Source organism: Lampetra fluviatilis, chromosome 3 (assembly GCF_964198595.1).
Source record: "Lampetra fluviatilis chromosome 3, kcLamFluv1.1, whole genome shotgun sequence".
Classification (NCBI taxonomy): Eukaryota; Metazoa; Chordata; class Hyperoartia; order Petromyzontiformes; family Petromyzontidae; genus Lampetra; species Lampetra fluviatilis.
Window position 1 is genome coordinate 13,201,404 of NC_136277.1, and position 72,089 is coordinate 13,273,492.

The window sequence follows — 72,089 nt, forward strand, 5'->3', positions numbered from 1 at the left end:
GGGACAATCGAGAGATGAAGGTCAAGCCTGAAGAACCAATCCTGGGCATCGTTAGTGCTGTGTCTGAATAAAGGTTCTTAAAAGTCACAACATGTGTCGGCGTCACTACACATGTAAATTACATCACAATGTTTGCAGATGGCCTTGGCGATGAATGCTAGTGATGCCGAGGATGATTTCGATGCTGCGTTTGACATATTCCGGGTTGAGAATTTTTATTTATTTTTTATTAAAAAAATTAAACTTTTCACCAACAGTGAATTCAGCATGAACTACATTGGCCTTCAAAAGCCAAACACATTTATGCACGAACTTAAAGAGCATTTGACAGCGCCAGGAAGCTTTCTCAAAACCAAGTTAATTGCCTGATCCAGCCGAACACATCTGAGCTGCACCAGCGCACGGCTCTCAGCATATGTGTGTGTGTGGATCCCACTGGATATTTGCAGAGCTGAGCCAAAAGCAACTCTGGCCTCACAAGACAACTGAATATGTCTTGGGGCCAAGCAGGACCATGGGTGGGGTAGAAAAAATGTAACCGGTGCCTCCTGAGTCACGACAGGCTGATTTGGCACGGCTCAGTTGTACGGTGTAAAAGGGGTATAAAAAAGTTGCAAGTTTAAATATTGGTTGGAGATCAACCCTGGCCTACCATTATCCCTCTGTGATGAATCGATCGAGTACCACCTTGTGGGTCAACAAGCTCCATGGAAAGAAAGCCCCCCCCCCCATCATAAAACAATTGGAATTTCTACCAACTAGTGCGACCTCATATTTGTCTGAGAAGGGTGGCAATATGGCTTTGTTGACTTTGCCAGTGCAAGTTTCCACGCGTTCATATGAGACAATGTAAGTGTGACTCGGCACGTGTTGTCACTGGTGATTGTGGCTGTTGAGTCACAAGAGCCATCAGTCTTGAGGCTATATCCGTGAGTAATAAAAACAAATAGTAATTTACAACCCTTCGTCCATCCACTGCTGGATGAAGGCCTCCCCCAGTGCGCTGACTCTGGGGGATTGTTTGACCATCCTTCACCGTGCTGGTCAGTGCCGGGTTGATGTGGTTGGAACCCAGGAGCGGCACAGATACAAATCTGCAAGCGATATTAGCTGTGGCCAGAAATAGAACTCAGGTTTGCCAAGTACTCAGCACAGCGCACTATCCACAGTGCTCTCGCTACACCAGGATGGTTTGTACTAGATAAGAATTCCACAAGCATTGACAACACATTTGTACAGCTGCTCTTGCTTCAGCTGCTGCCTCTGACAATTTCGTAGTAGTGTGTCTGCTACTAACAATTCGGCATGCCATGTATCTGTGCGTTTACCTTAAACCTCGACTTCGCCGCATAACCTTATTCAAAACTCTTATCTGGTTATTTAAACCCAGTACCAAGAACTGTGCCAAAAAAAATAACACTAAACACGCACCTATATTCTCCAAAACAAGATACCTGATTAGCTCACCTTAATAAGCGTGGTTTGAAATCTGCTCTTTGTCTACTGGCATTGTCTAAAATCTTACGAGTTGTATTTTGATCCGGTCTCATAACATGACTGCTGCTTGCGATGCTCTTTCTGACTATAACCAGATGAAAAGAGCATATTGAAATAGCACACCTCTTTCACAAGTGAGACTTGGGAGACCCCAAGTCTCCCAAAGTCTCACTCACTCGCATGTTATAAAAACTGCCCGCAAAAAATGACATCATAGAATGACTTCTGAGAACTGTTTCAGCGACTGAATTTCATCCATACACTAGGGGGTGCACTTTCCCATTCGTCCCGATAAAGATAAATGTTCAGCCAAATAAAGCGAAAGGCAAATTCAACGCGGTGGGGTTTTGTGCAGTCATTTGTGACCAGGCCAAGACTGTCAACTCACTCCACTTGAGAACAGAAACTGAAAGCTGGATTTGAACCTAGGTTTTCAGCAGCGCCAGAGAAGTACTCTGGCCCCTGATCTACTCCGGCCATTTTTTTTTCGTACTCCATCGTTCTTAACAGTAAAACATTTTGACGTGGTTTCAGGTTGTGCCACTACGCGTTGTTCAACACAACGTCCGACGTTTCGCTCCATGTGCCGGGAGCTTCCGACTAACACGCGCTTAGGCTAACAACACGCGGCACAACCCAAAAGTGCACGAACTGAAAAACCTTACCAGCGCGTGGCGTGAAGCATTGGGGACATCGTGCCAAACAGTACGGCACAAATGCGAAAAACCTACGACCTCAGCTGGAATACAACGATGGCAGCCTCAAAAAGTTTCCCCCACAGCACCACTTTCCTCCACGTGCATACGCTGGTGGAAGCGCAGGCCAGTGGAGCGCGTGAAGGTCTGGCCACACACGTCGCAGCTATATGGCTTCTCGCCCGTGTGCGTGCGCTCGTGTGCCCTCAGGTCGCCGGGCTGCGAGAAACCGCGCCCGCACTCGGTGCAGCGGTGCGGCCTATCGCCGGTGTGCATCTGCTGGTGCCGCTTGAGGCTGAAGCTCTGCGAGAAGCACTGGCCGCACACCTTGCAGCGGTAGGGCTTCTCGCCCGTGTGCTTCCGCAGGTGGATCTTCAGGTGGCAGCGCTGGGAGAAGCCGTGGCCGCACACCTTGCAGCAGAAGGGCTTCTCTCCCGTGTGCTTGCGCAGGTGGATCTTGAGGTCGCATGGCTGCGAGAACCCGCTGCCGCACAGCTGGCAGCGGTGAGGCCGCTCGCCCGTGTGGATCTGTTGGTGCCGCTTGAGGCCGAACGCTTGCGAGAAGCCGTGGCCGCACACATCGCAGCAGAACGGCTTCTCACCCGAGTGCATCTGCAGGTGGCGCCGCAGGCCAAACGCCTGCGCGAACACCTGACCGCACACCTTGCAGCGGTAGGACTTCTCGCCCACGTGCGTGCGTGCGTGGGCCTTCAGCTGGCTGCTCTGCGCGAAGACCTGCCCGCACAACTTGCAGCGGTGCGGCTTGTCGGCTGCGGCGGCTGCTGCATTCGTCAGCGAGCACTTGCGCTCGTACGGCTCGGTATCTCCACCGGAGGGCTTCTGCCGACGCTTTGCCGAGACCCTCCTGCCGATGGTTTGCCTGCGCGGGAATGAGCGTCGCCCCCTCAGCGGCTGGGCTGCAGTCTTCACGACGGCGGTGGCGGCGGCGATTTCTTCTTCTGCTTCGGTCATTTCGCCTTTCTCCGACTCTGTCAAAGCGTATTGGCCAGCGCCTACCTCGTACGCATTGGGCAGCGAGGTCACGCCTTCAATGATGAGATCTGGATGGCTCTCCAGCAGACGTTTACCTGCAGCAGAAGATGCGCCAGTCGCATTGCTGTTACGCGTTTAAAGCGAATAAAGTAGAAATGAAAGTTAGTGTCGACCTGGCTAATTAATCAGTTGAAAGAGAAGTAACGTGGCCAAGCGACAGGGTATAAATGCAGAGCATTAAAATGGCATATTACAGAAATGGTGTTCGCATTCGTCACATTGGTATTTAAAAAAAAATCTCACGGAAACTATAAATTATTCAAATTGAGCGAAGAACCAAATTTGATGACGGGTTTTTTGCATGCATTCATTGGTGCCATCAGCATTTGTTTTAAACATCCACTGTTTCGACTCACACTTACCAAAGCGTTTCTTTGTAGTGTACTCCACGGAGTCTTGCTCTGTCAATTGAGGAACCAGTATGGAATTCGAGAAATAAGCATCGTCATCTGAAAGTGGGGAAAACAAGCGGTCAAGTGTTCAAACGAAACTGGTGTCAGGCAAAGTTATTGCTGCATCGGTCACTTTTGCGCGAATGACCCTGTGACATGTCATCGATTAACGTCCTTTCTAAAAATGAAGAACGGTAGTGCGGTGGTTCTTGCCCTGCATACTGAACCCGCGACACGACTTTGATTCGCGGTCACGGCTACCATCAGCGGCAAGTGACATCTAAATGGTTCCTTTACCAACCGACAGTGACCAAGCACGGGTGTGCGGTGGTAGGGCTACATTACAATAACATCGACACAACAAACTATTGTTCCGCAATATAACACTACGAATAAATGGGATATTTTAAATAACATATAAACAGTTTAACACGTAGGCTTTCGCGACCAATATTATCCATGATGGAGGCTTTTGGGTTAGATCGTGTATATATGAATGTGTCGTTAAAGCCCGCTACCACCTGACACAGCTAATTAGTAATGTTTGTTAGGTAAACAGAACATGCCAATTATTTACTAGTTCAGCACACCGGTGTGTGTTGGAGAGTAAAACCACAACATTTACAATTCGAGTACAGTTTTGTTGACGTGACAAACCTTATTAATTGGACATGTTGGGTGGTGGCGGGTTTAACGACACATTTTTATTTACACGATCTAGCTCAAAATAACCTCTATTATGGATAACATATAAACAGTAACATAAAGTAACAGTAAAATAGTTAACATAACTTGCAATGAATATGGTGATATTCTATACACAATGGTGTTCAAGCCGTACCTTCATAGGACTCCATTTTAACATGATCCGCTGCTATGCTGCCATAGGAGGCATCCATGACTGGAGTGGACCTCTCGTCTGGCTTATCTGCACATATACAAAGCCACTGCATCAACACGCGTATAAGCCACTGACACATACAAGTCATCAATACAGAGTATGTACAGGGTCATCAAATTTGTAGGCACTCCACTAATTTCTAATGAGCAGGTGAATCCTCGAGAGACCGAAAGATTCATTTGCAAGAGTGGACCCCGAGCAGAGGTCACAAACGGGTTTTGATTCCTTACCCGTACCCGTACTCGGCCGCACCAGGGTCGCAAACGGGTACCCGTACCCGGCCGGGTACGGGTACAGGTAGCCGGGTATCGGGTAGGGTACGGGTATCGGGTACCCGATTGCGACCTCTAGGATGAAGCCATGTTGCAGGCGCGGGTGGGTTGATTCTAGGAACTTGAATTGTGAGAAGAGACAAGACGTTGGGAAATGAGTGACAAACGGTTACTCACCAGTGACTCACGGCCTATCTGTACCCGGCCGCACCAGGGTCGCAAACGGCTACCCGTACCTGGCCGGGTACGGGTAGCCGGGTATCGGGTAGGGTACGGGTATCGGGTACCCGATTGCGACCTCAGACCCCGAGTCATCAAAATTACAAAAGCAAATAACAAATGATCACGTGCAACTCCGAAGTAAAGATAAATCAGAGCAAACAAGCAATAGCGTCACAGATGGAATAACAAAAAGAATGCACGGATATAAATCAATATTAAACTCTATTAATTTCTTTTAACAAAGGTTGGCTTCTGACAAATTACATTTAAAACCATTCACAGCAAAATGTAGTGACGCAAACATTAACAGGGGATTAGGGTAATTATTTCACTCGAATGTAAAAATGACGTGTCAAATACAACTGCAAGCGAAGATATTATACAGAATCAGCCGTTCTGCATTAAATTGTAAAATAGATGGAAGAGTAACCAAATACATTTTTGAAGGGCTGTACGTGTACATTGTAATGTTGTACTCAGGACGATCACTGTATAGATACACCTGTGATGTTTTAATAACAAGTCTTCTCGAAAGGGTGATTGAATATTGGTGAAACCGATGGCTGCATATATGACAAAGGAGAATGTCAAAGGGATTCATGAAGTGTATTGAGTGTGGCGAGAGCCACATAAAAGCTTTGAAATAGTGGGGTGCATATATGAACCTTAGGGTGGGAACTCATGGTCCCAAATAAACGGAAGTCAAAATCGTAATAAATTAATTGATTTTTGGCGACTCCGTCCCACCGCACACATGAACGCCGCGACCCACCTGGCGCGGATCATTCTGTTGTCATGTCGTCCAAGCGCAGCAGCGAGGACGAATGCGCAGAAGAAACAAAACTTTGAAACTTTGACAAGCGCATCGTGTAGAGCTCGTCGAAAGGAATATATTGCCATATCGTTCGTCTTCAACAAACAACGCAGTTTATGCGAGAGCCGGGGGCTTATGGGAACCCCGGGGTCCCGCCATCAGGTTCATATATCAATGAATCACCCAATATGTGATCTCATAAGGCAATTCGACAAATCAGGCAAATCTCAACTTTCAAAATGTCGCAATTGCCATTATACACACAGTGACCGGTGTGGTCGTGTACGGTCAAATAATGCCCAGAATCCACACAGGCATGGAGAGGCCCTCATCCAGGAGTTGATTGACACATCTGGGCAGTACTCGTACACAATACGTACGATGTGTCGTTTTGGGGGAAATTGACCAGTTTGGTGAACATGGCTTAATTACAGAATACGTCAGCGATAAGACACAAACGTGAAACGGAATGCTGCATCACTATCCCAGTGTGGGTGAAAAAGTCAGCTCAGTCTTCGTACATCCGACACCGCAGCATGAAAATTTCTCCCTTATCCAGCAAGGTGGACGGTATGTCCATCTGAAATGCAGTTCCGAATAGTCAACACACTACGCCCAAGTAAGATCCACTTTGCGATTACACCAAGGATTACCCACACCTTTTAAAATGTTGAAAATCTACAAATCCGAAATCATGGAACCGCTTCCATAGTCAAACTGGCTAAGTGGCAGAGCTTAAGGGAGTGTCTACACCATGGGACCTCCTTTGCCAGTACCAAAATATGACAATAGGTTTTTCCCCTTTTTTCTGGCAACAAAACAGGTGTTAAGAAAAACTGGGATAAACCTAGTATCTTAAGGGAGTGGTCGACTTGCAAGTGGGAAGGCTCAAGTTCAAACTCACTCGGGGGTTGACTCATCGATCCAGGGTCAATAAAACAGGCACCGCTGTTGTATAGTTAACAATGGCATCTCAGGAAGGATGCGGTCCCCATCACAGGAAAGTGGAGTTTCCATCAATGGCTCAAGATCTCGAATGAGGTATGTGTTTATGTTAAACTTCTTTCGCACGGTAAGCAGCTAACAATGCTTAATCAGAGGCATGACAGCTCAATGCTGGAAAGGGGACAGTTATTAAATTGCACTTGGGGACAGTTATTAAATTGCACTTGTCCTTGCCATTCCACTGCTGGATGAGAGACTCTCCAGGCCGTGCGGATCATGCTGGTTATTTTACCACACTTCACCAAATTCGTTCATTGTGGGCTGATGATGGCAGGGAGCTTGCGGCAGCAAACAAGCTGCATCATGATTTCGAATGAATCGTGTTATCTCAATGCGCTATACAGGAACAAAACGCAAGTGCGGCATTGTTCGTCGTATTTGCAGCTGGTATCACGATACTTTATTCCTCAAACTCAAGTATTAAGTTTCCACTCTGTGAACTATTCTACTGAAATGATGAGAGGTTTAAGAGTTTCGTACCATTTTCGACATGACGATCCATTTCAGTGGTCTCATCTTCAAAACTGCCAGCAACTGTTCCCAACTTTAATCCATCCCACTCGCCCAGCCTCTGCACAGACAGCAGTAGCTCCCGGCTCAAGCCACTGAACAGAGCGAGCAGCACCTCCACCAGGCCTCCCAGGGTCACGTCGCCAGGGGAGGAAGCGGCGTCGTCCCATCGCGGCGTCTCAGCGTCGTGGGGTTCGGAATCCTGCAGGGCCTTCACCACCTGCCGCAGCACGGCGTAGAAGCCGAAGGGCAGGCGGTCGCGCGCCGTGGCCAGCAGCTCGGCCCGCACGAGGCCGTCCCTGACGCAGGCGCGCAGGACCCCGTAGTCCCGGATGCCCAGCTCCGAGTCCATGGCCCGGGCCACTTCCTCGTTCACGCCCTGCGCCTCCAGCCACGCCGGGAAGTCCCCGCTCGGCTCCAGAATCGGGGTGGCCACCGCGCACGCCATTCTCTGTTCAGACACGATTAGGCATGTCACCGCGATCAAAGTAAACTTTGGTTAACAAATAATGTTACATTGGGGTCAAGCGTGACATAAGTGAGGAAATTCTCCCACGTTTTAATCCACCAATGCAAGTGACTGTATTAGGAAGTGCCCGATGGTGATTTTACAGTATTTTTGTTCAATGATGGTCTCAGGGCTGTGGTCAGAATGAATGGGAAAAAAATACTGCTAAAGTGGCTCAGCCCAGACACAAAGTCATATTTTAATATTGGGAGCAGTTCTTCCAATTAAGAGCCTCTCAGTAACAAATAATTTTAATACAAAACTGAAAATAATCACCACATGAATTTCAAAGTAATTCTTACACATGAAAGTCCATCACCAATTTGCTGGTGCAGTGGAGCAAAATCAATTGTTGTACTGAACTTACACGCTCCCCGCCTTCACCCACCCGCACCGTGGCGTGTGGTGACGTACGGTCAAAATACCCCCACGATCTGCACTGTGTGGCGAGCCCTCTCATTCAGCAGTGGAATAACAAGCCGGCTGGCTGTACGTGTACATAAGCTCACGCCATTAACAAATGTCAAACTGCCCTCACGGAAATTCCACATTCCCATGGCAGGCGCCAGTGCAGCCACATTGCAACCACTGCCGACATCCCACAAAGTGGTTACGGATTTATGTGCAGAACGTACGTTCAAGTTCTTTCGCACCGTACGTAGCTAATTGGAGGTGCGGGGGAAGGACAACACACACACAAAAACAACCACCCGGGCAGGAGCGTAATAACAACCGCCATAATCACGAAACAAACCCCCAAGCTACTGTTGAATTAGGCGGATTCCATGTAACATGCACAACCCTTTGGTTAATCCACTGCCTCACCACGCCGAGTGGGGGGGGGGAGGATTATTTTACCATACTTCACCACCGTTGATAAATTATTGTATGTAGATGTGGAGCATAAAAGAGGATGGGGGGGGAATATAAAGTACTCATACCTGTCAACCCCTTATTATCAGTGCCCTACCTTATTACAGACCAATTCAGACCATACTCTTGGTTGTTTCGGTAAAGTCACGTAGAAGGGAAATAATAAAACACCTGATGACGATTGCTTGTGTTGCAGTCGAAACATCGTTGAGAATTTTTATTGGTTTTTACTTATATTATTATTTTATTTCCCTTCTACGTGACTTTACCGAAAGAACCAAGAATATGAATCCCTGCAGTCACGAAAGCTTTAAATCAAAATTCAATTCAGACCGTGTTGGTCACCCCGTGCCACTTATAAATCTCAACGTGCATCCCGCAAAGTCCCATCACAAGGGAGAAACACAACCAAATAGACACATTTTATTTTTTAAATGTGCCAGTATTGAAACGGCTGTACGCCGTATGGACATGAAAACATTATTTCCCTGTACAAGAATGTGGGTAATCCCTATGGGTTGATAGGTGTGGTATAGTGTAGTGTATAGTGCAGTGTATAGTAATGCAGTGGTTAGCAGAGGTGTGGACTCGAGTCATGTGACTTGGACTCGAGTCAGACTCGAGTCATGAATTTGATGACTTGCGACTCGACTTGGACTTGCATAACAATGACTTTGTCCCACCTATGAGATGTGGACTCGAGTCATGTGACTTGGACTCGAGTCAGACTCGAGTCATGAATTTGATGACTTGCGACTCGACTTGGACTTGCATAACAATGACTTTGTCCCACCTCTGGTGGTTAGTAGTGTATAGCAAACATGTCAACCCCTTATCAGTGCCCTACCTTATTACAGACCAATTCAGACCTTATTGGTCACGCCGTGCCCTTATAAATCTCAACGTTCATCCCACAAAGTCCCATCACAAGGGAGAAACACAACCAAATAGACACATTTTATTTTTTAAATGTGCCAGTATTGAAACGGCTGTACGCCGTATGGACCTGAAAAACTCAATTTACCTGTACAAGAATCACGGGGTATAAACCGTATGGGTTGACAGGTAACGGATGAGCACGGTACCTGTTTGAAAGCATCTATGTTACGTGCGGTCGAACTTCTTTTGCACCGTACGTAACCAGCAACGACAACAACCACCGCTGACGTCCACACACAAAGTGGTTCCCTATTTAACCGACCATCCCAGGGGGGGGGGGTGTTGTGTAATGTAAACAAATCAGCATCACCATCGACTATGGAACGAGCAACTATGTGACAAAGACCCCCCCCCACCGCCCGTGTCGCCCGTGACAGATGTGTTGGGTTCTAGATTTGAAGCTTTCGTGACTGCAAGGATTCATAATATTAGGTTCTTTCGGTAAAGGCACGTAGGTAAAAAAATAAATAAATGAAAATAACTAAATAAAATGATTTAATAAAAATAAATCAAAATAACTAAATGAAATGATTAAATGTAGTTATTTTCATTTATTTTAATTAAAATAAATATTAATAAATGAAAATAACTAAATTAAATGATTTAATTTAGTTATTTTTTATTTTAATCAAATCATTTAATTCAGTTATTTTCATTTATTATTATTTTAATAATAATAATAATTTTTTTTTACCTACGTGACTTTATCGAAAGAACCTAAGAGTATGAATCCTTGTTGGGGCCAAGTGGTTGTCAGCGAGCACCGCCTATGAAGGCCAGCACCGCGGCACACGAGGGTTGGTGACCAGCACCACCACGACCGGCCGCCTTTGTCTTCCCCAGTAACGATGTTGACCGCACACCGCACCAGGCAGTGCTCGTTTGAGGCCGAGTAGACCTACGGGGGAGGATAATCGTCACCGGTTTTTTTGCCGTGAGCGAGAAATCGAACCCGGGTCCTCCTGCTGCTGCTCCGGTTGAGTTCGGCGCGCTGACCGCTGCGCCACCGCTCCTCGCGCACGAGGCTCACCCAGGAGATGACAGCGAATCGACGAAAGCGTCTCCGTGTACAGGGGAAAAGGATGAGGAGGAAGAGGAGGAAGAGGAGGAGGAAGAGGAAGACGAAGAGAGGACCGAGGACTCCAAACGCATGTGAAGCCTCTCCCCTCGTACGCGGAGACAAGTCCGCTTCCTCCCAACGGCAGATTGCAGGGTTAGGGACCGCGGTGAACAGTTTGCACACGGGGTCTGCCCCCACCATAACCCACCACGCCACGCCCCCTGCCAAATTAATGACACCTTTTTGGCAGTCACAAAAATAAGAGGTTTGAACCCTTTCTGGCAATGAAACAGGTGTTTCAGATGATAATTGAAAATTGTTTTTTTTTTACCCTTTTATCTGGCAACAAGGAGTCATGTTTGCATTGACCACAATACCTGCGGTCGGAATGCAAACAAAAAACATAACTCTGATGTATACACTGTCCAAGTATGTTACATTATCAGAGTTATGTTTTTTTGTTTGAATTCCGACTGCAGGTATTGTGGTCAATGCAAACATGACTCCTTGTAAAAAAAGGTGTCAGTTTTGTTGCCAGATAAAAGCTTTAAAAAACAATTATCATATTTTGCTACTGGCAAATGAGGTTCCAATGGTGTAGGTGTTTCAGATGTTCAAACATCAAATATAAAACTTTTGCAAGGAATCATTTCTGCATTAACTACAGCAGAGGCAGCTTTCTTCATGGTCTTGTCTCACACTGATGAAGGCTTGCAAAAGGAATTCTATTTGGTTCTTGACCATCTTCACATATCCCGTTTTATTTCCAGAAAAGGTGAAACCTATTCTTATTTTCTTAATAATTGACCCCTAACACTTTTTTTGTTTCCCTTGCGTATTAATGTCTGTTTTAAATAAAACCTTGCTTTAAAAAATATACATAGGCTCATCGATGTAAACTCGACTTTCATATTTTAAGAACTGTTGTCTTGGTTTTAAATAAAGGGTTGTCAAAGCGACAAAACTCTCTTGACTAAATTCATCACGTGACTAAATCAATCTCATTGCACCCAAATTGCATTCGAACTGAAAGCGAAGCACATTTTGAGGTTAATGTTTGGCGAGGTGACCACATGAATTTTCGAATCTCTTCCGATCGCCTTTTTAATTTCAACTAAGCTTGACCAAAACTACACTCACTTGAGAGTGGAGCGGTGATGCAAGTGGTTAGTGCAATTTGGTGTGAAGATGGCGATCCGAGTTCGATTCCAAGCAATGGTTAACATCAGTGGTGACCGATATCTGCACTGGTACTTCCACTCTCCCCCCCCCACCACCACAAACTTGCACTGTCAAGTGCTGTCAACTATGATGACCAACGTAGCAGTGGATTGACAAGAGACAGTGAATTTTTATTTTGTACAATTTACAAACCTTCACGCGATTACAAATGCATATGACGACCACCAATGACCTCGCAGGAATAATTATGAATGGGAGGCTAGAGCAAACCTAGCAAAAGTCTATGGTCCCAAGAACCTCTAAGGACCTCAGCTTCATGAAATCATATGGATACATGAAATTTAAGCTCAAATTCAAACCAAGATAAACCTAACAAGCTATTTAACATTAAAAGGCCAATTAATCTCTCATCCCGAATTGTCTCCATCTCTCATTCAACATCTCTAGTTATGTTGACATTTCTCCCATCTCACTACATCTCCATTTGTGTCGAAATTACTTATCTCATTCACATTTAAAACACTGAAAGGAGGACCCCCTAATAGAACTTCTGCTACAGGACCCCAATGGGCTAGCACCACCACTGGATGACGTTCATATAATGATTTGTATCAACTTGTAACGTGCCACACAGTATTCGCTCACTTTTGAACAGAGAGAATACCTCGCAGGTGCGAAAAGGAACCACGGACAAGAAGGGAAAGTAGCGAGGCGGTGAGCCACCGCCAACTAATTCCCAAGCTTTGTGGTTGTCTATATATATGAAGGTGTTGTCGGCCAATTAAGTAATTACATTTGGGAGGAAATGAGCAACCTTCAGAAAACGCACACATGCAAAGGGGGCAACGCTCGATCCCATACACAGAGTCCACATTCTGCTGTATAGCCTTCTTCTGGCACGCCAGGGTATGGCACCTTGACGCGCACGAGAAGAGAGTTTCAAAACCATTGGAAGATCCACCAACCGTCGACTCCACAACACTGACCTACATGCATGCACCACTACCACCCGGCTAAAAGTCAGTTCATTTTCTTGGACGGACTAGGGTCCATTGCGTTGGTCTGTGACAACCTCGCACATCGCAAGTGAGTCATTTATGCAATTTTATATATCCAGGATAAATAAGGGTGACTGCAAGGTCTCCCCACCAGGTTGGCAAGGGACAACTGCCTGATCTCACATTAATGGTACAATTTGGAACTTTATGTCAATGGCTAGCTTTTAGGGCATCATGAGCAGGCATGGATTCATCCAAGCGTGTCACGTGTGTGAAGAGTGTGGGTGGTTCCAGAGCGTTGTGCTTTACATCTGCGTTGTGTTGTCCATATGAACATACATTTTAAAATAAGCATAAACAGGATGCGGCCATGGCGTATCAGCACACTCAGTTTCAACCTCGAGCTCAACGGTTCGATCCGATCTCACAGTGCAGCCGTTTGTGGAAGTTTATTAATCCCCCCCCCTGTATAAATGGGTACACCAGTTAGTCGATCGGCAGGTCACACAAGTGCAGCGATAAAGTGTAAGTATTCACACATCTTCCAAGGCATCAGGCTAGCAGGAAATAATCGGCCAAAACACCATCTATTGGGCATGTCTAGAGCTCTGTCCATGAAGAGGTCCTCCCATCAGCAGTGGCATGGGCAAGTAATTGCACCTTTACCTTTTTTTAAATAAACAAACTAACGAGTGCTCAAAAGCTCTTAAAATACACCAAAACAAATTTTTGTGTGTGACAATATGCCTCATTCATAGCGGGTCGCTGGCCTGGATCGTGTAAAAACGTCTGTGACACCATCAACAAAACTCCCCATCTGAGGCGGCGGCGGTGGTGGTGGCAGCGGCGCTGCGCCCGACCCTCCGTGCGTACGCTGGTGGAAGCGCAGGCTGAACGCGCGCGTGAAGGCTTGTCCGCACACGTCGCAGCGGTAGGGCTTCTCGCCCGTGTGTGTGCGCATGTGAATCTTCATGCTAGAGGACCGCGAGAATGCCTGGCCGCACACTTGGCAGCCGTACGGCTTCTCGCCCGTGTGCGTGCGCTCGTGCGCCCGCAGGTCGTTGGGCTGCGAGAAGCCGCGCCCGCACTCCCCGCAGCGGTGCGGACGCTCGCCCGTGTGCTTGCGATGGTGCCGTTTGAGGCTGCACTGCTGCGAAAAGGTCTGGCCGCACACCTTGCAGCGGTAGGGCTTCTCCCCTGTGTGCGTACGCAGGTGGATCTTCAGGTGCCCGCCCTGCGAGAAGCAGTGCCCGCATACTTCGCAGCGGTAAGGTTTCTGGACTATGCGTCCCGGCGACAGATTTGTATTCTTCCTCGAGTGCTCGGCGGTGGCAAACCACACGCCCGGCTCGTAGGAGCCACTCCCTCCGATGGTCAGACTTCGTGCAACGGCTGCCGGGAGGAACCCATTTCGGCTCGCCACTGACGGCTCGAAGGAGCACCCCTCCGTTGGCGGCAGTGACACGTACTCACGTGCACAGGTGGAGGCCGCTTCTTCGTTTAGAATAGCGTCCTGTGCCCCGTGTGCCCACAGAGCAGGGGCCGTCTCGACAGCAAGCGTACAGCCCTCGTCCTCGATCTGCTGCGAGTTCACAACTTTGAACGCGAGAGCGGCGTGAGACTCCAATGAAACTTTATCTAAGGGAGAGCATGATTTTAAACAAGAGGTTTTTTTGTAAAGTTGTGGGCATTCTGATTGAACGTTTGTGCTTTTTTTGTTCATCAAGTAAAATAAGCACTGGCATTTGAGTAGGTACCTGAAGGCTTGACAACTAAAGATAAGACAAAATTAAATGAAGGTGGTGATGATGAGATTGTCAGAATAGAACGTGGAGGTTGGGTGTCATTGTGCAACAGCTGAAATACCGAACAAAAATGAGATATCCACATGTAGTGGCAGCGATTTTATTGGCCGTGATGACCTTTTGACCTATTTTTTTAGTTGCAGTAAATATATTTTAAATTAAGACAATTCTAGACAGACTTCAAATATAAAACTGTGCCTTGAAAAATGTGTTTTATATTCTGTTCATTGGACACGTACACACCCATGAAAATAATGCAAACATATAAATGTGCAAGCATTAAAAACAAATAACTTAAAAACAATATGAAGTTGTAGGTCTGGATTTATACATTTACAATATATACTGGTAAAACAGGGCCACTTACCAAAGATCGGATTAGAAATACACATCATGGAACCATGCTCCGATGTCCGAGGAAGCATTGCATTGTCAGGAAATTCAGCAGCATCTACAAGCACAGAGGGCTTATATTAGTGAAATAATTTTCAACAAAGTGTTCATTTGAACTGAGAAGTGATGAATGATTGACGATAGAAGCAATAAGATGTATCTGAGCTCATCAAGAACACTAGACTTGGAATCTAGAGGTCGCCCATTCGAGATATTCGAATAAGCTGAGTTATCTCCCTTACTGAACTGGACCACTCAACACTCTACATTGACAAGATGTTACCTCCGAATGGCTCCATTTTAATCCGATCCACTAGCAGGTTGGGTTGAGTGTCATCCACATTTGGAGGTGGCGTTTCTTCAATCTCACCTGAAATTAAGGGACATGGTCACTTTTGATTCACAAGTAGAAAAGATACGATTCATGCATTGACAGATATTTTCATTCTGTCTGATATTTCGTTAAATCAAGCTGTGGGCTCCACCACCAACAATGGGGCGAACCACCAGGGCAATGCGTTTCAGTCATGTGGGCAGGAAGTGAATCAGACTCAAGCGTCTCCCTGCTTGGGTCTAATGGTGGAATCATCTCCATCAGTGCTGCTGTTTCAGTGGTGCAAATTACACATTCAGGTTAAGCAAAAACTAATATTGTGAATTTAGTGCGCAATCCATGGTGTCAATCAGCTAGATATATTATTTAATGCTATTAAATATCAATTACCATTCTCCATTGAACGATCCATTTCGGCCGTCATAATTTCATTACCGACTGCATCACCGGCTGAAGGAGAAGGCACTTCATACTTAAGACCGTCCATGGCTCCGAGTCTTTGCACGGACATCAGCAGCTCGCGGCTCAAGCCGCTGAACAGCGCGAGCAGCACGTCCATCAGGCCTCCCAGCGTCACGTCGCCAGGGGAGGCCTTGATGGCGGTGGCATCATCCCAGCGCGCCGTCCCAGCGTCGTGGGGCTCGGCGCCCTGCAAGGCCTTCACCACCTGCCGCAGCACGGCGTAGAAGCCGAAGGGCAGGCGGTCGCGTGCCGCGGCCAGCAGCTCGGCCCGCACGAGGCCGTCCCCGACGCAGGCGCGCAGGACCCCGTAGTCCCGGATGCCCAGCTCTGAGTCCATGGCCCGGGCCACCTCCGTGTTCACACCCTGCGCCTCCAGCCACGCCGGGAAGTCCCCGCTTGGCTCCAGCAACGGGGTGGCCACCGCACACGCCGCCATATTTTGTGGCTGTAGAAATAATTGTAAATTCAGGGAATTGGAATCTATAGTTTCCACATAGAGCATTTGTACACTAACATGGATATACAATTTGTCCCAAATGAACATGTTTGTTGCCTTTACACAGTGCAAGAGCAGTTAAGTACAAACTCAATTCCAGTTCAGGTGTTGACTCACCTTCCCCCTCAAGGGTTGATCAAAATTAGCAGCGCCTTATGGCAAATTAAAAGAGTGATTACCCCATGGGTAAACTGATCCCGGCCATTTAAATGTAGAGTTTTTACCACTGGGTCAGGGGTTGCCGATTTAGAAAAAAAAATTCAAGCCAACAGCAGGAAGACTTTTACAGGCATACACAACACAACATCGTGAGCACACGTAAAATAACAAACATCGATAATATAATCCGAGTGAGATGAACCGCAGATTCTTACCAACAACACGTGGAGAGTCATTAAAGTAACGTAATTATCATACGTAGCTTGAACGCAGATGTGGCCCATCGCGAGACTAATCATGCAAAGGCGAGTGTAAATCTACGAGCCATTTGAAACCAATGAAGCTTTCGTGACTGCAAGGATCCATACAGAAAAACAAATAAATTAAATGACTTCTAGATTTGAAGCTTTCGTGACTGCAAGGATTCATACTCTTCGTTTTTTCGGTAAAGTCACGTAGGTAAAAAATGAAATTAAAATTAAGAAAAATATTACCGAAAAAACTAAGAGCATAAATGAAATCACGACGTTTCGAAGGCAACACAAGGTGGCACCGTCACAGCAAAAATCACTGGATCAAGATCCAGTGATTTTTGATCCGTCACAGCAAAAATCACTGGATCAAGATCCAGTGATTTTTGCTGTGACGGATCAAATCACTGACGGATCAAATCACAGTGATTTGATCCAGTGATTTTTGCTGTGACGGATCAAATCACTGTGACGGATCAAATTACTGCATCTTGATCCACTGATTTTTGCTGTGACGGATCAAATCACTGTGACGGATCAAATCACTGATCCAGTGATTTTGCTGTGACGGGTGCAACCTGAAGACGGAGGCTTGTGTTGCCTTCGAAACGTCGTGATTTAATTTATTTGTTTACCGAAAAAACCAAAGAGTACAATTCCCTCTCGTTATTCTGGCCTCTTACATACGAAAACGATACCTTACCGTAGACGGGTATCGTGCAACGCGTCCCAATATTTCCTGTAAAGATCACAAAAACAATAACTAAGCACAATCCGTAATTAGGTAGCATTCGCTACCAATCGTTGATTCGTTATGCAACGTTGCATGTGGTCCAGAAGTCTTGTGACCCCCCCCCCCCCCCCATTAACTGACTGCTAACATTATTTAGTTCATATTCATTTACGTTTTAAAATACACTTTACTTAAAATTATATATATATATTTTTAAAGCTTTCGTGACTTCAGGGATTCATATTCTTGGTTCTTTCGGTAAAGTCACGTAGAAGGGAAATAAAATTAGAAAAATATAAAACAATATAAATTATCACGACGTTTCGACTGCAACACAAGCAATCATCATCAGATGTGAAATCCACAGCAAGAAAATTTCAAATTTTTCACATTTTCTTACTGTGGATTTCACACCTGATGATGATTTGCTTGTGTTGCAGTCGAAACGTCGTGAGAATGTATTGTTTCATATTCATATCATTTTATTATTTCCCTTCTACGTGACTTTACCGAAAGAACCAAGAATATAAAATACATAGTTATAGATAATGTAATTAAGGAGGGGGGTGGGGGTCACAAGACATGTGGACCACCCTATCCACGTGCGTCACCGTCTTCCTCCAACAAAACTCGCGATTGACCCCCCCACCGACCAAAAGTGGTGAAGTATGGACCAAGTGATCAGCAGCGGCGTGGGGAGGAGACGGAGAATCTCCCGGCCCTCATCCAGCAGTGGAGTGGCAATCGTTGGGACTGCCGGCAACCGACCACGGGGTCTTTCACGTACAGTGGTACTGTCTTTCACGTACAGTTATACAGTATACTGTCTTTGCGTACAGTATACGAACAGTTATGCTGTATACTGTCTTGCACGTACAGTACACGTACTGTGCGTAGTTACACTGTGCGTGCACTGTGTACCGTACGTATACTGTATGTGAAAGACAGTTATACTGTACGTACACTGTACGCGAAAGACAGTTATACTGTACGTGTACTGTACGTGAAAGACGGTTATACCGCACTATACTGTACGCGAAAGTTATACTTTGCACATACTGTACGCGAAAGACAGTTATACAGTACTATACTGTACGTGAAAAACAGTTATACAGTACTATACTGTACGTAAATGAGTTATACTGTGCGTGCAAGCCAGTTATACTGTACATATACTGTACACATACTGTAGGTGAAAGCCAGTTATAGTGTACACATACTGTAGGTGAAAGACCCCGTGGTGGACCCTCGTGAAGACGCGAGACCAGCGTGGTGAAGTATGGACACTATAACTCCACAACGATCAGCAGCAGCAGAAAGCGGCGTGTGGGTGGGTGGTGGAGAATCTCCCGGCACTCATCCAGCAGTGGAGTGGCAATCGTTGGGATATATAATCTAACCTATATAATCTCTATTTACACTAAGTGGGGGTGGGGTTTATTAATCACTTAACTCACCTTTTACGACAACGCCGGCTCGTCGAATTCACACAACTCGCGGGCGATGGGACTTGCTGCGAGGATGAGATGTTTGTGTGTGTATAGAAAGAGATGTATGTGTATTATATATATAGAAATAGAGATGTATGTGTATTATATATATAGAAATATAGATGTATGTATAGAAATACTTGCGTGTGAATATTATAAAGAACGCACGAACTATCGTTATCGCCGCAGAGGTAGTGAATACGATGTAGTGAACACGGCAGAGATGTAGTGAACACGACAGAGATGACAGTGAACACGCCAGAGATGTAGTGAACACGGCAGAGATGATAGTGAACACGGCAGAGATTTAGTGAACACGGCAGAGATGTAGTGAACACGGCAGAGATGTAGTGAACACGGCAGAGATGTAGTGAACACGGCAGAGATGTAGTGAACACGACAGCAGATGTAGTGAACACGACAGCAGATGTAGTGAACACGGCAGAGATGTAGTGAACACGACAGCAGATGTAGTGGACACGACAGAGATGTAGTGAACACGATGTAGTGAACACAGCAGATGTAGTGAACACGGTAGAGATGTAGTGAACACGATGTAGTGAACACAGCAGATGTAGTGAACACGGCAGAGATGTAGTGAACACAGTAGAACTATAAGCGAGTGAATAGCAGGCAGCGACGAGGCCTCTCGCTGCTTCTCCTCTGTCGCTGCCGGGCTGCAGATTCAGCCGAGTCAGGCACCACTGCCAATTTGCACAACAATAACAATGTTAATGGTAGGAACCTCCTGGTTACACCAGCCCACAGGGGATTATTGTGTCCGTCCGTACGTCGTGCATCCAAAAATGGGAGGGGTGGGGTTGGCTGGGTGGGGAGGGTGGGGAGGGGCTGGGTGGGGAGGGAGGGGCTAGGTGGGGAGGGGAGGGTAGGGAGGGGCTGGGTGGGGAGGGGCTGGTTGGGGAGGGTGGGGAGGGGCTGGTTGGGGAGGGTGGGGAGGGGAGGGTGGGGAGGGGCTGGTTGGGGAGGGTGGGCTGGGTGGGGAGGGGCTGGTGGGGAGGGGCTGGGAGGGGCTGGGTGGGGAGGGGCTGGTCACCCCGTGGTCCCCTTATAAAACTCAACGTTTAACCTACTCACGCCGGCTTATGCCCGCCCTCACAGTCGGCCATATTTGCGGAATACACCACGCCGCCGTTGACCCTGGCCATTGACCAACGTTCCTACCAGCTCCCTACGCAGGAATGTGTTAATTCACTATGTAACACAAATGTTGTTCCTGGGTAGTAAGCGTTATTTTTTAATTGATAATGCTTCAAAAGTATAGAAAATGGCTATTATCCGCAAACTTTGCTTTTGTGACCAGGACTTTATGTGAAGGAATGACACAAATGCACACATTGTCTCATTGAAAATAGGTAAATTTCAAAATATCACTGTCCTGTTCACAAAAGCAAAGTTTTTGGAGAATAATAGCCATTTTCTGTACTTTTGAGGCATATGCAATTATAAATTAACACTACCCAGGAACAAAAAACGTGTTTTTATTGTTACACAGTGATATAATCATCACACATCATCATTTGACACGTGCGGTGATAACACCGATGGTTGATGAATCGCAACTACATAGCTGTCAACCCATCGTGGGGTTTATAACCCCGTGTTCTTTGTCACAGGGAAATTGAGTTTTCAGGTCCACACCGGCGTGCATCCGTTTCAATACGGGCACAACAAAAATATTGAATTTCGCAGTTACCCCTAAACATATCCCAGTGGAGGATATAATCTCCCAGGTCGACGTAGCCCTCAAAGGCTTGGGACACATCCCGACAAACGTTGCTAGAGCTGAAATTGCCACCATCCTTAAAAATGCTAAGAAACCCATTAGTAACATCAGCAAAGACGAGCGGTCTGAACTCGCAAATTTGAAAAAGAGGGATGACATAGTCATCCTCTCGGCCGACAAGGGCAATGCCACTGTTATCATGGATAAAATCACATACAACAAAATCCAGGACCTTCTCAATGATGGTAGCTACTCCAAAATCAATAAAGATCCTACTAACAGCCTGACTACAAAAACCAACAATATCATTACCAGTTCGACTTCTCTAATCGAACCAGTCAAGTGGCTCTCCCTAAAGCCTTCGACTGCTAGAACACCCAGATTCTATGGTCTTCCTAAGATCCATAAAGAAGGCACTCCACTTCGGCGCATCGTGTCCACGATCAACTCACCTACCTACAAACTGGCCCGTTTTCTTTCTGATACCTTGCTTCCTTTCACTGGCAAGACTCAGCAGTATATAACTCAGCTCACTTGGTCTCTCTAATCAAGGACATTTCACTGTCCCCAGATGATTGTCTCGTCAGCTTTGATGTGGTTTCTCTGTTCACCAAGGTTCCGGTACCTGACACCATAGCAATAATTGAAGACTTAGTCCAACATAGACTGAACCCTGATGCTTCTACTCTGGTTAGGCACTGCCTTACCAACACTTACTTCACCTGGAATGGTACTTTCTGCAAACAAAATGAGGGTATTTACACCATTGGAACCTCATTTGCCAGTAAAAATATAATAGTTTTTTTACCCTTCTATCTGGCAACAAAACTGACACCTTTTTTTTTTTTACAAGGAGTCATGTTTACATAGACCACAATACCTGCAGTCATAATGCAAACAAAAAACATAACTCTGATAATGTACACTGTCCTTGAAGTTGATTGGTCCACACCCGAGACAGCTTTCCTTAGAGCCTAGTCTCACATGGGTTGGACCAGATGACGCCAAAAGGCGCACAACTCAAAGAAAATGCACCATCAGAGTATGAGAGCTTGGGGTAAGCATTTACACCATTGGAACCTCATTTGCCAGTAAAAATATAATTGGTGTTTTACCCTTCTATCTGGCAACAAAACTGACACCTTTTGTCTGTCTCGGGTGTGGACCAATCAACTTCAAGGACAGTGCACATTATCAGAGTTATGTTTTTTGTTTGCATTATGACTGCAGGTATTGTGGTCTATGTAAATATGACTCCTTGTAAAAAAAAAAGGTGTCAGTTATTATCAAATATTTGTACACATCCCACCGGCCACCCACAGCCTTCTGGGAGTATGCATTTTTTTTGCAAATCGGTATAATTACAAGCAAATCTCTGGACCAGTTATGACGCACAGTATCTCATCAGCAGTCAGGCTTGCTTAAACAAATGCTGAACTGCCAGATGGGTATAGGTCAGGACTCTCTCTGCATGAGATGTGGTGCTAGTAATGAGGTGCTGGTCAGTTCCCATTTACAGCCCATGAGAGAACATGGTGGGAATTGCACATTCCTATGGCAGGGAGCGAGTCTTTGCATAGGACGATTACCTTTTCGATTTAAAGCTTTCGTGACTGCAGGGATTCATCTTCTTGGTTCTTTCGGTAAAGTCACGTAGAATGAAAATAATAAAGTAAAAAAAATAAAAAAAAATAATTCTCACGACGTTTCGGCCACAACGCAAGCAGCCGTCCTCAGGTGGAGAGCAGGTCTGTCGAGTAGACAGAGTCTGAATGACACACTCCAGGCTTGGAGCGACTATTTCAGCTGGGATGGAGGGGGGCAGGGCGCCTTGACAAAAGAATTTGCAAATCGTGTGATGTAAGAGAATAAAGTTTAGCTGGAAGCATTTTATATTTTTTGCGACATAGAATTGTAATGTATTACTTACTGTTAGTAGCTGAGCTTATTGGAGAGTATATTTAGTATACTGATGATACTATGTAGTTTATACTTTATATAAACTACATAGTAGAAAGCTTTAAATCGAAAACTATGTAGTTTATACTTTAGTTGTTTACGTGGTGGTTTAGTTACTGCAGCTACATACTATTAACATTCCTTCCCTTTATTAATGTTACCCCTATCCCCTCCCTTTGTTGCTGCTAATCCTGCATAATGCACGGGCATAATGACTTTAAACCCCCCGCCAAACCTCCTACGCATTTCACAAGTAGCACTAATCGCATATCTGCATTTCCCATAAATATGCTAAATTTCTCTTGATATGCAAATTCTTGTCAAGGCGCCCTTCCCCCCTCCATCCCAGATTAAATAGTCGCTCCAAGCCTGGAGTGTGTCATTCAGACTCTGTCTACTCGACAGACCTGCTCTCCACCTGAAGTGCTGCTTGCGTTGTGGCCAAAACGTCGTGAGAAATATTTTATTGGTTTATTATTATTTCCATTCTACGTGACTTTACCGAAAGAACCAAGAGGACGATTACTGTTGATTTGCCAACAGTGGCACTTATTTGTTCGACCCTTGAAGGAAGTGCTAGGTCAGGATTTTACCTCACCTTTCGTTTGCGAGATGCTCATTCTGCAGCTAAGCCAACTGTTATGGCTCAATGGCTACAAATTTACCCAAGGTGATTTTTACTCGAACGGCCAAGGTGTTGGTGAAAAGAACAATAATTAACGGAACGATCACAATACAATAATTGTGGTTGCACTCCTCCCCTACATATTGAAAGACAATAAAGTGTCTAAAATATTTATACAGCCATTTCCAAGACTTCACGAACTTCAAACTCACGATTTTAGTAACCACCATGACTTCTGTGACAAATTCGTGGCATTGATTATGTCCAATGGATATTGACGGCACCGTTTAAAAGAAGTAAAAAATTAACCCGTAAAAACAAAGTTTTTCACTATAAATCCTTCATATGCGTGGCGGCGAGAGTCCTCTCGTCATCTGGCTTGAGATGGCTGCCACCTATGGGTCAGATGATTGCATTGCACCATTAAGCAATTGGTAATTAAATATATTTGTCCTAAAAAGTGTAAAATTTTGGAAAAACATTTTCACGTACATTGTCACGCACAACGAGTATGTGTGCAAAATGTCAGCTCGATTGGATCACGGGAAGTGGGTTAAAAAACGACCGAAAGATTTGCAAGGTCCTAAGTAAGCAAGCGAACTTAATATAAAGGATTTAAAAATATCCATCCCCCATTGCGGAACAGTGTTACTACCTAGGCCACATTGCCCGAAACGACCACAAATACCAGCTATTAAAGCTAATCCTGGAAGGAAAAATCGAAGGGAAAAAACGACCAGGACGGCCAAAAACGACATGGCTCAGTAACATCAAAACATGGCTACAATTAACAACAGCACAAACTCTACACGCCGTGCTAGACCGAGACCAATATCATCGTGAAGTCGCACACGCCGTTAGGCAGCACTAAAGAAGATTGCGGAACACGGCCGGTTTCAGATGAGCGACGGCCATCGAGAACGCTCTTCACTCCGATATTTGGGAGCCACTGGAGCTATCCAATTTGAAATTATCTAGATTGAACTCTTTTATTTAGAACTTTTTTTACTGTTTGGTTTGTTGTCCTTTCCCCGCACCTCCGATTAGCATAGTTTGCTACGCAAGGTGTGAAAGAAGTTCTACATACATACGTGGTTATGTGCTGAAGCTTTAAGGGATTTAATATTACACCGAGCTCTACAAAGCATATTCTGCAACACCTTGCAATACAGCAGGCCACTAGTTAGCCCTGTTAACATTCAACATATAACCGTAAATGTGAGAAAAATATATACATGGGCTCATCGACGTGAGCTCAAATTTAATATTTTAAGAAATGTTATCTTGGTTTTAGATAAAACGGTTATCAAACCGAACAAATTATATGGCCAAAGTAATCACGTTACAAAATCATTACTTTTGCACCCAATTTCATCAGAACTGAAAGTGAAGCACATTTTTTGATTGGTTAATGTTTGTTAAGGTGACCAGATTGATTTTTGAATCTCTCCCAAAAATGTTTTCAATTAAGTTTTACCAAAACTACTCATTTCAGAGTGGAGCAGTGGTGCAGCGGTTAGGCTACGGCTAACATCAGTGGTGATCGATATCTGCACTGGTACTTCTACCAGCGATCTCCCCTACCCCCCCACCAACTTGCAATGAGAAGTGTGGCCAAGTATGGTTAAACTATGATCAACATAGTGCATTGACAAAGAGACGGTAGTTAAAAACAATTTTATTTCATACAATTTACAACTCGATTACAAATACATAAAACCACCTTCGCCCTCGGAGGAACAATAACCAATGGAAGGCACGAGCAAACTGTAATAAGAGCCATGTAGGGCTCACGTGGGGATTGGCTTGCCGGTCCCGCTTTGTAGCCAATAAGGGGTGAGCCAGGGAGCATGGCCTCGGCGTGATCACGGCATGTTAGCAGGGGTGATTGGCCTGGCCGATCGGGGCCTCAGCTAATGGGAAGCCGGATCAGAGGCGTGGTCCCGGGATTGACGGGGAACCATCTGGAACGGTCAACGCTGACTACGGAGGATTGGCTTAGGGGTACCACGTGACCCAGGGATTAAGAGGGGGAGAAACAGAGGAACGAAAAGAGCAGGAGTCACGCGCGTACGGGGCTCTGGGTGCCACGTGCACGGTGGGGACTTAGCTGGGAGTCTGCCCGCTTTCCGTTGTCTGTCAGCAACGGGGAGTGTGTGTGTGTAACTGTGGAAGTTGGAAAATAAAAGGACTGATTCTGGAAGCCGTCTCGAGAAGGTTTATTACAAAACCAATCAAAAGCTTCGGGTACCAAGCAGCTCAATGGACCATGGATTCATGAAACCATAAGGATGGATACAATTTCAGCCCAAATTCAAATCAAAATAAACCTAACAAGCTATTTAACGTAAAATGCCATTTAATATCTCCCCACCCCTAATAAGACTTCTGCATCGGGCCCCCAATAGGTTAGCACCACCACTGAATGACATTCATATAATTTATAATTTCAAATTGTAACGTGCTGCACAGGATCCGCTCACTTTCGGAGATAGTGGCTCGGAGGTGCGAAAAGGAATCACGGACAAGCGGTGAAGGCAGGGAAGCGGTGAAGGCAGGGAGGCGGTGAGTTGCCGCCAATAAATTCCAAAGCTTTGCGATTGTCTTTATATATTAAGGTGTTATCGGTCAATTAAGTCTTTACATGTGGGAGGAAACGAGTCCCCAGAAAAAAAACCCACATGCAAAAAGGCAACGCTCTATCTCAGTGAGCTTCATTGCAAGGCCCACTACCACTAGCAGCCTTTAGTGCGGCCCCCGACAATGTGAAAACACCCCATGCTGGCGGTGTGGAGGCCCTCACACTGATGTCTTATCGGCAAAAGTGGCCTCCCTCTGAAAATTGGTGAAGAACACTGCTCTACCCCATAAACAGGTGGAGCACACATTTTGCTCTATCGCCTTCTCCAGGCAAGCCTCGACGCCCACAGGGAGTTTCACAAACTTCGTATGGTCTACCAATCATCGACGCTACAGTGCTGGTCTACAAGCATGTGCAACGACCGTCCAGCTAACAAGTCAGTTACATATTATGGAGGACGAGGGTCCATTGTGCTGGTCTGTGATAACCTTGGATATGGCAAGTGAGTCATTGGCAATTTGATAGATCAATAATAAGGGTGACTGCGAGGTCTCCCAAACAGGTTCAGAAGGGACATCTAGCTGATCTGACATTAATGGTGAACTTTAGAGTTTTATAATTTAAATGGCTAGCTTTAGGACGACATAGGTTTATCCAAGCATGTCACATGTGTGAAGAGTATGGGTTGTCAACGTCTGATCAACACTTCAATGTCTTCAAGCCTCGCCGCGTTGTGCTTGACATGTGGTGTTGTCCATATAAACATACATTTTAAACAAGCATAAACAGGATGCTGTCGTGGTATAAGTTAGCATACTGGATTTGCAATCCCCAAGTCCGCTGGTTTGATTCGATCTCCGAGGGCGGCAGTTGAAACAAAAGTCTCAGTTTATTCAATCTTCCGCCCTCACCTCTGTATAAATGGGTACACCACAGTTCGTCGATCGGCGTGTCACACGTGTGGATGTAAAGTGTGGGTACTCCCACCTCTTCCAAGACGACTGCGCATGTCTAGAGCTCTGTCCATTAAGATTCCCTACCACCAGCAATGGCATTGGCAAGGAATTGCAGGGCTGCACCAATGACCAAACAAAGGAGTGCTCTTATACACTAAACTTTTTTTGATTACAATAGGGGTCATTCATAACGAGGCTCTGGCCTGGAGCATGTGAACATGTCTGCGGCACCATAAACAAAACTCTCCATTCTCAGGCGGTGGTGGCGCCCGACCCTCTGTGAATACGCTGGTGGTGGCGCAGTTTGGACCCATGCGTGAAGGCTTTTCCGCACACGTCGCACTGGTAGGGCTTCTCGCCCGTGTGCATGCGCATGTGAACCTTCATACTGAAGGACTGCGAGAATGCCTGGCCGCAAACCTCGCAGCCGTACGGCTTCTCGCCCGTGTGCTTGCGGTGGTGCCGCTTGAAGTTGCTCTGGTCCGAGAAGGTCTGGCCGCACACCTTGCAGCAGTAGGGCTTCTCTCCCGTGTGTGTGCGCAGGTGGATCTTTAGGTACTCGCGCTTCAAGAAGCAGTGCCCGCAAACCTCGCAGCGGTAAGGTTTCTGGACGACGCATCCCGGCAACACACCCGGATTGTTGGAGCCACTATCTCCGATGGTCAGACTTCGTGCAACGGCTGCCAGGGGTAACCCGTTTCGCCTCGCCACTGACGACTCGAAGGAGAACCCCTCCGTTGGTGGTAGTGACACGTACTTTTGCGTGCAGGTGGAGGCTGCTTCTCCATTTTTAATGGCGTCCTGTGCCTCGTGTGCCCACGGAGCGGGGGCCGTCTCGACAGCAAGCGTACAGCCCTCGTCCTCGATCTGCTGTGAGGTCATGGCTTTGAACATAAGAGCTGTGTGAGACTCCGATGCAACGTTAAGGGAGAGCATAATTTAAAACAAGTTTTTTCTTAAGATGTGGGCATTCTAATTGAAAGTTTGCGCTTTTTTTTTAACAAGTAAAAAATAAGCACTGGCATTTGAGTAGATAATACATAAAACGAAATGAAGGTGGAGATGAGAGACTAATAGCAGTGCTTGAAGTATGTGTCAACTGTCAAACAAGGCAATACCTAAAATCAGAGAGGTGGCGATAATGAGACTGTCAGAATAAACCATGGAGGTCGGATGTCATTGTGCAACAGTTGAAAGACCGGATAAAAATGAGGACGAGATGTCCACATGTAGTGGGATATATTTTATTGGCCGTGATGACCTTTTGACCTATTTTTAGTTGTATTAAATACATTTAAAATGAACACATTCAAGACAGACTCCAGATATACAACTCTGCCTTGAAAAATGTTTTATATTCTTTTGATTGGATGCTTAAATACTCTCAAATAATAATGCAAAAGATAAATATGCAATCATGAAAAACAAATCATTTGAAAAGCTATTGTGTTGTCGGCCGTGATGACCTCTAGGTCTGGATTGATATCCTCACAATATCTACTGGTAAGAAAGGGCCACTTAACAAATATTGTATTAGAAGATAATTGTGTAATCATGCCCCCATGTCCGAGGAAGCATTGCATTTTCAGTAAATTCAGCGGCATCTACAAGCATAGAGGGCTCATATCAGTGAAATAATTTAAGTAAAGTGTCACTTTGAAATTGATGTGAACTGATAAGTAACAATATGATTAACGACCGAAGCAATAAGATGTATCTGCGCTCATTAAGAGCTAGAGGTCGACTTGGAATCTAGAGGTCGCTCATTCGAGATATTCGAATAAGCCGAGTTATCCCAATGACTTAATTGGGCCACTGAACACTCCACACTTATAGACATTACCTATGAAAGGTTCCACTGGCAGGTCGGATTGAGAGTCATCCACATCTGGAGTTGGCATTTCTTCTGTCTCACCTGAAATCAAAGGACAGGGTGTATTTTGATTTAAAAAGACACGACATGATTCATACATTAACTGACATATCTACTGGCAAAAAAAGACCAATTACCCAAGATTTGATTAGACAACATTTCATGGAACCATGCTCCGATGTCCGAGGAAGCATTGCATTGTCAGTGAAGTCAGCGGCATCTACAAGCATAGAGGGCTCATAATAGGGAAATGATTTTCAACAAAGTGTCAGTTTGAAACTGATGTGAACTTATAAGTGACGAACAATGAACAACAGCAACGAGATGTATAGTAGCTCATCAAGAACAATATACTTGGAATCGAGGGGTCACCCATTCCGGATATCCGAATAAGCTGATTGATACCCCTGACTAAACTGGACAACTCAACACTCTACACTTATAAACGTTACCTCCGAAAGATTCATTTTTTATCAGAACCACTGGCAGGTCGGATTGAGAGTCATTCACATCTGGAGTTGGCGTTTCTTCTGTTTTACCTGAAATCAAAAGACAGGGTGTATTTTGATTCACAAAAAGACACGACATGATTCATACATTGACGGACATATCTACTGGCAAAAAAAAGGCCAATTACCCAAGATTTGATTAGACAACATTTCATGGAACCATGCTCCGATGTCCGAGGAAGCATTGCATTGTCAGTGAAGTCAGCGGCATCTACAAGCATAGAGGGCTCATAATGGTGAAATGATTTTCAACAAAGTGTCAGTTTGAAACTGATGTGAACTTAGAAGTGACGAACAATGAACAACAGCAACGAGATGTATAGTAGCTCATCAAGAACAATATACTTGGAATCGAGGGGTCACCCATTCGGGATATCCGAATAAGCTGATTGATACCCCTGACTAAACTGGACAACTCAACACTCTACACTTATAAACGTTACCTCCGAAAAATTCATTTTTTATCAGAACCACTGGCAGGTCGGATTGAGAGTCATTCACATCTGGAGTTGGCGTTTCTTCTGTCTCACCTGAAATCAAAGGACAGGGTGTATTTTGATTCACAAAAAGACACGACATGATTCGTACATTGACGGACATATCTGCTGGCAAAAAAAAAGCCAATTACCCAAGATTTGATTAGACAACATTTCATGGAACCATGCTCCGATGTCCTAGGAAGCATTGCATTGTCAGTGAAGTCAGCGGCATCTACAAGCATAGAGGGCTCATAATAGTGAAATGATTTTCAACAAAGTGTCAGTTTGAAACTCATGTGAACTTAGAAGTGATGAATAATGAACAACAGCAATGAGATGTATATTAGCTCATCAAGAACACTAGACTTGGAATCTAGAGGTCGCCCATTCGAGATATTCGAATAAGCTACTCAACACTCTACATTGACAAGATGTTACCTCTGAACGGCTTCATTTTAATCCGATCCACTGGCAGGTTGGGTTGAGAGTCATCCGCATCTGGAGGTTGCGTTCCTGCCAACTCACCTGAAATCAAAGGACAATGTTTTTGTAATTCACAAATAGAAATGACACAATTCAAGCGTTGATGGTAAATTTAATTCCATCTGATATTTGGTGAAATCAAGCTGCGGTCTCCATCACAAACAATGGGACGACCCACCAGGGCAATATGTTTCAGTCGCGTAGGCACGAAGTGAATCTGACTCAAGTGTCTCCCTGCCTGTGTGTAATGGTGGTATCATCTCCATCAGTGGTCCTGTGTCAGTGGTGCAAATTACACATTCAGGTTAAGCAAAGACTAATATTGTGAATGTAGTGCGCTATCCATGGTGTCAATCAGCTAGATCTATTATTTAATGCTATTAAATATCAATTACCATTCTCCATTGGGCGATCCATTTCAGCCATCATCATTTCATTACCGATTGCATCACCAGATGAAGGCATTTCATACTTAAGACCATCCATGGCTCCGAGTCTTTTCACGGACATCAGCAGCTCACTGCTCAAGCCGCTGAACAACGCGACCAGTACGTCCACCAGGCCTCCCAGCGTCACGTCGCCAGGGGAGGCGGAGGAGGCGGCGGCATCGTCCGAGTGCGGCATCCCGGCGTCATGGAGCTCGGCGCCCCGCAGGGCCTTCACCATCTGCCGCAGCACGGCGTAGAAGCCGAAGGGCAGGCGGTCGCGTGCCGTGGCCAGCAGCTCGGCCCGCACGATGCCGTCCCCGACGCAGGCGCGTAGGACCCCGTAGTCCCGGATGCCCAGCTCAGAGTCCATGGCCCGGGCCACCTCCGCGTTTACGCCCTGCGCCTCAAGCCACGCTGGGAAGTCCCCGTTCGGCTCCAGCACCAGGGTGGCCACCGTAAATGCCATAGTTTGTGTCTGCAGAGATAATTGTGAATTAAGGGAAGTGGAATATACAGTGTTTCCACATTTTGAAAATTTCGTGACTGCAGGAATTACTCTTTGGTTCTTTCGGTAAAGTCAAATAGAAAGAAAATAATTAAATAATAGAGTACGATGTTTCGATTGCAGCACAAGCAACCGTCATCAGGTAGAACAAAATTTGAGAGAGACACAAAACACCAAGACACACAAGCAGAGAGAGACAACACAGACACACAGAGAGACACACAACATAGACACACAGAGATCCAATGCCTCTGTGTCGAGGCCTTAAATAGAGAAAGGGGGGGTGGGCAGAGAGAGAGGTGGGTCTGCTGGGGCAGGTGCTGGAGCAGAAAAATTAGCATGTCAATGAATCCACCCCGAAGCGACCGAGGGAAAGAAGATGGAATGGCCCTATGAGCGCCTGGTAAATTTTAGAGAGAAATAGTTAGAGAAAACAAAATGTAACAAATAGTTTGGAAATGTAATGTAATGCAACACACAGTCGGCTAACACACAGTTAACGCATAGCCTGGTTGATTATGATCTCCAAAGATTGCAAAATTTGAAGTTTAGTGTGAAATTTGACAAAGACACAGAGGGAGAAAACGACTTACATCCTCCCCGTAGAGGTGCATTAACTGTGTTAGCCAACTCTCTGTTGCATTACATTACATTTCTAAAATGTTATACAGTAAAACCTTGGATTGCGAGTAACTTGGTCTGCGAGTGTTTTGCAAGACGAGCGTCACGTGATCACAACTGATATCAGAGTGCTTTGAAATACGAGTGCTTTGAAATACGAGTGCTTTGGATTACAAACACGTTTCCGGAACGAATTATGCTCGCAATCCAAGGTTTGACTGTATATTTTTTTTCTCAAACTGCCTATTTCTCTCTCTAAAATTTACCAGGCTATCATAGGGCCATTTGATCTTCTTTCCTTCGGTGTAGATTCATTGACATGCTAATTTATATGCTCCAGCAGACCCACCTCTCTCTTTGCCCAACCCCCTCATTTCTCTCAATTTAAGGCGTCGACACAGAGGCATTGGGTCTCTGTGTGTGTCTCTCTGTGTGTCTGTGTTGTCTCTCTCTGCTTGTGTGTCTGTCTGTGTGTCTCCGTGTCTGTGTTTTGTCTCTCTCTCAAATTTTGTTCTACCTGATGACGCTTGCTTGTGTTGCAATCGAAACGTCGTATTATATTATTAAATGTATTATCTTTCAATGTGACTTTACCAAAAGAACCAAAGAGTGTTTCCACATTTAAGATGTTTCCACTGTCATGCACACACTCGTAATTTGCCCCCAAATTAACATGTTGCCTTTACACTGTGCAAGAACGGTCAACTACATGCTGTATATAAATTCCTTGGTCAGGGGTCGACTCACCTTCCCTCCAAGGCTGATAAAATTATCACCACTTTACAGCAAGTTAACAGTTATTCTCACATGGATAAATTGACCCTGGCCATTTGAATCTAGAGTCTTTACCACTGGCTCAAGGCTATTATGTCGGAGAATTTGAACCCAACGCTCATTTCTGCGCAGACTCTTACAGTCATACAATCAAAACATCGTGAGTACATGTAAAATAACAAGCATTAATAATCTGAGTGCGCGAAAATTGTTATCACTAACAGATAGATGAAGTGGTCAATAAAGTGGCATAATTACAGTGGTGGCAGGTGCTGTTTATGTGGCTGTGAACAGTGAGCTGTGGTCAATCACTAGCAGATTAATGCACAAGTGAGAGGGAATGCATGAGTCAATGCATGAGCCATTTGAAACCATTACCAATTTCCTCTAGTTATTCTGGCCTCGTATGCGTAATATAACGAATTAAAACTTTAAGTTTGGGATGTCGTTATTCAGGGCTACCATTCAATAATAATTTCGTTGCTTGACCCCTGAAAAGAAGTGCTTCCAAGTGCCTGCAGGGATGACGTGAATGTCACGTACAATTTATATTAAGTAACAAAAACATTTGTTTATCCACTGCTGCATCTTAGCAACACTAATCAGGTAATAGATGAGATTATTTTTGACCTGAAAATAATTTATAACTGTATCATGAGAGTTTAGGCGGTCCGCCCTGTCCCTCTCCTCCCGTCTTACGAGGTGGACAGGTCGTAGATAATAACAATACAACAAGTATAACCCGTAAAAACAAAGTTTTTCACTATAAATCCTTTATATGCGTGGCGGCTAGAGTCCTCTGGCTTGAGATGGCTGCCACCTATGGGTCAGATGATTGCATTGCACCATTAAGCAATTGGTAATTAAATATAATATTTTTGTGCTAAAAAGTGTAAAATTTTAGAAAAAATTTTTCACGAACATTAATTGTCACGCACAACGAGTCTGTGTGGAAAATGTTAGCTCGATTGGATCACGGGAAGTGGGTTCAAAAACGACCGAAAGATTTGCACGGTCGTAAGCAAGCAAGCTTAATATAAAGGATTTAAAAATATAATAAAGTTCGGAGATGCGTTGTCTCTTCTGTCCTCCGGAGAAGTGGGCGACTCCACAACAACAAGAGACGGCCAAAATGTACTTCAAAATCTTATTCACAAAGGCAATTCCGCACAAGCACGAAATCCGCCCAAATCTCTGCTGTGCCTCCTAAATTTTATACAGTCCCTGATAATACTGCCTAAACAAAACAATATCATACCTGTCAACCCATGCGGTTTACCCCGTATTCTCGTACAGGGAAATTGAGTTTTCAGGTCCATACGACGTACAGTCGTTTCAATGTGAGCAAACATGTTTCGTCTATTTGTTTGTGTTTCTCCCTTGCGATGGGACTACGTAGGATAAACGTTGAGATGTATAAGTGGCACGGGGTAACCAATAAGGTCTGAATTGGTCAGAAATAGGCACTGATAAGAGGTTGACAGGTATTCAGTAGTGTAGTGTATAGTAGTGTAGTGTATAGCGGAGTGGAAAGTAGTGTAGTGTATATAGTAGAATATAGGATGAAGGTTGAGATTTATAAGGGGAACGAAAAAACCAATACAGGTAGTCCTCTACTTACGACGGAGATGCGTTACGACGACCCCATCGGAAGTCTTAAATACCGTAAGTCGAAGATGGCCTAGCCTACCCAGGAGTCTTAAAGAATGGTGATAATTTAGCAAAACAAGCACAATTTACAGTACAGTACTGTATAAACTATATACTGTACGTATTTATTAATTACAATATTGTATTGCACGGTAAAATGTAAAGTACAAAATAACAAGGGAAATTCTTAGCCTACCTATATGAACTGCAATTTAATAGAAAGTTTTTTCACGAAACAATCCTATCTGCTATAAAAACTTTTAACATGCATTGAACGTATCGTTTCGTGGTAACATTAAAATGAAATCACTAAAGCTACGTATCATATATGCATTGAACGTATTGTAACGTATCATATTGTACTGTGCTCACCAAGATTATGTCCGTCGTCTGCACACTTGAACGATGTTAGGTTGTTGATGGCAATTTATCGTATCGCTATCGCCATCGTAAGATTGAAATATCGTAAGTTGGAGTGTCGTAACTCGGGGACTACCTGTACAGTCGGAATTGTTCTGGAATAAGGTAGGCACTGATAAGGGGTTGTCAGGTATAAAATACGTACTTATTCAATTTCTAATGAAGCACAATTTAACATCAAATTGTGTATATATATGAGGGAAATAATATTTTACTGACAATAAACGTATAAAACGAGTATTCTTTCTTACATGATGGAACCTCTCACCCCACGTGCTCAATGTTAAAACAAAGCTCTCAGGCAGCCATTTTGTGCCTCTCCAATCAATGCACAGCGCAAAGACACCGAACATTTATCAAACTATTCCAACAAATGAACTCCTATTTTACACAACAAAATTACTCTAATTATCTTCCGAATAAAATTTATATCAATTGCTTGGAGTTGGATCGATCAAAAAGCAAAACGAGTCGTTGGGGCTCGAGATTTAATAGTTAAATATCTCGACACGAGGCCGATTTTCTACGCTAAATTTGTTTTAAGTAAACATCTCGTACCTTGAATCGCGGATCAAAAACACCCCACACATCATAAACACGTCTGCTGAATTCGCTAACGGGAATCGAGCGCCGGTGTTAATATGTAAGAACCAATTGTTGTCAGTATATATTTGTATATACTGTATAGTGAAATGGAACTGTATAGTGAAATGGAACTTTAACGTTAAAGTGTGAATCGCGCATATCTGCGTGACCACCGATAGATAACTGGCGATCAAACAGTCAATTGACATTGTAAGTCGATTGACATTCAAGTGATATCACTGTAATAACTGTTACACTATATATTATCGGAGCTCAAGCGAAATGCAGCTTACCGGCAAAAAAAATCCGCCCAAATGTCTCAATGGGGCCGCTTGCCCTGTACTCTACTGTGCACGTGGGGGCTCTGGGTCCAATCAATGACCACCACCGCATTCACTGAAATCTTTGTTGTTAAAAAAATATTTTTTTTACCTTTTTCATAGATAATGGATCGTAAATATGTCTTAAAGCATGTTTCTTTGCATGTTCGCCACAAGCACTCATCCCTTATCAGAGCCTATCTTATTACAGACAAATTCAGACTTTATTGATCACTCCGTGCCCTTAAACATCTCAAAATTCACCCTACAAAGTTCCATCACAAATAGACAAAAAATTACGTTACTAAACGAAAACGTTCATGTATAAATTTGTATCATTGGTGTTAATGTTGCTACTTATCATGTTTACGGTCTGTGATCTTGCATGCTGATGCTGCTTGCTTGATATATGGATGCACAAACTCATGTTGTACATGTAAAACAATGAACACAGAAAATTTAAAGGTTAAACAACTTTTTTTTATTTGGCCGTATGATAAAAAAAAATGTTTTGCCTTCATTTAAACGGATATACGCCGTATAGACCTGAAAACTCTGTACAATAATACGGGAAATTTGTATGAATTGACGGGCATAATGTTTGTTTCCATGTTAACAAGTACTGTGTGCGGTTAATGCAAACTCGATTCCTTGCAAAAGGTGTTTGAACATCTTAACACAACTCCTGTTTTATTGACAGAAATGGACCAATCAACTTCAAGGACAGTGCATATTATCAGAGTTATGTATTTTGTTTGTATTATGACTGCAGGTATTGCGGTCTATGCAAACATGACTCGTTGAAAAAAGGTGTCAGTTTTGTTGCCAGATATAAGGGTAAAAAAACAATTATTAGAAATGAGTAACACCCGATTCTTATTTTTAATATTTAAATTTCTGGCTCCCAGGTGTCTTTCATACAGCTAACAAGCTGAGATTAGGAGCACTCCCTGCTCCTAATCTCAGCTGATTGAGAGGGGGTCAAATACTTATTTCCCTCATTAAAATACAAATCAATTTATAACATTTTTGACATGCGTTTTTCTGGATTTTCTTGTTTTTATTCTCTCTCACTGTTCAAATAAACCTACCATTAAAATGATAGACTGATCATTTCTTTGTCAGTGGGTAAACGTACAAAATCAGCAGACCAATAGAGGCACGTCAAGATACATAGACTCGTAGAGATAGAGACCCAATGAGATACATACATAGAGATATAAAGCTACATACACAGAGATAGATCAAAGACAAGCCAGAGCATGACTGTGGCCATGCAACCCAAGCTATGGACCATATCATAAACCCAATATCGTCTGCGCTCCTTCAACGGAGGAAAAGCACAACGACACAAACTTTATCCTGAAGCCCCCTTTCCGTGGCCAGCAGACCTCAACGTTGACATTTAACTACTGAACACATTGCTGCCATCGTGCGCAAGAAGATAATACAAATTTGGCCGCCACTGCCAAAGCGAAAATCCACACAGTACGGTCGCACTCTGAACCACAATACCTTTCTGATCTCGTCAAGGAGCATAAAGCGTCACGCAAACTCCGGTCATCCTCGCAGCAGCGGCTTTTGGCTTAACCATCAAACACCACATCATTGTGCTCTTTCAGATGCGCTTTCGCGGCCGTCTGGAACGCTCTTCCTTCCGATGTTAGGAAGCCACTGGAGCTATGCAACTTTTAAATCTAGATTGAAACTAATTTCTTTATAACTGCTTTTTGTGTATGTTGTCTTTTCCCTGCACCTGTGATCAGCACGGTTGACTACGTACGGTGCGAAAGAAGTTCGACATACAGATGACCCCCGACTTACGACCTTTCTTAGAGTAAGTAAGACCCCCACAGTAACGACAAAAACTCGTATCTACGACCGCCTGATGACTGCTAACCGACGCCGAGTCGACGAGTCTGTGCATGTCATGTTGTGCATGTCATGCATGAGCACCTGGTGCTATGTGTAAACATCGCCACTGGGGAGACAAAAGCGGTCGGGCGTGGTGTTGGCCACCCACCCCCTCGTGTGCCGTGCTGGCCTTCATAGGTGCTCGCTAACAGCATTTGCCCCCTACCAGGGGTGGTTTCTTCATTAGGGCGATTGGGCGATGCACCACCAATGTGTGAAAGGGACTTTTTCAATCACATTAACAATCTCATTCAACCACAGAGCTATGCTAGCCGTTACTGTGCCTCTGGATATAGTCTAATCAGCGTCATGTCACGTTCTGTGGAGTACCGCCTCTTTTTGGGCGATTTCACTCCGGCTGAGAATCGCCCAGAGTGGTCCCATAGACTTACATTCAAAGATGATTTTTTTCGAAAGGCGGGCGCTGCAATGCATTCTCTATGGCTTCCGGGAGGGCTCGCACTAACGTGCTTACGTCATCATATGTCAGCACGTTTCAGTCAACAATTTTATTTGTCGCCACCTAGTGGAATTTCGATTTAAAGCTTTCGTGACTGCAGGAATTCATCTTGGTTCTTTCGGTAAAGTCACGTAGAAGGGAAGTAATAAAATTATAAAAATAAAACATAATAAAATAATTCTCACGACGTTTCGGCCACAACGCAAGTAGCCGTCCTCAGGTGAAAACCAGGTCTGTCGAGGCGACAGCGTCTGAATGAAACAGCACACGTGCTTGGAGCATGTATATAAGCTGGGTTGGAAGGGGTGAAGAAAGGGGGAGCCTTAACAAAAGAATATGAAATATCAAGAGGAATTTAGCATATTTATGGGAAATGCAGGTATGTGACTAGTACTGCATATGCCCATGCATTATGCAGGATTAGCAGCATCAAAGGGAGGGGATAAGGGTAGCATTAATGAAGGGAAGGAGTGTTAATAGTATGTAGCTGCAGTAACTAAAACCACCACGTAAACAACTAAAGTATAAACTACATATTATCATCAGTATACTAAATATCAGAGGTGGGACAAAGTCATTGTTATGCAAGTCCAAGTCGAGTCGCAAGTCATCAAATTCATGACTCGAGTCTGACTCGAGTCCAAGTCACATGACTCGAGTCCACACCTCTGACTAACAGTAAGTAATACATTACAATTCTACGTCGTAAAAAAAAATATATATAATATGCTTGCATCTAAACTTTATTCTCTTACATCACACGAGTCTACACCCTACTATATACTGCCATAGACAAACCCAGCAGCATCAAAGGGAGGGGATAAGGGTATCATTAATGAAGGGAAGGAGTGTTAATAGTATGTAGCTGCAGTAACTAAAACCACCACGTAAACAACTAAAGTATAAACTACATATTATCATCAGTATACTAAATATACTCTACAATACGTTGAGTTACTAACAGTAAGTAATACAATACAATTCTACGTCGTAAAAAAAAATATATAATATGCTTGCATCTAAACTTTATTCTCTTACATCACACGAGTCTACACCCTACTATATACTGCCATAGACAAACCCAACATTAAATTACATACTGTATTGCACACCAAAGATAGGTTCTCCTTTACCGACCACCTTGTAAGTGCCACGCTGCTACAAGGAGAGATGTTTCAACAGCATGGCCATACATTCCCTGTTGAGGCTCTGAACATCACTGTCAGGGCATACCCTATGTTAAATAAGGCGAAGCTGAAGACTGAACTGTCTGTCATTTATGAGAGTCCAGAATTCAAGGGCTGCTGTGGTGCACTAGCGCTGTACCAGGTTTTGCTGAAGTACAACCTCCAGGATACTTTTTCAGAGACTGTTGCTCTGTTGAACATCCTCATAACCACTCCCATGACAACTGCTGAAGCTGAGAGGTGTTTCTCAACCTTAAAGAGAATCAAGACATTCTTGAGAAATGTAATGGGACAGGAACGTCTGAATGCAATGGCTATGCTTTCCATGGAGAGGGAACTAGTCAGGAACATGCCTGCTTTCAATGAGAGTAATTGATCACTTTGCTACTTTGAAAGAGAGAAGAGCAAAATTTCAGTATAAGTAAGCAGTGTATTAAGCGAGTAATGTGATGTAAGTAGTGTAATAATAGTGAGTATAGAAACAAACAAGGAGATGTATTGTAAGAGTCACTTTATTTTTCATTAATATTAAATTAGTGAAGTTGCCTTTACATGCTTAAGCTGTTAATTTATCCATTGCATGGGTGGACCTTATCCTTATCAATCATCCAAACATTTGCCACCCCTGAGAGATTTTGCAGGAGCCGCCACTACCCCCTACAGTCTGTTAAGGCTATACGGGGGGGTTTTGTCTTTGTCATGCATGTCATGTATATAAAAAATAAAATAATTTTTATTTTATTTTTGTTAATTTAAATTTCATTTTTTACCTAAGTGACTTTACCGAAAAAACTAAGAATATTAATCCTTGTAGTCACGAAAGCTTCAAATCTTGAACTATACCCATCTGGCAGTTCAGCATTTGAATGAAATTAAAATTAATAAAAATAAAATAATTTTATTGTTAATTTTAATTTCATTTTTTACCGACGTGACTTTACCGAAAAAACTAAGATGGGTATAGGTCAGGACTCTCTCTGCATGAGATGTGGTGCTAGTAATGAGGTGCTGGTCAGTTCCCATTTACAGCCCATGAGAGAACATGGTGGGAATTTCACATTCCTATGGCAGGGAGCGAGTCTTTGCATAAAACGATGACTGTTGATTTGCCAACAGTGGCACTTATTTTATCGACCCTTGAAGGATGGGCTAGGTTAGGATTTTACCTCACCTTTCGTTTGCGAGATGCTCATTCTGCAGCTGAGCCAACTGTTAAGGCTCAATGGCTACAAATTTACCCAAGGTGATTTTTACTCGAACGGCCAAGGTGTTGGTGAATAGAACAATAATTACCGGAACGATCACAATACAATAATTGTGGTTGCACCCCTCCCCTACATTTTGAAAGACAATAAAGTGTCTAAAATATTTATACAGCCATTTCCAAGACTTCACGAACTTCAAACTCACGATTTTAGTAACCACCATGACTTCACAGTGACAAATTCGTGGCATTGATCATGTCCAATGGATATTGACGGCACCGTTTAAAAGAAGTAAAAATATCCATCCCCCATTGCGGAACACGGCCGGTTTCAGATGAGCGACGGCCATCGAGAACGCTCTTCACTCCGATATTTGGGAGCCACTGGAGCTATCCAGTTTTAAATTATCCAGATTGAAAACTAATTTATTTAGAACTTTTTACTGTTTGGTTCGTTGTCCTTTCCCCACACCTCCGATTAGCAGTTTGCTACGCACGGTGTGAAAGAAGTTCTACATACATACGTGGTTGTGCTGAAGCTTTAAGTGATTTAATATTACACCGAGCTCTACAAAGCATATTCTGCAACACCTTGCAATACAACAGCAGGCCACTAGTTAGCCCTGTTAACATTCAACATAAAACCGTAAATGTGAGAAAAATATATACATGGGCTCATTGACGTATGCTCAAATTTAATATTTTAAGAAATGTTATCTTGGTTTTAGATAAAACGGTTATCAAACTGAACAAATTCTGTGGCCAAATTAATCACGTTACAAAATCATTACTTTTGCACCCAATTTCATCAGAACTGAAAGTGAAGCACATTTTTTGATTGGTTAATGTTTGTTTGGTAAGGTGACCAGATGGATTTTTGAATCTCTCCCAAAAATGTTTTCAATTAAGTTTTACCAAAACCACACTCATTTCAGAGTGGAGCAGTGGTGCAGCGGTTAGGCTACGGCTAACATCAGTGGTTATCGATATCTGCACTGGTACTTCTACCAGCGCTCTCCCCTACCCCACCACCAACTTGCAATGAGAAGTGTGGCCAAGTATGGTTAAACTATGATCAACATAGTGCATTGACAAAGAGACGGTAGTTAAAAACAATTTTATTTCATTCAATTTACAACTCGATTACAAATACATAAAACCACCATCGTCCTCAGAGGAACAAGAACCAATTGAAGGCACGAGCAAACCAATCAAAAGCTTCGGGTACCAAGCAGCTCAATGGACCATGGATTCATGAAACCATAAGGATGGATACAATTTCAGCTCAAATTCAAAGCAAGATAAACCTAACAAGCTATTTAATCTCTCATCTCTATCTTTTCTGCATCTCCCCAACCCTAATAAGACTTCTGCATCGGGCCCCCAATAGGTCAGCACCACCACTGAATGACATTCATATAATTTATAATTAAAAATTGTAACGTGCTGCACAGGATCCGCTCACTTTCGGAGATAGTGGCTCGGAGGTGCGAAAAGGAACCACGGACAAGCGGTGAAGGCAGGGAGGCGGTGAGTTGCCGCCAATAAATTCCAAAGCTTTGCGATTGTCTTTATATATTAAGGTGTTATCGGTCAATTAAGTCTTTACATGTGGGAGGAAACGAGTCCCCAGAAAAAAACCCACATGCAAAAAGGCAACGCTTTATCGCAGTGAGCTTCATTGCAAGGCCCACGCCCACCAACGGCCTTTAGTGCGGCCCCCGACAATGTGAAAACACCCCATTGCTGGCGGTGTGGAGGCCCTCACACTGATGTCTTATCTGAAAATTAGTGAACAACACTGCTCTACCCAGAGGTGGGACAAAGTCATTGTTATGCAAGTCCAAGTCGAGTCGCAAGTCATCAAATTCATGACTCGAGTCTGACTCGAGTCCAAGTCACATGACTCGAGTCCACATCTCATAGGTGGGACAAAGTCATTGTTATGCAAGTCCAAGTCGAGTCGCAAGTCATCAAATTCATGACTCGAGTCTGACTCGAGTCCAAGTCACATGACTCGAGTCCACACCTCTGGCTCTACCCCATAAACAGGTGGAGCACACATTTTGCTCTATCGCCTTCTCCTGGCAAACCTCGACGCCCACAGGGAGTTTCACAAACTTCGTATGTTCTACCAATCATCGACGCTACAGTGCTGGACTACAAGCATGTGCAACGACCGTCCAGCTAACAAGTTAGTTACATATTATGGAGGACGAGGGTCCATTGTGCTGGTCTGTGATAACCTTGCATATGGCAAGTGAGTCATTAGCAATTTGATGGATCAATAATAAGGGTGACTGCAAGGTCTCCCAAACAGGTTCAGAAGGGACATCTACCTGATCTGACATTAATGGTGAACTTTAGAGTTTTATAATTTAAATGGCTAGCTCTAGGACGTCATAGGTTTATCCAAGCATGTCACATGTGTGAAGAGTCTGGGTTGTCAACGTCTGATCAACACTTCAATGTCTTCAAGCCCCGCAGCGTTGTGCTTGACATGTGGTGTTGTCAATATAAACATACATTTTAAACAAGCATAAACAAGATGCTGTCGTGGTGTAAGTTAGCATACTGGATTTGCAATCCCAAGTCCACTGGTTCGATTCGATCTCCCAGGGCGGCAGTTGAAACAAAAGTCTCAGTTTATTCAATCTTCCGCCCTCACCTCTGTATAAATGGGTACACCACAGTTCGTCGATCGGCGTGTCACACGTGTGGATGTGAAGTGTGGGTACTCCCACCTCTTCCAAGACGACTGCGCATGTCTAGAGCTCTGTCCATTAAGATTCCCTACCACCAGCAATGGCATTGGCAAGAAATTGCAGGGCTGCACCAATGACCAAACAAAGGAGTGCTCTTATACACTAAACCTTTTTTTATTACAATAGGGGCCATTCATAACGGGGCTCTGGCCTGGAGCATGTGAACATGTCTGCGGCACCATAAACAAAACTCTCCATTCTCAGGCGGTGGTGGCGCCCGACCCTCTGTGAATACGCTGGTGTTGGCGCAGTCTGGACCCATGCGTGAATGCTTTTCCGCACACGTCGCACTGGTAGGGCTTCTCGCCCGTGTGCATGCGCATGTGCATCTTCATACTGTAGGACTGCGAGAATGCCCGGCCGCAAATCTCGCAGCCGTACGGCTTCTCGCCCGTGTGCTTGAAGTGGTGCCGCTTGAGGTTGCTCTGGTTCGAGAAGGTCTGGCCGCACACCTTGCAGCAGTAGGGCTTCTCTCCCGTGTGTGTGCGCAGGTGGATATTTAGGTACTCGCGCTTCAAGAAGCAGTGTCCGCAAACCTCGCAGCGGTAAGGTTTCTGGACGACGCATCCCGGCAACACACCCGGATTGTTGGAGCCACCATCTCCGATGGTCAGACTTCGTGCAACGGCTGCCAGGGGTAACCCGTTTCGGCTCGCCACTACCGACTCGAAGGAGAACCCCTCCGTTGGTGGTAGTGACACGTACTTGCGTGTGCAGGTGGAGGCTGCTTCTCCATTTTTAATGGCGTCCTGTGCCTCGTGTGCCCACGGAGCGGGGGCCGTCTCGACAGCAAGCGTACAGCCCTCGTCCTCGATCTGCTGTGAGGTCATGGCTTTGAACATAAGAGCGGTGTGAGACGCCAATGCAACTTTAAGGGAGAGCATAATTTAAAACAAGTTTTTTCTTAAGATGTGGGGGCATTCTAATTGAAAGTTTGCGCTTTTTTTTTGAACAAGTAAAAAATAAGCACTGGCATTTGAGTAGATAATACATAAAACGAAATGAAGGTGGAGATGAGACTAATAGCAGTGCTTGAAGTATGTGTCAACTGTTAAACAAGTCAATACCTAAAATCAGAGAGGTGGCGATGATGAGACTGTCAGAATAAACCATGGAGGTCGGATGTCATTGTGCAACAGTTGAAAGACCGGATAAAAATGAGGACAAGATGTCCACATGTAGTGGGATATATTTTATTGTCCGTGATGACCTTTTGACCTATTTTTAGTTGTATTAAATACATTTAAAATGAACACATTCAAGACAGACTCCAGATATACAACTGCCTTGAAAAATGTTTTATATTCTTTTGATTGGATGCTTACTCTCAACTAATAATGCAAAAGATAAATATGCAATCATGAAAAACAAATCATTTGAAAAGCTATTGTGTTGTCGGCCGTGATGACCTCTAGGTCTGGATTGATATCCTCACAATATCTACTGGTAAGAAAGGGCCACTTACCAAAGATTGTATTAGAAGATAATTTTTTGTAATCATGCCCCCATGTCCGAGGAAGCATTGCATTTTCAGTAAATTCAGCGGCATCTACAAGCATAGAGGGCTCATATCAGTGAAATAATTTTAAGTGTCACTTTGAAATTGATGTGAACTGATAAGTAACAATATGATTAACGACCGAAGCAATAAGATGTATCTGCGCTCATTAAGAGCTAGAGGTCGACTTGGAATCTAGAGGTCGCTCATTCGAGATATTCGAATAAGCCGAGTTATCCCAATGACTTAATTGGGCCACTGAACACTCCACACTTATAGACATTACCTATGAAAGGTTCCACTGGCAGGTCGGATTGAGAGTCATCCACATCTGGAGTTGGCATTTCTTCTGTCTCACCTGAAATCAAAGGACAGGGTGTATTTTGATTCACAAAAAGACACGACATGATTCATACATTAACGGACATATCTACTGGCAAAAAAGGCCAATTACCCAAGATTTGATTAGACAACATTTCATGGAACCATGCTCCGATGTCCGAGGAAGCATTGCATTGTCAGTGAAGTCAGCAGCATCTACAAGCATAGAGGGCTCATAATGGTGAAATGATTTTCAACAAAGTGTCAGTTTGAAACTGATGTGAAATGAGAAGTGACGAACAATGAACAACAGCAATGAGATGTATAGTAGCTCATCAAGAACAATATACTTGGAATCGAGGGGTCACCCATTCGGGATATCCGAATAAGCTGATTGATACCCCCGACTAAACTGGACAACTCAACACTCTACACTTATAAACGTTACCTTCGAAAGATTCATTTTTTTATCAGAACCACTGGCAGGTCGGATTGAGAGTCATTCACATCTTCTGTCTCACCTGAAATCAAAGGACAGGGTGTATTTTGATTCACAAAAAGACACGACATGATTCATACATTGATGGACATATCTACTGGCAAAAAAAAGGCAAATTACCCAAGATTTGATTAGACAACATTTCATGGAACCATGCTCCGATGTCCTAGAAAGCATTGCATTGTCAGTGAAGTCAGCCGCATCTACAAGCATAGAGGGCTCATAATAGTGAAATGATTTTCAACAAAGTGTCAGTTTGAAACTGATGTGAAATGAGAAGTGACGAACAATGAACAACAGCAATGAGATGTATAGTAGCTCATCAAGAACAATATACTTGGAATCTAGAGGTCGCCCATTCGAGATATTCGAATAAGCTGAGTTATCCCCCTTACTGAACTGGATCACTCAACACTACATTGACAAGATGTTACCTCCAAACGGCTTCATTTTAATCCGATCCACTGGCAGGTTGGGTTGAGAGTCATCCGCATCTGGAGGTTGCGTTCCTGCCCTCTCACCTGAAATCAAAGGACAGTGTTTTTGTAATTCACAAATAGAAATGACACAATTCAAGCGTTGATGGTAAATTTCATTCCATCTGATATTTGGTGAAATCAAGCTGCGGTCTCTATCACAAACAATGGGACGACCCACCAGGGCAATACGTTTCAGTCGCGTAGGCACGAAGTGAATCTGACTGAAGTGTCTCCCTGCCTGTGTGTAATGGTGGTATCATCTCCATCAGTGGTCCTGTGTCAGTGGTGCAAATTACACATTCAGGTTAAGCAAAGACTAATATTGTGAATTTAGTGCGCTATCCATGGTGTCAATCAGCTAGATCTATTATTTAATGCTATTAAATATCAATTACCATTTTCCATTGGGCGATCCATTTCAGCCATCATCATTTCATTACCGATTGCATCACCAGATGAAGGCATTTCATACTTAAGACCATCCATGGCTCCGAGTCTTTTCACGGACATCAGCAGCTCACTGCTCAAGCCGCTGAACAACGCAACCAGTACGTCCACCAGGCCTCCCAGCATCACGTCGCCAAGAGAGGCGGAGGAGGCGGCGGCATCGTCCAAGTGCGGCATCCTAGCGTCATGGAGCTCAGCGCCATGCAGGTCCTTCACCACCTGCCGTAGCACGGCGTAGAAGCCAAAGGGCAGGCGGTCGCGCGCCGTGGCCAGCAGCTCGGCCCGCACGATGCCGTCCCCGACGCAGGCGCGTAGGACCCCGTAGTCCCGGATGCCCAGCTCAGAGTCCATGGCCCGGGCCACCTCCGCGTTTACGCCCTGCGCCTCAAGCCACTCTGGGAAGTCCCCATTCGGCTCCAGCACCAGGGTGGCCACCGTAAAAGCCATATTTTGTGGCTGCAGAGAAAATTGTGAATTAAGGGAAGTGGAATATACAGTGTTTCCACATTTTGAAAATTTCGTGACTGCAGGAATTACTCTTTGGTTCTTTCGGTAAAGTCACGTAGAAAGAAAATAAATTAAATAATAGAGTATGATGTTTCTATTGCAGCACAAGCAACCGTCATCAGGTAGAACAAAATTTGAGAGAAAGACAAAAGACAGACACCGAGACACACAAGCAGAGAGAGACAACACAGACACACAGAGAGAGACACACAACATAGACACACAGAGATCCAATGCCTCTGTGTCGAGGCCTTAAATAGAGAAAGGGGGGGTGGGCAGAGAGAGAGGTGGGTCTGCTGGGGCAGGTGCTGGAGCAAAAAAATTAGCATGTAAATGAATCCACCCCGAAGCGACCGAGGGAAAGGAGATGGAATGGCCCTATGATAGCCTGGTAAATTTTAGAGAGAAATAGTTAGAGAAAACAAAACGTAACAAATCGTTTGGAAATGTAATGTAATGCAACACACAGTCGGCTAACACACAGTTAACGCATAGCCTGGTTGATTATGATCTCCAAAGATTGCAAAATTTGAAGTGTGAAATTTGACAAAAGACACAGAGGGAGAAAACAACTTACATCCTCCCCGTAGAGGTGCATTAACTGTGTTAGCCAACTCTCTGTTGCATTACATTACATTTCTAAAATATGTTATATTTTTTTTTCTCAAACTGCCTATTTCTCTCTCTAAAATTTACCAGGCTATCATAGGGCCATTTGATCTTCTTTCCTTCGGTGTAGATTCATTGACATGCTAATTTATATGCTCCAGCAGACCCACCTCTCTCTTTGCCCAACCCCTCCCATTTCTCTCAATTTAAGGCGTCGACACAGAGGCATTGGGTCTCTGTGTCTCTCTCTCTGTGTGTCTGTGTTGTCTCTCTCTGCTTGTGTGTCTGTCTGTGTGTCTCCATGTCTGTGTTTTGTCTCTCTCTCAAATTTTGTTCTACCTGATGACGCTTGCTTGTGTTGCAATCGAAACGTCGTATTATATTATTAAATGTATTATCTTTCAATGTGACTTTACCAAAAGAACCAAAGAGTGTTTCCACATTTAAGATGTTTCCACTGTCATGCACACACTCGTAATTTGCCCCCAAATTAACATGTTGCCTTTACACTGTGCAAGAACGGTCAACTACATGCTGTACATCAATTCCTTGGTCAGGGGTCGACTCACCTTCCCTCCAAGGCTGATACAATTATCACCACTTTACAGCAAGTTAACAGTTATTCTCACATGGATAAATTGACCCTGGCCATTTGAATCTAGAGTCTTTACCACTGGCTCAAGGCTATTATGTCGGAGAATTTGAACCCAACGTTCATTTCTGCACAGACTCTTACAGTTGTAGGGCTGTTACAGAGAGCCCGTTATGCATGGCAGCCTATGGTAAACAAGCACAGTGGGCGGGGCTACGTCAGTGCACGGGCAGGTGCCCTCTACGACGTCCGCGCTTCGGACGTTACGATCCCCCGGGGCCCCACCCCTCAGGGAGGGGGGTGTATAAAAGGGGAATGTATCGGGAGGCTCGGGAGTGATGTTTAGCTAAAGAAGAGGAGGAGGAAGACGTCTGAGATAGAGCCCTGGACTCCCCCTGGTACGCCGTCCTTATCAGGACCGCGCAGGCTCGAGCCAGTGGCGTGGTACCAGAGCCAGAGCCAGTGCTGGTCTGGACTCTGGGTACCGGGCCCGACTGACCAGTGTCGGGCCAAGATAGCCTCCCCTAGCCCATTAGTGGAGGACTCAGAGGCAGGCTAAGGTTAGCCTAGAGGTGTGTCCTCAGATAGACGGGTGAGGGGGCCGATACCCCCTCAATTGTGTATGTCACAAAGTTGGTATTCAAATAAACAAGTGTGCCTCCAACTCCGGTGTCAATGAGTCGTAAGCGTTACTACATCTGGCGTCAGAAGTGAAACAAAGTACGAACATGGATACACGCCGGACGACTCGAGTCGGAGTACCAGGGGCGGAGGACACCGCTGCAGTTGGAGGGCCCGAGATGGCTGAAGATGCCATCGAGCAGCCGGGGCTGGGTGCATCCACGCCACAGCAGCTGGAGGAAGGGGAGCCGTCGACGGAGGGGCTGAGGCAGGCGCACGCGAAGCTGGCCGAGCTGCTGTACGCCGCAGCCGCCATGCTCGACAACATCACGCGGCTGGGGGCTGCGGGACCGCCACGAGGCGACAGCAGCCAACGACCACAGCGCCTTCCCGCCATTTCAACGGAGCAACATTTTGAAACTCCCGCCATCGCCGCAGCTGCTGTTGAGGGCGTGGCCGCTCTAAGCATCGCGTCCAACGGCGGGAGTACAGTGCCTGCCGCGTCACCACGGGTGCGACCGGCGATGCCATCGCTGCTTCGGGCCGACGCTGAGTCGAGTGAGCGAGACGAGGGAGCGCGATCGTCCTCTGCAGCCGCTGCCTTACATCAGCGACTGCCGCCGCTCAAAGAATTTGTGGGCGAGGAGGGCGACTGGGGCGGCTTCCAGCGGCGCTTCCTCGCTCACCAGGAGATGGCACAGTGGACAGACGCCGAGGCTCTCCGAGCACTGCCAGCACTCCTCGACAGCGACGCCCTCGCCACACTAACATCGGCAACAAAGGAGAGGCGTTCCACGCTGCGGAAGGCGATGCAAGTGCTGTCCGCTGTGTATGGGCCACCATCGGACTGTCGTCAACTCTTTTACGATCGCCAGCGGGGGACGAAGGAGTCGCCCCTGGCGTACCGTACAAGCCTCCTGGCGCTGGCAAAGGAAGCCTTTCCACGAATGGACGACGAGGGGATCGACGCCATGGTGACAGAAAAGATACTTTTGCTGGCGGACGACTTAGACATCGTCATTGTCGCACAGGACGATGCAGAAATGTGCTCCCTCCAAGCGGCCCGTCTCCTCCACGCAAACCTGTCCTCTCAACGACGGAAGGCCAGCAAGGCGGCGAGCGGGCGCGCCGTCGCTGCGGCCACCCTCCCGGCGGAAGAGGTTTGCGCCATCAACCATCGACGGCAGCACGGAGCGGGAGCGCGGGAGGACCGGGCCGGTTCAAGCCGTCTACAACATCCATCGTCGCCACCAGCGCTTCCACGCTGTTATAACTGCGGCATCCGGGGCCACGTCGCCTCGGGGTGCCGCTCTCCTCGGCAGCGCGGGACGACACCTCAACGGGACGCCGGCCCTCGTCACAAGCTCCACCATCATAATCCGGCGAGTCGCGGCACCCCTCATGTTTGGCCCACGCACACGCCCGTCACACACTCGAACACCGCAGCGAAGGGGGGGCCAATATCGCGTACCATGGCACCAACACGCACCGCTCTGGGTACTCACATTGAACCCAGCCAGTGGTCCGTGTTGGCCCATCGGGTTGTAGCCGCGTCATCGGGGTCGTCGGCCGTTGTGGGTCACATCGATGGGGTCGAGGTGCGCATCCTGGTCGATACAGGGGCATCGGCGACCATTATTTCGGAGTTGATTTATAACATTCTCCCTGCCCAGAGCCGTCCTTTGATGCCTGTTAATGTACCATTCTTTGCTGCTAACGGGGGTTCACTTGGCATCATCGGACAAATTCGAGCCCAGATTTGTGTCGGGGATATTAAATTATCTGGGCCGATTTTTGTTTCCTCCTCGCTGGCGGTTCCGTGCCTGCTGGGGACGGATTTCCTGGCCAAAATGCCGATTAGGATATTAATCGACCAGGGATGCATTGAGCTCCCATCGGGCCGACGCATGGCGTTTCTGCCATCCCCCGCTACGAGCCGGACGGCGTTCGCGACGGTGCCGGCGTTCGTAGATAGAACGGTGCGCGTTCCTCCGGGGGCGCAAATGTTAATTCCTTTGAAACTTCGGCGGCCCTTCGCTAAGGGCATTGGGGCTCAAGGGGTTCTGCTGGGACCGTCTAGGGCCGGGGTCAGTGGACCTAATTTACTCCCGGCCCAGACCATAGTGAGAGGGGAAGGAGAACCCTTCATCGCGGTCCTCAATGTGGGCTCGCAGACGGTGGTGGTCCCACAGGGGACCGTGCTTGCTCACGCAACGCCGGTGCCCTGTGAGGAACCCGTCGCGAGTCATGTCGGCGCTGTCCCTGCACCGCGACCACATTCGGACAGCGATGAAGGGTGGCTGGAGGCGCTTTGCGCGGGATCGACGGACCTGTCAAATTTAGAGCGCCAACGTCTTAAGACACTACTGAGGGAATTTTCCGACGTTTTCAGTCGGGATAAATACGATTTGGGCTGCACTCATCTGCTGCGTCACCATATTGATACGGGTGACAGCGCGCCAATACGCCAGAATCCTTTTCGGTTGAGTCCCGCCGAAAAGGACCATGTCAAATCGGCTGTTGATGACATGCTAGCCGCCGACATCATTTCTCCCTCCAACAGCCCTTGGGGAGCGCCGATCGTCCTGGTTAAGAAGCAGGACGGTTCGTTGCGGTTTTGCGTTGACTTTCGGCGCCTTAATAAAATTACGGTTGCCGACGCATACCCGCTCCCACGGATGGACGAATCGCTTGACGCCTTGGCGGGAGCGCGATTCTTCTCCACATTGGACTTACTTTCGGGATTCTGGCAGCTTCCTCTGGACGATGATTCAAAGCCTAAAACTGCTTTCCGTACTCCGCACGGCCTGTTTCAATTCAACCGGTTGCCGATGGGCTTACACTCAGCGCCGGCAACTTTCCAGCGGTTGATGGAATTGGTTTTGGCTGGATTGCAATGGGAATCGTGCCTGATTTATTTGGATGACGTCATTGTCTTTGGCAAAACTTTTGAGGAACATCTCCAGAGGTTGCGGGCAGTTTTCCTAAAGATGCGGGCTGCTAATTTGAAATTTAAGCCCCAAAAATGCCATTTGTTACGCGAGTCGGTGCGTTATTTGGGGCACATCGTGGGGCGCTCAGGTATTTCTACCGATCCCGCCAAAACGCAGTGTGTTAGCTCCTGGCCGACTCCCACCTCAGTGGGAGAGGTTAGGAGTTTTATTGGGTTTGCGTCGTATTATAGACGCTTCGTCGCTAATTTTGCGACTATCGCCAAACCCCTACATGCTTTGACATCTAAAGGGGTTCGGTTCTGCTGGGGTCAGGAGGAGGAAGCTGCTTTTTGCTCCCTTCGGGACGCTTTGGTAAACGCTCCTCCCCTGATTTACCCTGATTTTTCAAAACCGTTCTTGCTCGACACCGATGCGAGCAACACGGGTATTGGGGGCGTGCTCTCCCAGGTGGTTGACGGCGTGGAACGTGTGGTTGCGTACGGCAGTCGGGTGTTGTCTCCAGCGGAGCAACGGTATTGTGTCACCCGTAGGGAACTGTTGGCAATTGTCCATTTCGTCCAACAGTATCGCCCATATCTGTACGGTCGGCATTTCACCGTCCGCACAGATCATGCGGCACTGCAGTACGCCCTGAGGGTTCAACAGCCATCGGGACAATTGTCCCGATGGTTGGAGGTCCTCCAGGATTACGATTTCCAAACCACATACCGTAAGGGCGTTCGCCACACCAACGCGGACGCTCTGTCACGCTTGCCAACCACCTCCGAGTGTGCATGCCTCCCGGGGTCTGGACGTTGCAGGCCTCCAGGGGACACATCGGTACCTGTCTTGGCGGCCGCCAACGACGACGATGCAATGGTTCCTAATTCGATCGAACAACAGGGCAAAGATTCCCTGTTGGGGTTGCCCATCATTGAATGGGGGCGCCTCCAGATGGAGGATGTCTCCCTCCTCGGGTGGCGACGTCGCGTTGGCAGTGCGGCGGGGGGAAAAAGAGGTGCTTCCGACGCATGGGAAATGTGCCAAGGTCTGCTAATGCATTGGGACGGGAAGTCACGTCGACATCGGCTGGTTGTCCCTACTGGGTTGCGGGGTAGGGTGGTATGGGCCGCTCATGAGCGCCTCCTACACCTGGGGACCCAAAAGACTCTCGCCTTGCTGCAACTTGATTTTTACTGGCCTGGCATGACGAGGGATGTTGGGGATTTGTTGGGATCGTGCCCTCAATGTGCACAACGCAAACCGCCGGCACGGGAGTCTAACCCGCCCTTGCAATCGATCAAAGTGTCCAGGATAAACGAGCTGGTCGCTCTGGACATTTTGGGACCATTCCCCGCCACCCCCAGAGGGAATAGATATTTGTTGACGGGTGTCGAGTATTTTACACGCTGGCCTATGGCCTGGCCTCTGGCCAACCAGTCGGCAGCAGCCATCGTGGAGGCCTTTGTTCAGGGTTATGTCCTGGACAAAGGTGCTCCGGAGAGGCTGCTGACCGACCAGGGCAGAAATTTTTCCGGTAAACTACTCAGACATGTCTGCGATCTCCTGGGCACAAAGAAAATTCGGACCTCCCCATATCACCCACAAACTGACGGGATGGTCGAACGTTTGCATCGCACCATCTCGTCCATGTTATCACAACAAGTTTCGGACTCGCAAACGGATTGGGACCTACAAATTCAGGGGGTCTTGGCGGCGTACCGGATGGCACCCCATGCGGCTACGGGGTTTTCTCCCTTTTACCTCATGTACGGCCGAGAACCAGACCCGCCTGTTCGTGCCCAGTTGCGGATCCCTGTGCCGCAGGGAAAAACTAATCTGGCTGACCACGTTAAATTTAATCTGGACAAATTGACCGAGGCACAGGATGCTGCAATGCAAAACTCTGACCTCCGTCAGAAGGCAAATGAGCGCCTCAGATTGAGTCGAGCGCACATGCTGCAGTGGAAGCCGGGGGACAAGGCATGGTTGCACTGCCCCCAGGTGCCACTGGCAACCTCCTCTAAACTGGTGCGGCCGTGGCGGGGCCCTGTGGAAGTGGTGGAGGTGTTACGTCCGCAGTGCGTGCGCATCAAGTGGGGGAAGCGGCGATGGTTCGTGCACCCCTCCAGATTAAAACCCTTCGCTGCGGTACACAACCCCACTTCACACGCGCGTGGCCAAACATGTGGGGGGTCGGCCGACTTGCTGGGTCCGTCTCCGTCGCTCTCACCTAATGCCTTGCCGGCTGTGCCACCTTCAGGAGCATCAGGAGTGACGGGCTCACGCCCGATCACCCCTCCTGCGGATGCCGAGGGTCACGCGGAGTCAGAGGAATGCTCACCTCAAGACGGACAGTCGCCACCTGATGGTCCGCCACGCGGGGTTACCCCGTGTGAGGGGCCCGCTGCAAGGACGCGCGCTAAAATGCGCAAACTGTTGTGAGGCCGGAAAATGTGTACATAGCTGTTGTGTTTATTGGGTGTTGTGTGGATGGTGTGTTTCCCGCTCCTCGGATGTACATATGTTGGGTTCACCGTTTGTTGTGTGTGCGGGGTGGGTTCCCTGCTGGTTGTATATAAGCTGTTTTTTTTACGGAATTCGTATTTATTCGGGGGGGTGCGACGGGTTGTTTCTCATCTTGTTGTTGTGTCTTGTTCTGGTTCCTGTTATGGTTCAAAAAAATAGTGAGGCACACGTGGGGGGGTGAAGGCACCTTTATTGTCAAATTTTTGTATGTTGGCAGCCGGGACGGCTGCATGCTATGTGGGGGGGAGTGATGTAGGGCTGTTACAGAGAGCCCGTTATGCATGGCAGCCTATGGTAAACAAGCACAGTGGGCGGGGCTACGTCAGTGCACGGGCAGGTGCCCTCTACGACGTCCGCGCTTCGGACGTTACGATCCCCCGGGGCCCCACCCCTCAGGGAGGGGGGTGTATAAAAGGGGAATGTATCGGGAGGCTCGGGAGTGATGTTTAGCTAAAGAAGAGGAGGAGGAAGACGTCTGAGATAGAGCCCTGGACTCCCCCTGGTACGCCGTCCTTATCAGGACCGCGCAGGCTCGAGCCAGTGGCGTGGTACCAGAGCCAGAGCCAGTGCTGGTCTGGACTCTGGGTACCGGGCCCGACTGACCAGTGTCGGGCCAAGATAGCCTCCCCTAGCCCATTAGTGGAGGACTCAGAGGCAGGCTAAGGTTAGCCTAGAGGTGTGTCCTCAGATAGACGGGTGAGGGGGCCGATACCCCCTCAATTGTGTATGTCACAAAGTTGGTATTCAAATAAACAAGTGTGCCTCCAACTCCGGTGTCAACGAGTCGTAAGCGTTACTACACAGTCATACACTCAAAACATCGTGAGTACATGTAAAATAAGAAGCATTAATAATCTGAGTGGGCGAAAATTGTTATCACTAACAGATACATGAAGTGGTCAATAAAGTGGCATAATTACAGTGGTGGAAGGTGCTGTTTATGTGGCTGTGAACAGTGAGCTGTGGTCAATCACTAGCAGATTAATGCACAAGTGAGAGGGAATGCATGAGTCAATGCATGAGCCATTTGAAACCATTACCAATTTCCTCTAGTTATTCAGGCCTCGTATGCGTAATATAACGAATTAAAACTTCAAGTTTGGGATGTCGTAATTCAGGGCTACTATTCAATAATAATTTCGTTGCTTGACCCCTGAAAAGAAGTGCTTCTAAGTGCCTGCAGGGATGACGTGAATGTCACGTACAATTTATATTAAGTAAAAAAATTAGTTTATCCACTGCTGCAAGCATCTTAGCAACACTAATCAGGTAATAGATGAGAATATTTTTGACCTGAAAATAATTTATAACTGTATCGTGAGAGTTTAGGCGGTCCGCCCTGTCCCTCTCCTCCCGTCTTACGAGGTGGACAGGTCGTCGAAGGAGATAACAATACAAAAATATAATAAAGTTCGGAGATGCGTTGTCTCTTCTGTCCTCCGGAGAAGTGGGCGACTCTACAACAGCTGAGCACCAGGGGTTTGTGAGACGGCCAAAATGTACTTCAAAGTCTTATTCACAAAGGCAATTCCGCACAAGCACGAAATCCGCCCAAATCTCTGCTGTGCCTCCTAAATTTTATACAGTCCCTGATAATACTGCCTAAACAAAACAATATACCTGTCACCCCATACGGTTTACCCCGTATTCTCGTACAGGGAAATTGAGTTTTCAGGTCCATACGACGTACAGTCGTTTCAATGCGAACAAACATGTTTCGTCTATTTGTTTGTGTTTCTCCCTTGCGATGGGACTACGTAGGATGAACGTTGAGATTTATAAGTGGCACGGGGTAACCAATAAGGTCTGAATTGGTCAGTAATAGGCACTGATAAGAGGTTGACAGGTATTCAGTAGTGTAGTGTATAGTAGTGTAATGTATAGCGGAGTGGAAAGTAGTGTAGTGTATAGTGTAGAGTATAGGATGAACGTTGAGATTCATAAGGGGCACGGGAAAACCAATACAGGTAGTCCTCTACTTACGACGGAGATGCGTTACGACGACCCCATCTTAAGTCTAAAATACCGTAAGTCGAAGATGGCCTAGCCTACCCAGGAGTTTTAAAGAATGGTGATAATTTAGCAAAACAAGCGCAATTTACAGTACAGTACTGTATAAACTATATGTATTTATTAATTACAATACTGTATTGCACAGTAAAATGTAAAGTAAAAAAAAACAAGGGAAATTCTTAGCCTACCTATATGAACTGCAATTTAATAGAAACTTTTTTCAGGAAACAATCCTATCTGCTATAAAAACTTTTACATGCATTGAACGTATCGTTTTGTGGTAACATTAAAATGAAATCACTAAAGCTACGTATCATATATGCATTGAACGTATCATATTGTACTGTGCTCACCAAGATTATGTCCGTCGTTTGCATACTTGAACGATGTTAGGTTGTTGATGGCAATTTTATCGTATCGCTATCGCCATCGTAAGATTGAAATATCGTAAGTTGGAGTGTCGTAACTCGGGGACTACCTGTACAGTCTGAATTGTTCTGGAATAAGGTAGGCACTAATAAGGGGTTGCCAGGTATAAAATACGTACTTATTCAATTTCTAATGAAGCACAATTTAACATCAAATTGTGTATATATATGAGGGAAATAATATTTTACTGACAATAAACGTATAAAACGAGTATTCTTTCGTACATAATGGAACCTCTCACAGCACGTGCTCAATGTTAAAACAAAGCTCTCAGGCAGCCATTTTGTGCCTCTCCAATCAATGCACAGCGCAAAGACACCGAACATTTATCAAACTATTCCAACAAATGAACTCCTATTTTACACAACAAAATTACTCTAATTATCTTCCGAATCAAATGTATATCGATCGCTTGGAGTTGGATCGATCAAAAAACAAAACGAGTCGTTGGGGCTCGAGATTTAATAGTTAAATATCTCGACACGAGGCCGATTTTCCGCGCAAAATTTGTTTTAAGTAAACATCTCGTACCTTGAATCGCGGATCAAAAACACCCCACACATCATAAACACGTCTGCTGAATTTGTTAACGGGAATCGAGCGCCGGTGTTAATATGTAAGAACCAATTGTCGTCAGTATATATTTGTATATACTGTATAATGAAATGGAACTTTAACGTTAAAGTGTGAATCGCTCATATCTGCGTGACCACCGATAGATAACTGGCGATCAAACAGTCAATTAACATTGTAAGTCGATTGACATTCAAGTGATATCACTGTAATAACTGTTACACTATATATTATCGGAGCTCAAGTGAAATGCAGCTTACCGGCAAAAAAAATCCGCCCAAATGTCTCAATGGGGCCGCTTGCCCTGTACTCTACTGTGCACGTGGGGGTTCGGCGTCCAATCAATGACCACCATCGCATTCACTGAAATCTTTGTTGTTAAAATTTTTTTTTTACCTTTTTCATAGATAATGGATCGTAAATATGTCTTAAAGCATGTTTCTTTGCATGTTCGCCACAAGCACTCATCCCTTATCAGAGCCTATCTTATTACAGACAAATTCAGACTTTATTGATCACTCCGTGCCCTTAAACATCTCAAAATTCACCCTACAAAGTTCCATCACAAATAGACAAAAAATTACGTTACTAAACGAAAACGTTCATGTATAAATTTGTATCATTGGTGTTAATGTTGCTACTTATCATGCTTACGGTCTGTGATCTTGCATGCTGATGCTGCTTGCTTGATATATGGATGCACAAACTCATCTTGTACATGTAAAACAATGAACACAGAAAATGTAAAGGTTAAACAACTTTTTTTATTTGGCCGTATGATAAAAAAATATGTTTTGCCTTCATTTAAACGGATATACGCCGTATGGACCTGCAAACTCTGTACAATAATACGGGCAAATTGTATGAATTGACGGGTATAATGTTTGTTTCCATGTTAATAAGTACTGTGTGCGGTTAATGCAAACTCGATTCCTTGCTGAAGGTGTTTGAACATCTTAACACAACTCCTGTTTCATTGACAGAAATGGGTAACACCCGATTCTTATTTTTAATATTTAAATTTCTGGCTCCCAGGTGTCTTTATACAGGTAACAAGCTGAGATTAGGAGCACTCCCTGCTCCTAATCTCAGCTGATTGAGAGGGGGTCAAATACTTATTTCCCTCATTAAAATGCAAATCAATTTATAACATTTTTGACATGCGTTTTTCTGGATTTTCTTGTTTTTATTCTCTCTCACTGTTCAAATAAACCTACCATTATAATGATAGACTGATCATTTATTTGTCAGTGGGTAAACGTATAAAATCAGCAGGGGATCAAATACTTTTTTCCCTCACTGTAGCAGACCAATAGAGGCACGTCAAGATACATAGACTCGTAGAGATAGAGACCCAATTAGATACATACATACATAGAGATATAAAGCTACATACACAGAGATAGATCAAAGACAAGCCAGAGCATGACTGTGGCCATGCAACCCAAGCTATGGGCCATATCATAAACCCAATATCGTCTGCGCTCCTTCAACGGAGGAGGAAAAGCACAACGACACAAACTTTATCCTGAAGCCCCCTTGCAGTGGCCAGCAGACCTCAACGTTGACATTTAACTACTGAACACATTGCTGCCATCGTGCGCAAGAAGAGAATACAAAGTTGGCGCCACTGCCAAAGCGAAAATCAACACAGTACGGTCGCACTCTGTACACACAAAGTACTTGGCCACAAATGAACCACAATACCTTGCTGATCTCGTCAAGGAGCATAAAGCGTCTCGCAAACTCCGATCATCCTCGCAGCAGCGGCTTTTGGCTTAACCATCAAACACCACATCATTGTGCTCTTTCAGATGCGCTTTCGCGGCCGTCTGGAACGCTCTTCCTTACGATGTTAGGAAGCCACTGGAGCTATGCAACTTTTAAATCTAGATTGAAACTAATTTCTTTATAACTGCTTTTTTGTGTATGTTGTCTTTTCCATGCACCTGCGATCAGCACGGTTGACTACGTACGGTGCGAAAGAAGTTCGACATACAGATGACCCCCGACTTACGATCTTTCTTAGAGTAAGACCCCCACAGTAACGACCAAAACTCGTATCTACGACCGCCTGATGACTGCTAACCGACGCCGAGTCGACGAGTCTGTGCATGTCATGTTGTGCATGTCATGCATGGTACCTGGTGCGATGTGTAAACATCGCCACTGGGGAGACAAAGGCGGTCGGGCGTGGTGTTGGCCACCCACCCCCTCGTGTGCCGTGCTGGCCTTCATAGGCGCTCGCTAACAGCACTTGCCCCCTACAGTCTGTTAAGGCTATATGGCAGGGATTTGTCTTTGTCATGCATGTCATGTGTAGAAAAAATAAAATATTTTTTATTTTATTTTTGTTAATTTAAATTTCATTTTTTACCTACGTGACTTTACCGAAAAAACTAAGAATATGAATCCTTGTAGTCACGAAAGCTTCAAATCTAGAACTATACCAATCTGGCAGTTCAGCATTTGAATGAAATTAAAATTAATAAAAATAAAATAATTTTTATTGTTAATTTTAATTACATTTTTTACCTACGTGACTTTACCGAAAAAACTAAGATGGGTATAGGTCAGGACTCTCTCTGCATGAGATGTGGTGCTATTAATGAGGTCCTGGTCAGTTCCCATTTACAGCCCATGAGAGAACATGGTGGGAATTTCACATTCCTATGGCAGGGAGCGAGTCTTTGCATAGGATGACTGTTGATTTGCCAACCGTGGCACTTATTTTATCGACCCTTGAAGGATGGGCTAGGTCAGGATTTTACCTCACCTTTCGTTTGCGAGATGCTCATTCTGCAGCTGAGCCAACTGTTATGGCTCAATGGCTACAAATTTACCCAAGGTGATTTTTACTCGAACGGCCAAGGTGTTGGTGAAGAGAACAATAATTACCGGAACGATCACAATACAATAATTGTGGTTGCACCCCTCCCCTACATTTTGATAGACAAAGTGTCTAAAATATTTATACAGCCATTTCCAAGACTTCACGAACTTCAAACTCACGATTTTAGTAACCACCATGACTTCAGTGACAAATTCGTGGCATTGATTATGTCCAATGGATATTGACGGCACCGTTTAAAAGAAGTAAAAATATCCATCCCCCATTGCGGAACACGGCCGGTTTCAGGTGAGCGACGGCAATCCAGAACGCTCTTCATTTCGATATTTGGGAGCCACTGGAGCTATCCAGTTTTAAATTATCCAGATTAAAACTCATTTATTTAGAACTTTTTACTGTTTGGTTTGTTGTCCTTTCCCCGCACCTCCGATTAGCATAGTTTGCTACGTACAGTGTGAAAGAAGTTCTACATACATACGTGGTTATGTGCTGAAGCTTTAAGTGATTTAATATTAAACCGAGCTCTACAAAGCATATTCTGCAACATCTTGCAATACAACAGCAGGCCACTAGTTAGCCCTGTTAACATTCAACATATAACCGTAAATGTGAGAAAAATATATACATGGGCTCATCGACGTATGCTCAAATTTAATATTTTAAGAAATGTTATCTTGGTTTTAGATAAAACGGTTATCAAACCGAACAAATTCTGTGGCCAAATTAATCACGTTACAAAATCATTACTTTTGCACCCAATTTCATCAGAACTGAAAGTGAAGCACATTTTTTGATTGGTTAATGTTTGGCAAGGTGACCAGATGGATTTTTGAATCTCTCCCAAAAATGTTTTCAATTAAGTTTTACCAAAACCACACTCATTTCAGAGTGGAGCAGTGGTGCAGCGGTTAGGCTACGGCTAACATCAGTGGTGATCGATATCTGCACTGGTACTTCTACCAGCGCTCACCCCCCTACCCCACCACCAACTTGCAATGAGAATTGTGGCCAAGTATGGTTAAACTATGATCAACATAGTGGATTGGCAAAGAGACGGTAATTCAAAACAATGTTATTTCATTCAATTTACAACTCGATTACAAATACATAAAACCACCATCGTCCTCAGAGGAACAAGAACCAATTGAAGGCACGAGCAAACCAATCAAAAGCTTCGGGTACCAAGCAGCTCAATGGACCATGGATTCATGAAACCATAAGGATGGATACAATTTCAGCTCAAATTCAAATCAGAATAAACCTAACAAGCTATTTAACGTAAAATGCCATTTAATCTCTCATCTCTATCTTTTCTGCATCTCCCCACCCCTAATAAGACTTCTGCACCGGGCCCCCAATAGGTTAGCACCACCACTGAATGACTTTCATATAATTTATAATTTCAAATTGTAACGTGCTGCACAGGATCCGCTCACTTTCGGAGATAGTGGCTCGGAGGTGCGAAAAGGAACCACGGACAAGCGGTGAAGGCAGGGAGGCGGTGAGTTGCCGCCAATAAATTCCAAAGCTTTGCGATTGTCTTTATATATTAAGGTGTTATCGGTCAATTAAGTCTTTACATGTGGGAGGAAACGAGTCCCCAGAAAAAAACCCACATGCAAAAAGGCAACGCTCTATCGCAGTGAGCTTCATTGCAAGGCCCACGCCCACCAGCGGCCTTTAGTGCGGCGCCCGACAATGTGAAAACACCCCATTGCTGGCGGTGTGGAGGCCCTCACACTGATGTCTTATCGGCAAAAGTGGCCCCCCTCTGAAAATTAGTGAAGAACACTGCTCTACCCCATAAAACAGATGGAGCACACATTTTGCTCTATCGCCTTCTACTGGCAAGCCTCGACGCCCACAGGGAGTTTCACAAACTTCGTATGGTCTACCAATCATCGACGCTACAGTGCTGGTCTACAAGCATGTGCAACGACCGTCCAGCTAACAAGTTAGTTACATATTATGGAGGACGAGGGTCCATTGTGCTGGTCTGTGATAACCTTGCATATGGCAAGTGAGTCATTGGCAATTTGATAGATCAATAATAAGGGTGACTGTAAGGTCTCCCAAACAGGTTCAGAAGGGACATCTAGCTGATCTGACATTAATGGTGAACTTTAGAGTTTTATAATTTAAATGGCTAGGTTTAGGACGACATAGGTTTATCCAAGCATGTCACATGTGTGAAGAGTCTGGGTTGTCAAAGTCTGATCAACACTTCAATGTCTTCAAGTCTCGCAGCGTTGTGCTTGACATGTGGTGTTGTCCATATAAACATACATTTTAAACAAGCATAAACAGGATGCTGTCGTGGTATAAGTTAGCATACTGGATTTGCAATCCCCAAGTCCACTGGATCGATTCGATCTCCCAGGGCGGCAGTTGAAACAAAAGTCTCAGTTTATTCAATCTTCCGCCCTCACCTCTGTATAAATGGGTACACCACAGTTCGTCGATCGGCGTGTCACACGTGTGGATGTAAAGTGTGGGTACTCCCACCTCTTCCAAGACGACTGCGCATGTCTAGAGCTCTGTCCATTAAGATTCCCTACCACCAGCAATGGCATTGGCAAGGAATTGCAGGGCTGCACCAATGACCTAACAAAGGAGTGCTCTTATACACTAAACCTTTTTTGATTGCAATAGGGGTCATTCATAACGAGGCTCTGGCCTGGAGCATGTGAACATGTCTGCGGCACCATAAACAAAACTCTCCATTCTCAGGCGGTGGTGGCGCCCGACCCTCTGTGAATACGCTGGTGGTGGCGCAGTTTGGACCCATGCGTGAAGGCTTTTCCGCACACGTCGCACTGGTAGGGCTTCTCGCCCGTGTGCATGCGCATGTGAACCTTCATACTGGAGGACTGCGAGAATGTCCGGCCGCAAACCTCGCAGCCGTACGGCTTCTCGCCCGTGTGCTTGCGGTGGTGCCGCTTGAGGTTGCTCTGGTCCGAGAAGTTCTGGCCGCACACCTTGCAGCAGTAGGGCTTCTCTCCCGTGTGTGTGCGCAGGTGGATATTTAGGTACACGTGCCGCAAGAAGCAGTGTCCGCAAACCTCGCAGCGGTAAGGTTTCTGGACGACGCATCCCGGCAACACACCCGGATTGTTGGAGCCACTATCTCCGATGGTCAGACTTCGTGCAACGGCTGCCAGGGGTAACCCGTTTCGCCTCGCCACTGACGACTCGAAGGAGAACCCCTCCATTGGTGGTAGTGACACGTACTTTTGCGTGCAGGTGGAAGCTGCTTCTCCATTTTTAATGGCGTCCTGTGCCTCGTCTGCCCACGGAGCGGGGGCCATCTCGACAGCAAGCGTACAGCCCTCGTCCTCGATCTGCTGTGAGGTCATGGCTTTGAACATAAGAGCGGTGTGAGACTCCAATGCAACGTTAAGGGAGAGCATAATTTAAAACAAGTTTTTTCTTAAGATGTGGGCATTCTAATTGAAAGTTTGCGCTTTTTTTTAACAAGTAAAAAATAAGCACTGGCATTGAGTAGATAATACATAAAACGAAATGAAGGTGGAGATGAGAGACTAATAGCAGTGCTTGAAGTATGTGTCAACTGTTAAACAAGGCAATACCTAAAATCAGAGAGGTGGCGATAATGAGACTGTCAGAATAAACCATGGAGTTCGGATGTCATTGTGCAACAGTTGAAAGACCGGATAAAAATGAGGACGAGATGTCCACATGTAGTGGGATATATTTTATTGGCCGTGATGACCTTTTGACCTATTTTTAGTTGTATTAAATACATTTAAAATGAACACATTCAAGACAGACTCCAGATATACAACTCTGCCTTGAAAAATGTTTTATATTCTTTTGATTGGATGCTTAAATACTCTCAAATAATAATGCAAAAGATAAATATGCAATCATGAAAAACAAATCATTTGAAAAGCTATTGTGTTGTCGGCCGTGATGACCTCTAGGTCTGGATTGATATCCTCACAATATCTACTGGTAAGAAAGGGCCACTTAACAAAGATTGTATTAGAAGATAATTGTGTAATCATGCCCCCATGTCCGAGGAAGCATTGCATTTTCAGTAAATTCAGCGGCATCTACAAGCATAGAGGGCTCATATCAGTGAAATAATTTAAGTAAAGTGTCACTTTGAAATTGATGTGAACTGATAAGTAACAATATGATTAACGACCGAAGCAATAAGATGTATCTGCGCTCATTAAGAGCTAGAGGTCGACTTGGAATCTAGAGGTCGCTCATTCGAGATATTCGAATAAGCCGAGTTATCCCAATGACTTAATTGGGCCACTGAACACTCCACACTTATAGACATTACCTATGAAAGGTTCCACTGGCAGGTCGGATTGAGAGTCATCCACATCTGGAGTTGGCATTTCTTCTGTCTCACCTGAAATCAAAGGACAGGGTGTATTTTGATTCAAAAAGACACAACATGATTCATACATTAACTGACATATCTACTGGCAAAAAAAGACCAATTACCCAAGATTTGATTAGACAACATTTCATGGAACCATGCTCCGATGTCCGAGGAAGCATTGCATTGTCAGTGAAGTCAGCGGCATCTACAAGCATAGAGGGCTCATAATAGGGAAATGATTTTCAACAAAGTGTCAGTTTGAAACTGATGTGAACTTATAAGTGACGAACAATGAACAACAGCAACGAGATGTATAGTAGCTCATCAAGAACAATATACTTGGAATCGAGGGGTCACCCATTCGGGATATCCGAATAAGCTGATTGATACCCCTGACTAAACTGGACAACTCAACACTCTACACTTATAAACGTTACCTCCGAAAGATTCATTTTTTATCAGAACCACTGGCAGGTCTGATTGAGAGTCATTCACATCTGGAGTTGGCGTTTCTTCTGTTTTACCTGAAATCAAAAGACAGGGTGTATTTTGATTCACAAAAAGACACGACATGATTCATACATTGACGGACATATCTACTGGCAAAAAAATGGCCAATTACCCAAGATTTGATCAGACAACATTTCATGGAACCATGCTCCGATGTCCGAGGAAGCATTGCATTGTCAGTGAAGTCAGCGGCATCTACAAGCATAGAGGGCTCATAATGGTGAAATGATTTTCAACAAAGTGTCAGTTTGAAACTGATGTGAACTTATAAGTGACGAACAATGAACAACAGCAACGAGATGTATAGTAGCTCATCAAGAACAATATACTTGGAATCGAGGGGTCACCCATTCGGGATATCCGAATAAGCTGATTGATACCCCTGACTAAACTGGACAACTCAACACTCTACACTTATGAACGTTACCTCCGAAAGATTCATTTTTTATCAGAACCACTGGCAGGTCGGATTGAGAGTCATTCACATCTGGAGTTGGCGTTTCTTCTGTCTCACCTGAAATCAAAGGACAGGGTGTATTTTGATTCACAAAAAGACACGACATGATTCATACATTGACGGACATATCTACTGGCAAAAAAAAGCCAATTACCCAAGATTTGATTAGACAACATTTCATGGAACCATGCTCCGATGTCCTAGGAAGCATTGCATTGTCAGTGAAGTCAGCGGCATCTACAAGCATAGAGGGCTCATAATAGTGAAATGATTTTCAACAAAGTGTCAGTTTGAAACTCATGTGAACTTAGAAGTGATGAATAATGAACAACAGCAATGAGATGTATATTAGCTCATCAAGAACACTAGACTTGGAATCTAGAGGTCGCCCATTCGAGATATTCGAATAAGCTACTCAACACTCTACATTGACAAGATGTTACCTCTGAACGGCTTCATTTTAATCCGATCCACTGGCAGGTTGGGTTGAGAGTCATCCGCATCTGGAGGTTGCGTTCCTGCCCTCTCACCTGAAATCAAAGGACAATGTTTTTGTAATTCACAAATAGAAATGACACAATTCAAGCGTTGATGGTAAATTTCATTCCATCTGATATTTGGTGAAATCAAGCTGCGGTCTCCATCACAAACAATGGGACGACCCACCAGGGCAATATGTTTCAGTCGCGTAGGCACGAAGTGAATCTGACTCAAGTGTCTCCCTGCCTGTGTGTAATGGTGGTATCATCTCCATCAGTGGTCCTGTGTCAGTGGTGCAAATTACACATTCAGGTTAAGCAAAGACTAATATTGTGAATGTAGTGCGCTATCCATGGTGTCAATCAGCTAGATCTATTATTTAATGCTATTAAATATCAATTACCATTCTCCATTGGGCGATCCATTTCAGCCATCATCATTTCATTACCGATTGCATCACCAGATGAAGGCATTTCATACTTAAGACCATCCATGGCTCCGAGTCTTTTCACGGACATCAGCAGCTCACTACTCAAGCCGCTGAACAACGCGACCAGTACGTCCACCATGCCTCCCAGCGTCACGTCGCCAGGGGAGGCGGAGGAGGCGGCGGCATCGTCCGAGTGCGGCATCCCAGCGTCATGGAGCTCGGCGCCCCGCAGGGCCTTCACCACCTGCCGCAGCACGGCGTAGAAGCCGAAGGGCAGGCGGTCGCGTGCCGTGGCCAGCAGCTCGGCCCGAACGATGCCGTCCCCGATGCAGGCGCGTAGGACCCCGTAGTCCCGGATGCCCAGCTCAGAGTCCATGGCCCGGGCCACCTCCGCATTTACGCCCTGCGCCTCAAGCCACTCTGGGAAGTCCCCGTTCGACTCCAGCACCAGGGTGGCCACCGTAAAAGCCATAGTTTGTGTCTGCAGAGATAATTGTGAATTAAGGGAAGTGGAATATACAGTGTTTCCACATTTTGAAAATTTCGTGACTGCAGGAATTACTCTTTGGTTCTTTCGGTAAAGTCACGTAGAAAGAAAATAAATTAAATAATAGAGTACGATGTTTCGATTGCAGCACAAGCAACCGTCATCAGGTAGAACAAAATTTGAGAGAGACACAAAACACAGACACCGAGACACACAAGCAGAGAGAGACAACACAGACACACAGAGAGAGACACACAACATAGACACACAGAGATCAAATGCCTCTGTGTCGAGGCCTTAAATAGAGAAAGGGGGGGGTGGGCAGAGAGAGAGGTGGGTCTGCTGGGGCAGGTGCTGGAGCAGAAAAATTAGCATGTCAATGAATCCACCCCGAAGCGACCGATGGAAAGAAGATGGAATGGCCCTATGAGCGCCTGGTAAATTTTAGAGAGAAATAGTTAGAGAAAACAAAATGTAACAAATCGTTTGGAAATGTAATGTAATGCAACACACAGTCGGCTAACACACAGTTAACGCATAGCCTGGTTGATTATGATCTCCAAAGATTGCAAAATTTGAAGTTTAGTGTGAAATTTGACAAAGACACACATAGGGAGAAAACGACTTACATCCTCCCCGTAGAGGTGCATTAACTGTGTTAGCCAACTCTCTGTTGCATTACATTACATTTCTAAAATGTTATACAGTAAAACCTTGGATTGCGAGTAACTTGGTCTGCGAGTGTTTTGCAAGACGAGCAATTTTTTAAAATAAATATTAATTTGATTAACGAGCGAGGTCTTGCAATACGAGTCGTTCATATACGCTTTGTCTGCCGAGCGTCACGTGATCACAACTGATATCAGAGTGCTTTGAAATACGAGTGCTTTGAAATACGAGTGCTTTGGATTACAGACACGTTTCCGGAACGAATTATGCTCGCAATCCAAGGTTTTACTGTATATTTTTTTTCTCAAACTGCCTATTTTTCTCTCTAAAATTTACCAGGCTATCATAGGGCCATTTGATCTTCTTTCCTTCGGTGTAGATTCATTGACATGCTAATTTATATGCTCCAGCAGACCCACCTCTCTCTTTGCCCAACCCCCTCATTTCTCTCAATTTAAGGCGTCGACACAGAGGCATTGGGTCTCTGTGTGTGTGTCTCTGTGTGTCTGTGTTGTCTCTCTCTGCTTGTGTGTCTGTCTGTGTGTCTCCGTGTCTGTGTTTTGTCTCTCTCTCAAATTTCGTTCTACCTGATGACGCTTGCTTGTGTTGCAATCGAAACGTCGTATTATATTATTACATTTATTATCTTTCAATGTGACTTTACCAAAAGAACCAAAGAGTGTTTCCACATTTAAGATGTTTCCACTGTCATGCACACACTCGTAATTTGCCCCCAAATTAACATGTTGCCTTTACACTGTGCAAGAACGGTCAACTACATGCTGTATATAAATTCCTTGGTCAGGGGTCGACTCACCTTCCCTCCAAGGCTGATAAAATTATCACCACTTTACAGCAAGTTAACAGTTATTCTCACATAGATAAATTGACCCTGGCCATTTGAATCTAGAGTATTTACCACTGGCTCAAGGCTATTATGTCGGAGAATTTGAACCCAACGCTCATTTCTGCGCAGACTCTTACAGTCATACACTCAAAACATCGTGAGTACATGTAAAATAAGAAGCATTAATAATCTGAGTGGGCGAAAATTGTTATCACTAACAGATAGATGAAGTGGTCAATAAAGTGGCATAATTACAGTGGTGGCAGGTGCTGTTTATGTGGCTGTGAACAGTGAGCTGTGGTCAATCACTAGCAGATTAATGCACAAGTGAGAGGGAATGCATGAGTCAATGCATGAGCCATTTCAAACCATTACCAATTTCCTCTAGTTATTCAGGCCTCGTATGCGTAATATAACGAATTAAAACTTCAAGTTTGGGATGTCGTAATTCAGGGCTACTATTAAATAATAATTTCGTTGCTTGACCCCTGAAAAGAAGTGCTTCTAAGTGCCTGCAGGGATGACGTGAATGTCACGTACAATTTATATTAAGTAACAAAAACATTTGTTTATCCACTGCTGCAAGCATCTTAGCAACACTAATCAGGTAATAGATGAGATTATTTTTGACCTGAAAATAATTTATAACTGTATCGTGAGAGTTTAGGTGGTCCGCCCTGTCCCTCTCCTCCCGTCTTACGAGGTGGACAGGTCGTCGATGGAGATAACAACAATACAAAAATATAATCAAGTTCGGAGATGCGTTGTCTCTTCTGTCCTCCGGAGAAGTGGGCGACTCTACAACAGCTGAGCACCAGGGGTTTGTTAGACGGCCAAAATGTACTTCAAAGTCTTATTCACAAAGGCAATTCCGCACAAGCACGAAATCCGCCCAAATCTCTGCTGTGCCTCTTAAATTTTATACAGTCCCTGATAATACTGCCTAAACAAAACAATATCATACCTGTCAACCCATACGGTTTACCCCGTATTCTCGTACAGGGAAATTGAGTTTTCAGGTCCATACGACGTACAGTCGTTTCAATGCGAGCAAACATGTTTCGTCTATTTGTTTGTGTTTCTCCCTTGCGATGGGACTACGTAGGATGAACGTTGAGATTTATAAGTGGCACGGGGTAACCAATAAGGTCTGCATTGGTCAGTAATAGGCACTGATAAGAGGTTGACAGGTATTCAGTAGTGTAGTGTATAGTAGTGTAGTGTATAGCGGAGTGGAAAGTAGTGTAGTGTATAGTGTAGAGTATAGGATGAACGTTGAGATTCATAAGGGGCACGGGAAAACCAATACAGGTAGTCCTCTACTTACGACGGAGATGCGTTACGACGACCCCATCGGAAGTCTAAAATACCGTAAGTCGAAGATGGCCTAGCCTACCCAGGAGTTTTAAAGAATGGTGATAATTTAGCAAAACAAGCGCAATTTACAGTACTGTATAAACTATAAACTGTATGTATTTATTAATTACAATACTGTATTGCACAGTAAAATGTAAAGTAAAAAAAAACAAGGGAAATTCTTAGCCTACCTATATGATCTGCAATTTAATAGAAAGTTTTTTCAGGAAACAATCCTATCTGCTATAAAAACTTTTAACATGCATTGAACGTATCGTTTTGTGGTAACATTAAAATGAAATCACTAAAGCTACGTATCATATATGCATTGAACATATCATATTGTACTGTGCTCACCAAGATTATGTCCGTCGTCTGCATACTTGAACGATGTTAGGTTGTTGATTGCAATTTATCGTATCGCTATCGCCATCGTAAGATTGAAATATCGTAAGTTGGAGTGTCGTAACTCGGGGACTACCTGTACAGTCTGAATTGTTCTGGAATAAGGTAGGCACTGATAAGGGGTTGTGCCAGGTATGCAATACGTACTTATTCAATTTCTAATGAAGCACAATTTAACATCAAATTGTGTATATATATGAGGGAAATAATATTTTACTGACAATAAACGTATAAAACGAGTATTCTTTCTTACATAATGGAACCTCTCACCGCACGTGCTCAATGTTAAAACAAAGCTCTCAGGCAGCCATTTTGTGCCTCTCCAATCAATGCACAGCGCAAAGACACCGAACATTTATCAAACTATTCCAACAAATGCACTCCTATTGTCCACACCAAAATTACTCTAATTATCTTCCGAATCAAATGTATATCGATCGCTTGGAGTTGGATCGATCAAAAAACAAAACGAGTCGTTGGGGCTCGAGATTTAATAGTTAAATATCTCGACACGAGGCCGATTTTCCGCGCAAAATTTGTTTTAAGTAAACATCTCGTACCTTGAATCGCGGATCAAAAACACCCCACACATCATAAACACGTCTGCTGAATTTGTTAACGGGAATCGAGCGCCGGTGTTTATATGTAAGAACCAATTGTCGTCAGTATATATTTGTATATACTGTATAATGAAATGGAACTTTAACGTTAAAGTGTGAATCGCGCATATCTGCGTGACCACCGATAGATAACTGGCGATCAAACAGTCAATTGACATTGTAAGTCGATTGACATTCAAGTGATATCACTGTAATAACTGTTACACTATATATTATCGGAGCTCAAGTGAAATGCAGCTTACCGGCAAAAGAAATCCGCCCCAATGTCTCAATGGGGCCGCTTGCCCTGTACTCTACTGTGCACGTGGGGGCTCGGGGTCCAGTCAATGACCACCACCGCATTTGTGGTGCCACAGCGACGGGGCCGCTCTGCCGAGCCAGGGAGCCGCCCGGCTTCCCCCACCGCACTTCCCCCCATCACCCCCTCCACATAAGCACGCACCCGCACCCACGTAGGGCCTCGTGGTCGGGCCACCTACCCTGAGTTTTCACCCGAAGGCCCCCTCGGGGGGTTACCCCACGGTTTCTCAGGGCCAGGGAATTTGACAGGACCCTTCCCAGGCCAAGTAACACTGCGGCGCCGTGGGCGGATTTTAGATCGCACGACCATGGCGAGCTCAGAGAGCCCCGCAGTTAGAAACGCATACAAACACAAACACGGGTCAGCAAGGCGGATAGCTGGGATCAGGGCCAAAAAAAGCAGCGTTGGCGGAGGGCGCCACGGGTCTGGGGCTCCTGATTGGTCGGGAGAACAATGCGGTCGGGGGCGAAGGCGCCGAGCCATTGATGTAACCGAGGACAAGGAGAGCGACGGACCTGGGGCTACTGATTAGTCGAAAGATCAAAAGCCGGCCGGATCGCAAAAGGGCGGGAAATCCTAGGCTCAGGATTTGTCGAGAGACCAAGGCGGTCGGGACGGGGGCGCCTAGCCTTTGATGTGAATAGTATAAAAGACGGAGGGCAGAGTAGGGGAGGGCCTCTTCTTCTGGAGTTTTGACACGGAGTCAGCGACGAAGGAGTCATCGGGCGAGCCGCTAGATTGTCTGCAGGACGATCTGAGCGCCGCAAGGCCACCAAGGACTACAGACGGTATCGTATTACGCGCCTTACAACACCTCAGAGCGGAGAGTAGGATCCGTGGGAGAAGGGTTAGTTCGGGGTAAGGACGAGAGGAAAGCAGTTTAACAGAGAGCACTGCATAGAATAGGGCTGCACGCCACCAGAGTGTGGGTTAGAAGCGCCTTGCTGGCCCGCACACACACACGGGTGGCTCAGTTGGTTAACAAGCGCTAATAAAATCTCGAGCGTAGTAATAAAACCGTGTTGTTGGGTATTTTTGCACGTGGTATTAGCGTGCGCTGCATTCGCGGGTGTGTGGTCGTTGTATGCGTAAAGGCCGTGGTCTCTGTACGATTGTGCGGGTACGGAGGTGTGTGTGTTGACGCCCGGGGAGTGCACAGTGTATTTGTATAAACGCGTGG

At 45.2% G+C, this 72,089-nt stretch overlaps 2 protein-coding genes and 2 long non-coding RNA genes across 4 annotated transcripts; all 4 read right to left on the reverse strand.

The window, feature by feature from the left end:
• Nucleotides 1-219: 219 nt before the first annotated feature.
• LOC144948378 (uncharacterized) lies at nucleotides 220-46,779 on the reverse strand. Its single transcript, XM_078877805.1, has 17 exons — nucleotides 46,279-46,779; nucleotides 45,839-45,925; nucleotides 45,354-45,426; nucleotides 44,871-44,942; nucleotides 44,552-44,635; nucleotides 43,293-43,918; nucleotides 30,694-31,156; nucleotides 27,184-27,808; nucleotides 15,844-16,310; nucleotides 15,403-15,489; nucleotides 15,094-15,177; nucleotides 13,681-14,559; nucleotides 10,712-10,869; nucleotides 7,332-7,812; nucleotides 4,479-4,565; nucleotides 3,608-3,694; nucleotides 220-3,280 (listed from the first exon to the last, which is right to left on the reverse strand). The coding sequence occupies exons 4-17, from the start codon at nucleotides 44,926-44,928 to the stop codon at nucleotides 2,259-2,261; spliced, it is 5,208 nt and encodes a 1,735-aa protein (XP_078733931.1). The 5' UTR covers nucleotides 44,929-44,942; nucleotides 45,354-45,426; nucleotides 45,839-45,925; nucleotides 46,279-46,779; the 3' UTR covers nucleotides 220-2,258.
• On the reverse strand, nucleotides 28,753-30,288 carry LOC144953075 (uncharacterized). Its single transcript, XR_013640754.1, has 3 exons — nucleotides 30,209-30,288; nucleotides 29,235-29,321; nucleotides 28,753-28,824 (listed from the first exon to the last, which is right to left on the reverse strand). It is a non-coding gene; the product is annotated as an uncharacterized LOC144953075 (long non-coding RNA).
• A 15,302-nt stretch (nucleotides 46,780-62,081) lies between the features above and the next one.
• On the reverse strand, nucleotides 62,082-63,343 carry LOC144948390 (uncharacterized). The gene has a single exon (XM_078877814.1). It carries the CDS (start codon nucleotides 63,341-63,343, stop codon nucleotides 62,714-62,716), a length of 630 nt encoding a protein of 209 aa, XP_078733940.1. The 3' UTR covers nucleotides 62,082-62,713.
• Nucleotides 63,344-64,302: 959 nt separating this feature from the next.
• Nucleotides 64,303-65,360, reverse strand: LOC144953067 (uncharacterized). The gene is made up of 3 exons (XR_013640753.1): nucleotides 65,285-65,360; nucleotides 64,785-64,871; nucleotides 64,303-64,374 (listed from the first exon to the last, which is right to left on the reverse strand). It is a non-coding gene; the product is annotated as an uncharacterized LOC144953067 (long non-coding RNA).
• Between the last annotated feature and the right edge of the window lie 6,729 nt (nucleotides 65,361-72,089).

Coding starts and splice junctions, on each gene's coding strand:
- LOC144948378 (XM_078877805.1), bottom strand. CDS start 44,928: ATGCCAACTCCAGATGTGGATGACTCTCAATCCGACCTGCCAGTGGAA. Junction 15,178..15,402: donor TAAAATGGAGCCATTCGGAG/GTAACATCTTGT, acceptor CTGTGCTTGTAG/ATGCTGCTGAATTTCCTGAC. Junction 7,813..10,711: donor GATTCGCTGTCATCTCCTGG/GTGAGCCTCGTG, acceptor GTGTCTGAACAG/AGAATGGCGTGCGCGGTGGC.
- LOC144948390 (XM_078877814.1), bottom strand. CDS start 63,343: ATGACCTCACAGCAGATCGAGGACGAGGGCTGTACGCTTGCTGTCGAG.